General features: G+C 32.5%; 2 protein-coding genes across 2 annotated transcripts; both read left to right on the top strand.

Moving 5' to 3' along the window:
• The first annotated feature begins 14965 nt into the window (after window positions 1–14965).
• On the top strand, window positions 14966–48320 carry LOC134690123 (ankyrin repeat and KH domain-containing protein mask-like). The gene is made up of 15 exons (XM_063550096.1): window positions 14966–14983; window positions 15804–15887; window positions 20421–20519; window positions 20854–20952; window positions 21287–21385; window positions 21720–21818; window positions 22163–22261; window positions 23316–23423; window positions 25270–25341; window positions 25975–25996; window positions 40093–40311; window positions 41116–41835; window positions 46763–46869; window positions 47908–48205; window positions 48298–48320. Exons 1-15 carry the CDS (start codon window positions 14966–14968, stop codon window positions 48318–48320), a joined length of 2166 nt encoding a protein of 721 aa, XP_063406166.1.
• On the top strand, window positions 48269–61425 carry LOC134691279 (uncharacterized). The gene is made up of 6 exons (XM_063551714.1): window positions 48269–48361; window positions 51187–51968; window positions 53395–53425; window positions 54461–54732; window positions 58109–58136; window positions 59548–61425. The coding sequence occupies exons 1-6, from the start codon at window positions 48331–48333 to the stop codon at window positions 59919–59921; spliced, it is 1518 nt and encodes a 505-aa protein (XP_063407784.1). The 5' UTR covers window positions 48269–48330; the 3' UTR covers window positions 59922–61425.
• The last annotated feature ends 10664 nt before the right edge of the window (window positions 61426–72089 follow it).

Genomic DNA, 72089 nt, shown 5'->3' with positions numbered 1-72089 from the left:
CTTGTTATTTTGTGTTTCTATTACAGTCCAGTCAGGTCATACATTGTGTTCTTTCAACAAGGACGATTTTGCCGCAATTAGTATCTTTTGTAACTTATTCAATAAGCAATATCGGCGCATTAACTGTTCATTATTTAAAAATCAACTGGCTAATAAAATCATGTTGTTTTTACGCTCGGATCATCAAGTAAACTTAGTTTACTGAGCAATGTGAAATATTATGTTTCACCACCTCGGTACATTTATACAGACTTGAATAATTTAAATTACGAACAGAAACTGTAAAATGACAACTCTGTTGAACAAGGGAAATAATTTCAAATGATATTGATAGCGCTCGTCAATTTCGTTTTTTACGGAACGGTTTTCAAATTTACGAAAGTATTTAAATCAATTTCGTCATTTTAATTTGGAAAAGTGTAAAAATATTTTCACATTAAAGTACTATAATTCTACCGGTCTCCATATGTTTGACAAGTTTATGACCCTCAATCATTTTACGTTTACAAAAGATGTTAAAAGTTGTGATGATAAGTAATCCGCGTATGCTATCCGAAAGGTCACTAATCCTTTAATTATTAATAAAATTTATTAAACCTCATAATTGCCCATCATAATTATTATTCAAGTTAAAGCAGTCATCATTTTATTTTTCAAACCCCCGCCTACAATTGGCAGTTCTTTATCGTATTATTGTCATTTGAAAACAATTTAAAATCACCCCGGACAATTTCCATCATAATTTCAATTAATACATCATCAACCGTGAATTTATATTATTAACCATGGACGTATAACTAATGTTCAGGTCTACTTTCTTTTTTGAAAGATAAACATTAAGATTCATATAGTTAAAGATTTGTTCTCGTTTATTCGGATAAGAATTATATTATAAATTCCTATTAATCAATTGTAAAAGAACCTTCTGGAGCCTCAATACGATTGCACAAAAATTTCGTTCTGCAACTTTAGAAACCTTGAATGGAATTTTCCCACGGTCGTCTAGAAAGGTCACCTGAGTTTACTGGTACGCGATATTATTTCCCGCCCTTTAAAAACTCGTGCTGAGGATAAAATTGATGTTTACTATTTATAGCATTTAACATTGTTAAGTAAGTCAAGTTCAAGTTCAACCCAAAATGTTGACAACTGAGATGTGTATCGTGGAATTGTCTTCGCACGGCAAATAATTGTTTTTAAAACCTTTTATATGATCACTGTTTAAACTACACAAATTTACATTCATTGTGAGAAAATTAATATTTTACAACAACGAATTATTGCAGCTGTAGAAGTATTCCTGATGTAACCAAAATAACTTATTATCATACAGAACTGCCAACAAATCGTAAAACGAAAATGCCGTAATTATTAAGCATAACGAATGGTAAATACTATTTCCCTTTTTAGTTGAACATACAAAACTTTCAGACACGTTATTTTTATGATTTGCTTTAAATTGCTCTCATTAATTTAGCGAAAGTTTCCGGTTATTTTTACACAATTTAAGTATCTTCATTTCGTAAATAAAATATCAATTTACTTGTGAAGACATCAAGGTCAAAATTAAGTAGTTTTCATTTTTTTTATAAAACTTAAATGCAATTGAAAGAATTGACAACAACCTTTTGCTTTTAAATGATTTATTCATTCCAGCAATAAGATAATCGTAAAAAGAAATTGCCGTAGACTTACACAATTATTACGGGGCTATTATTATGCCTAATGAATAGTAAATAAATTTACCTTTTTACTTGCATATATAGAAAACTTTTAGAAACAATTTTTAAATAAAGACTTTAACTTTGAAGTAGAATATTTGGTTTTTAACATATTCCACTATATTTTATAATCCTTTTTAGCTCACCTGGCCTAAAAGGCCATGTGAGCTTTTCTCATCACTTGGCGTCCGTCGTCGTCGTCGTCTGTCGTCGTTAACAATTTTTCAAACATCTTCTCCTCTGAAACTACTGAATGGATTTGAATGAAACTTAACATGATTGTTCCTTAGTATATCCTGCACAAAATGTGCGCTTTGATTTTTGATCCGTCAAAAAACATGGCCGCCGTTACTTAAAATAGAACATAGGGGTCAAATGCAGTTTTTGGCTTATATCTCAAAAACGAAAGCATTTAGAGCAAATCTGACAAGGGGTAAAAATGTTCATTAGGTCAAGATCTATCAGCCCTGAAATTTTCAGATGAATCAAACAAACCATTGTTGGGTTGCTGCCACTTAATTGGTAATTTTAAGGAAATTTTGCAGTTTTTGGTCATTATCTTGAATATTATTATAGATAAAGATAAACTGTAAACAGCAAAAAAAATCAGCAAAGTAAGATCTATAAATAAGTTAATATGACCAAAATTGTCAATTGACCCCTTAAGGGGTTATTGTCCTTTAATGACAATTTTTCACAATTTGTTCATCATATTTGCTAACTTTAAAAAATCTTCTCCTCTGAAACTACTGAATGGATTTGATTAAAACTTAGCATGATTGTTCCTTAGATTATCCTGCACAAAGTGTGTGCTTTGATTTTTGATCCGTCAAAAAACATGGCCGCCGTTACTTAAAATAGAACATAGGGGTCAAATGCAGTTTTTGTCTTATATCTCAACCAGATGCTCCGCAGGGCGTAGCTTTATACGACCGCAGAGGTTGAACCCTGAACGGTTGGGGCAAGTATGGACACAACATTCAAGCTGGATTCCGCTCTAAATTTGGATTGTGATTTAATAGTTGACACAGCATAGATTTCTGACACAGAATGAATGTATTCAAATGAACTTAAAATTTTTGTTTTCTCTTAGAGCAATTCACTATGCTGTTGAATATTAATCCTCTCAAAAAAATGTTTGAAGAAATTTTCTTTTTATTTATGAAATTTCAAATGAGAAAAATTGAACCCAATTTTTTAATCACATCCCCCTTTCCCTTATTCCAAAACTAATTTCAGTTAAAATATTCTAATGGAGTTTGCAACAATTACTACTCATTTAAATACATCATAAAATATTAAGATGTAAAAAAACTGCTTGTTATCACTGAATGGTAAAGATTATTTAAATTTATCAGTTGGTAGTAAAAAATGAATTTACATTGTATATTGTATATAACAAAGATTTGAGTTGATTCTGGACAAAGAAAGATAACTCCAATTAAAAAAAATTCTTGCAGATATTTCTTGCTTTCTATACTGGACAAAGAAAGATAACTCTTAATTAAAAAAAAATTTGCTATTTCACAATATTGTGAAATTAGATGTTTCTTGCCATTGCACAATACTGTGCAATTGAAAAGACTTGCTATTGCACAATACTTAATATAATAATTTTAGATCCTGATTTGGACCAACTTGAAAACTGGGCCCATAATCAAAAATCTAAGTACATGTTTAGATTCAGCATATCAAAGAGGCCCAAGAATTTAATTTTTGTTAAAATCAAATTAGTTTAATTTTGGACCCTTTGCACTTTAATTTAGACCAATTTTAAAACTGGACCAAAAATTAAGAATCTACATACACAGTTAGATTTGGCATATCAAAGAACCCCAATTATTCAATTTTTGATGAAATCAAACAATGTTTAATTTTGGACCTCGATTTGGGCCAACTTGAAAACTAGGCCAAAAATCAAAAATCTAAGTACATTTTTAGATTCAGCATATCAAAGAACCCCAAGGTTTCAATTTTTGTTAAAATCAAACTAAGTTTAATTTTGGACCCTTTGGACCTTAATGTAGACCAATTTGAAAACGGGACCAAAAATTAAGAATCTACATACACAGTTAGATTCGGCATATTAAAGAACCCCAATTATTCAATTTTGATGAATTCAAACAAAGTTTAATTGTGGACCCTTTGGGCCCCTTTTTCCTTAACTGTTGGGACCAAAACTCCCAAAATCAATACCAACCTTCCTTTTATGGTCATAAACCTTGTGTTTAAATTTCATAGATTTCTATTTACTTATACTAACGCTATGGTGCGAAAACCAAGAAAAATGCTTATTTGGGTCCCTTTTTGGCCCCTAATTCCTAAACTGTTGAGACCTAAACTCCCAAAATCAATACCAACCTCCCTTTTGTGGTCATAAACATTGTGTTTAAATTTCATTGATTTCTATTTACTTTAACTAAAGTTATTGTGCGAAAACCAAGAATAATGCTTATTTGGGCCCTTTTTTGGCCCCTAATTCCTAAACTGTTGAAACCAAAACTCCCAAAATCAATCCCAACCTTTCTTTTGTGGTCATAAACCTTGTGTCAAAATTTCATAAATTTCTATTAACTTAAACTAAAGTTATAGTGCGAAAACTAAGAAAATGCTTATTTGGGCCCTTTTTGGCCCCTAATTCCTAAAATGTTGGGACCAAAACTCCCAAAATCAATACCAGCCTTCCTTTTATGGTCATAAACCTTGTGTTAAAATTTCATAGATTTCTATTCACTTTTACTAAAGTTAGAGTGCGAAAACTAAAAGTAATCGGACGACGACGACGACGACGACGACGACGACGACGACGCCAACGTGATAGCAATATACGACGAAATTTTTTTCAAAATTTGCGGTCGTATAAAAACGAAAGCATTAAGAGCAAATCTGACATGGGGTAAAAATGTTCATTAGGTCAAGATCTATCAGCCCTGAAATTTTCAGATGAATCAAACAAACCATTGTTGGGTTGCTGCCACTTAATTGGTAATTTTAAGGAAATTTTGCAGTTTTTGGTCATTATCTTGAATATTATTATAGATAAAGATAAACTGTAAACAGCAAAAAAAATCAGCAAAGTAAGATCTACAAATAAGTTATTATGACCAAAATTGTCAATTGACCCCTTAAGGGTTTATTGTCCTTTAATGACAATTTTTCACAATTTGTTCATCATATTTGCTAACTTTAAAAAATCTTCTCCTCTGAAACTACGGAATGGATTTGGTTAAAACTTAGCATGATTGTTCCTTAGATTATCCTGCACAAAGTGTGTGCTTTGATTTTTGATCCGTCAAAAAACATGGCCGCCGTTACTTAAAATAGAACATAGGGGTCAAATGCAGTTTTTGGCTTATATCTCAAAAACGAAAGCATTAAGAGCAAATCTGACATGGAGTAAAAATGTTCATTAGGTCAATATTTATCAGCCCTGAAATTTTCAGATGAATCAAACATCCAATTGTTGGGTTGCTGCCACTTAATTGGTAATTTTAAGGAAATTTTGCAGTTTTTGGTCATTATCTTGAATATTATTATAGATAAAGATAAACTGTAAACAGCAAAAATGATCAGCAAAGTAAGATCTACAAATAAGTCAATTTGACCAAAATTGTCAATTGACCTCTGTAGGAGTTATTGCCCTTTAAAGACTTTTTTCACAATTTGTTCATCATGTTGACTTACTTTAAAAAATCTTCTCTTTTGAAACTGCTGTATCAATTTCAGCCAAACTTAGGCTAAATGAGTTTCAGAGTTTCAGAGTATCTAGTATACATTTTATATTTCATTTCCTTGCATGTCAAGAAACATAGCTCCTATGGCTAAATAGAACATAGGAGAAAATGATTTTTCTTTGCTTTTGAAGAAAATAGGACGATTCAAAGAACATTCAAATAAATTGAAAAGCAAAAATAATCATTGATGGTGAGCGATTCCGGCTCTTGAGAGCCTCTTTTTTTTCATAAGCAAGTACAAAAAGGTAAAGATATTTTTAGATTGGCTAACAAAAAATACGAAAATATTTTGACTTATTATTACCACAAATTAAATTTAATTAGTATAAAAGACATTTAAAATTATACACCTGTTTGACACTTAAAATGATACAGTAGACCGGAAATATAATTCTTTATTACTTCAACCTTTACCTGTCAGGTAATCCAATTACCCTATCAGTGGTGTGCCCGTAGAGATCAAAGAAGGATAAGGGCAATTAATTCCTCGGTGTAGAGAGTGAGCTCGCTATCACAATAAACATTTACCTGATTTTGGGAGAGATTACTCCCAAATTCCTCCCAACATTTTGGGAGGATTATCGGAGTTTTTCGGAGTGACTCTGACATTTTCCTCGGTGTAGGGTGTGGGAGAGTTGGTCCTCTTGAATGGTACTGTATTGCGTAAACCCTAAGGGTTTACGCAGTATATATTGGACAACCTCTGTAGTCTTTCTGAAATACCCGAAGTCTTTTCGGAATGCTTCTGTTCTTTTTTATGACCACATATGCGTAATAAAAAATATAATTATAAATGGAAAAATCAATTTTGTCATGTGAACCCCCAAATAAACCAAGTTAAAACATAATGTAGCAGATGCACAGCTTTGTGTCCAATAAGTCTTATCATAGATGAAGTTTGGGGAATTCAGCTAATTCATTTACAAGGAGCTGAAGCAATCTGTATTCAAAAGTCAAGTTAGAGGGTCTAGGTGATCTGAGATGCTCAGAGCTTGTTTGGCGAAGAAATAGAACAAATATTATCAGCAAAATAAAAACAAACATAAAAAAAACCCAGCTTAGTATAAATTATTTCTTAAAATGAAAATCAATATCCTAATTTAACGGACAGGCGACTGCAAAAAAAACCAATTTTCTTTAAAAGTGCACTCTGGACATCAACTACATGTATGCTGCATTGGCCTTTTCATTCCTGCTTCCTTCTCGGTTTCTATCACACAGCCGTACAAAAAAAAAAAAAAGCTACAGATTCTTTTTTTTTTTTGGTATAATTAACAAAAGGACAAGCTAGAAGTAAAAAAGGGTATTTTTTTTTGCTTTTGAACTTTAGCCTAACAACTAACTCTTATAAAAAAGCACCTTAGGATGAAGTTACATACATTAGGTAAACAATCAATAACAGTTTCTAATTCTTATACAACAAAAATAATATAAAATGATACATCTTTTTTAAACCATCATCTGATATTTAATGCCAAACAAGCATTTGGGTTTACGATTGCATTTCTTTTTTTTTTTTAAAGAAAGCAGCTTAAAAGTAAATTTGTAGGGTACTTATACAAGTAAATTTTATTTACTGGTATAGGTAAAAAAAAAATTGCTGAGTTATGTCCCTTAGACATTAAGATTTTTTTTTACTTGTATAAGTAAAAAGGTAATTCTATCTTTTATTGAATTCTTATGATTTCTTTGCTCTTAATAGAATTTTAAATTATCTGCCCTTTGCAGATGTCTTTAATAATCATTTAAGTGTAATTTTATGGACAATGAAAATCCCATTTGTCTGTTATCTTCAGAACACCAAGGAGCAATTTTTAGAAGGCCTTGTGCAGATACTTAAGATCTTTGCGCAATCAGTTTCCTTGTTGAATTAATGAGATGAAACATTGAACTCTAATAAATAAATTTGAGCAAACCTGGGAAAATCATGAAAGGCATACATTTACTACTCAAAAGTTGAGGACTTTTTTGGAATTGTAAGAAAATTACTGTATATACATATATATGTCGTGTACAAGTTGCGATTTTGTACAGGTTATAACATGTACAAAAATAGTGTACATGTTATAACTTGTATAATGCAAAAATGCAAGTTATAACATGTACAAAAGTACCTCGTACATGTTATAACCTGTACAAAATATTACTGAAAAATGGATTCAACTTGTACAAAATCGAAAAATAAAGGATATGTTTCTATCATTGCAATAGATGTTATTTACCTCAATAATATTTTCATAACTTTTTTTTATTCCTTCAGTTAATAAGTGTGTTTTGTCCTTTTTTGATACAGTTAATGTCCAGGTGTCGGTATTACGAAGCATTCCTGCGACCTATCATTAGATATATCTTAGGACATGTCTTATGATCCTCTTAAAACTATCTATGGACATATCTTTATTTGATGAATTATAAATGTGAGTGTCCACTTTGAAGGCAATAGTAAAATACTATCATTCTATTTGACACTAAAAGGATAGCCAAGACAGATGTGTTTACAAATAAAATTGAGAATGGAAATGGGGTTTGTGTCCAAAAAACAACAACCCGCACATGGAGCAGACAACATCCAAAGGCCACAAATAAATGCTTTCAAAGTAGAGGATATACATTTAAAACATTCAAAATGACATTCGCCTCATGGAATGATCGTATATAGTTTCTAAAATAAAAATTGAGTTATAAATTTACATAAGTATGCTGAAGGCCAAAAATGTTGAAGTGTAGATCCAAAGAAATTGACAATGAAGCGTGGTCCATTGAAACTATTGCAGCTTTCTCCTGCTTTTACAGAGTAAGCATACAAGAAATTGTTTTAGTCTTTGCTTGCTATAAAACGAGAGAGGAGTATTACCCAAAGTTATAAAGCATTGTTCATTTTTTTGGATGAATGTAGTTGCTAGTATATAATGTAATTGTCATTGAGGAAATGCAAGCTTTTAGTAAATAGTGTCACACTTATTTAAGCCATGATAGAACGCATAAAACATACAATTACATAAAAACAAATTTTGCCAATACAAGTCATGAAACATATATTTCTGAAATTTTGTGAGCATTGTTCTCTACAGAAAAAGACACGTTCTGGCCTATTAATGGTTGTTCTTTATGCATTGGTGAATTTAAATGTATTTTTGACTTCATTAAGATTAATCTTAAATTTTGTACAAGTTAAAAACATTTTTAAGCAATATTTTGTACAGGTTATAACATGTATGGGGTACTTTTGTACATGTTATAACTTGTATTTTTGCATTATACAAGTTACAACATGTACGACATTTTTGTACATTTTATAACCTGTACAAAATCGCAACTTGTACACGACATATACAAGAAAATTTTTGAAAAATTTAGGGGAGATTTTTCAAACATTATTTATTTACTTAAGGTCAAGGAACAGTAAATGGGCTATGTCGCAGATTTTGATAAAAATTTGCATACAACCTTGACTCGTTGAACTACAACTGAAAATCGAAAAAATAATACGATTATCTCTTTTATTATCGGAAAAATTGCAGATTGATTTCTTTTAATATGGGTGAATATTTGTATAGAAAGCACATAAAATCGTCTAAAAACCTTCTAAAATGTGTCTTAAAATCGCCAAATCTCTAATCTTCTCCATTGGTTTTTCTTAAAAACAATATATAGTTGACACATAAATTTCTTTTAAAATGATATAAAATAGTCATAGGGTCACCGACTTCGTTTTTTGTCTAATAATCAATTTGTAACCTTGTTGGTAGTGAAAAAATCAACGTTTTACGGCCTGTTACGCGACAACGTTACGGTTATTTCGACGTTTTGTTTGATTTTTTCACAAAGAACGCAACTTTGAATGATGTATACCGTAAAAACGAAGTCGGTGACCCTATCTTCATTTTGCATCATTATAACGGAAATTTATGTATCAACAACATATAGTTTTTTAAGAAAAAAATTATGGAGTAGAATTAGAGATTTGGGGATTTTAAGACAAATTTTAGAAGGGTTTTCGCCGATTTTATGTGTTTTCTATACAAATGTTCACCCATTTTGTAAGAAATTAATCAGTAATATTTCAAATGATTATTGAGATAAATGCATTATTTTTTCGATTTTCAGTTGAAGTTTATCGAGCCAGAGTTGTATACCAAATTTTACTGAAATCTGTGACATAGCCCATTTACTGTAACTTTACCTTAAGTGTATAAAATTGACAATGGAAATGGGGAATGTATCAAAGAAACCTAACCATAGAAAAAACAACAGCAGAAGGTCACCAACAGGTCTTCAATGTCAGCTGGCCCCTAAACAAGTATATACTAGTTCAGTGATAATGGACGCCATACTAATTTCCAAATTGCACACAAGAAACTAAAACTAAAATAATACAAGACTAACAAAGGCCAGAGGCTCCTGACTTGGGACAGGCGCAAAAATGTGGCGGGGTTAAACATATTTTTGTTTACTTCTTCAAGTAAATAAAATTAACTTGTACAAGTAGTACCCCTGACTGTAAGGTGGGATTATAAACAAAATAGTTTTAACATTCATAATACCCATGGTCAAGACCAATTTTGTATAGTAAACAAGACACACACGAACATGACATCATTGCAAAATTATTTTCCTTTAAAAATAGATAGGTTACACTTGGTGTGTGAACTTTGGGTAAAGGATAGACACAAAAATTGAGTGCTGAGGCTACATTGCGTACATCACACTAGTACTGTTATTATCTTTATATTAAACAGGTACAACACAACATTATAACTCTTGCAATACTTTAACAGTGATTGAGTGAGAGTGAATATATAGTCAATAAATACAAAATATCTTCAAATGACAAGGTCTAGGTTTTCATGATGATGACGCCGGCCATAAAATTAAGGGTTTTTATGTTAATGAAAAAATTAAAAAGTATACCTTTTTATATTTCATAGTTTTACAGGAGATGACAGATAACACAAACATTCAATTTGGTATGTTTATAAGGAACATTCATATAGAAAAATAAGAAGTACTAAAACATAAAGTATCATTAAGTGGTACATATATTTTACATATATCATGGTTAAACAAATAGATCATCATATGATTTATTAATATTTTTCAGAGATGCTTTAGATGGTGGCATTTAATTTCTGATAAATTAAGCTGACCTCAGAATTACTCACATCAGTTTTAATCGAATAAGTATGTATTGTTTAATATATGTTTTAGCTCACCTGGCTTTTTCATCACTTCAAGTCCGCTGTTCATTGTTGCTGTTAACTTTTACAAAAATTTTGTCCGTTGAAACTGTTAGGCCATATTTATTCAAACATGGCCACAATCATCATTAGAGTATCGAGTTTAAAAAAGGTGTCATATGACCCCCACCTGCCAATCAACATGGCTGACACGACTAAAACTAGAACATACGTGTAAAATGCCTATTACCTGTCAGCGGCGTAAACTATTTGCATAAAGCTTTATAATTCAGAAGGTTCCATATTAAGGGCATACGATATAGTTACAGGGAAGGTAATGACGTTGCTAACGCAATTTGTTATTTTTGCGACGTCAAACGGTGAGATATCGGGAAAAGATGCATTTTCGACTGATTTTTATCATTCAAACTGATTTAATTTGAAAACGAGTTCATGGACCCCTATTTTTCAAAACGGCATTTTGTTGTATTTTGCAGGGAGATTATGTGACCCAAATTTTATAAAACTGTAAATAGAGGATTTTTGTTGAGCCTGCAACTTTTGTTGCAGAAAGCTCGACATAGGGATAGTGATCCGGCGGCGGCGGCGGTGTTAGCTCACTTCTTAAAAGCTTTATGTTTTAGAATGTGGAAGACCTGGATGCTTCATACTTTGTATATAGATGCCTCATGTTACGAAGTTTCCGTCAGTCACATGTTCAATGTCCTTGACCTCATTTTTATGGTTCAGTGACCACTTGAAAAAAAAGTTAATATTTTTTGTAATGTTGAATTCTCTCTTATTATAAGTAATAGGATTACTATATTTGGTATGTGCGTACCTTGCAAGGTCCTCATGCCTGTCAGACAGTTTTCACTTGACCTCGACCTCATTTCATGGCTCAGTGAACAAGGTTAAGTTTTGGTGGTCAAGTCCATATCTCAGATACTATAAGCAATAGGGCTAGTATATTCGGTGTATGGAAGGACTGTAAGGAGTACATGTCCAACTGGCAGGTGTCATCTGACCTTGACCTCATTTTCATGGTTCAGTGGTAATAGTTAAGTTTTTGTGTTTTGGTCTGTTTTTCTCATACTTTATGCAATAGGTCTGCTCTATTTGTTGTATGGAACGACTGTAAGGTGAATATGTCTAGCGGACAGATGTCATTTGACCTTGACCTCATTTTCATGGTTCAGTGGTCAAAGTTAAGTTTTTCAGTTTTGGTCTTTAAGAAGGCGAGACATTTCAGTGTGTGCACTCTTGTGTTTAATTTAGATAATCATGCAGTAAAAAATTACGTTTTTTCCTCAATTCATGAACATTTGATAAATATGAGTTATTTCTGAATAAAAAATGCATATTTTTTTAGGATATTTATAAAAGACAGATATTACCGATTTTTAACAAAAAACAATTTGTGTTTATCTTTTATAACAAAAAAGTTATGTCTTTCTTTTCGAAAAAGAAATTACGGCCACAAATCTGAATTTTGAGCAAATATACAAAATTTCGACCTCATTTTACTCAAAAAGTAGCACATGAAGGTATATTTTTTATTACATTTTTGATTTAATTAGGTAAAAAATAGCCTATATGCAAATTTTCATGAACTTGTAAATACAGGGTCAAAACTGTATCGTATGCCCTTAAATTCAGTAGTAAAATCCTTTTCTGAAATACAACAAGCAATATGTCAGCTATATTTGGTGTATGGAATTAATTTAGGCACTGGCTACGGTTACATGGAATGCATTGTTGGGTAGGGAACCGATTAATTACGAATGTAACAATAATTATTGAGGCTATGGTTACATGGCGTTATTGTTACATGAAAACAGCAATGTACGATGGGGCTAGTAATATGGACATATGATAATAAAAGTTAAAGTTTATTTTATATACAATAATAACATAATTATAATTTTTGATTTTTTTTATTTACAATGACAGTTTCTACATATCCAGTCATTGAAGTGGTTTTTGGAGCATGTTCAAGTCCGACAAATTTTTGATGAAACAACTCAAAGCAATATTCATGTATGGGTATATTGGTTAAAAAAGGGGAAAACTAGGTATATTGGTTAAAAAGGTAAAACATACCTTTGGTTTGGGTGAGCTCCATCTGATTTTGAAACGAAATTACGTCCTCCATGAATGAGATTGAGGATGGATACATCATCGTAACATGAATACAAAAGTTCATAGTATTTAAGTTCACAGTTAGCAAACTTTACTTTTGATGTATAGATGAAGTTGTAGGTTTGTGTCCTGATATTGTTTCAGTTTCGTTTCAAACGCATCCAAAGTTTAAATGTTTTCACCCAATACAAAATTGGTAATAGGAATCTCTTCGTCCCGATGATTGTTCAAAGTATAATTATCGACAGTTGCTGTGCAGTTAAAGACTTAGAAGGGCACACATTTCTCAGCCCTAGTTCTCAAACAAACCATCATGAAGTACCCGGCCGCTTCCACTTTTATTTTTTGTCTATCTGATGAGTTTAGCCTTTTTCAACTGATTTTTATAGTTCGTTCTTATGATGTACTGTTATATACCACTGTCCTAGGTTAGGGGGAGGGTTGTTTAACCCCGCCACATTATTTATGTATGTGCCTGTCCCAAGTCAGGACCCTGTAATTCAGTGATTGTCGTTTGTTTATGTGTTACATATTCGTTTTTTGTTCATTTTTTTTACATAAATAAGGCTGTTAGTTTTCTCGCTTGAATTGTTTTACATTGTCTTATTGAAGCCTTTTATAGCAGACTATATGCGGTACGGGCTTTTCTCATTGTTGAAGGCCGTATGGTGACCTATAGTTGTTAATGTTTGTGTCATTTTGGTCTTTTGTGGATAGTTGTCTCATTGGCAATCATACCACATCTTCTTTTTTATATGAACTATATTATCCCCCTTTGACACTACTTATCTGAAGTAGTATATCTTTAAGAACATCAAAACCATCAATACGTAAAACCATTTAAACACCATCTGTTGAATAATGATATTTATTAAGTATCATTATAACAAGATTTATTCAGTACATATAAAAGAATTAAGCAACAAACTATAGAAGATTTTTAAGTTTAATAAATCTAGCGTACATTGCTGTTTTTCATGTAACAATAACGCAATGTAACTAGCCTCAATAATTATTGTTACATTCGTAATTAATCAGTTCCTTACCCAACTTTGCATTTCGGCAATTAGTCTCCAATGTAACAATAATATTTTAATTATACCCCCGCTTTAAAAAAGGGGGGGTATACTGTTTTACCTCTGTCTGTCCGTCCGTCAGTCCGTCCGTCAGTCAGTCCATCCCATGAAACTTTCGTCACATTTTTCTCAGGAACTACAATACAAGGATTTCTGAAATTTGTTTTTAGGGTTTATCTAAGTCAGCTATACTGTGTGATGTGTTTGCAGATTGATCACTTGACAACTTCCTGTTTACCGAACACTTATATGATTTTACACATGATAGCCAAGTTGAAAATTTTCGTCACATTTTTCTCAGAAACTACAATACAAGGATTTTTGAAATTTGGTTTCAGGGTTTATCTAAGTCAGCTATACCGTGTGATGCGTTTTCAGATTGAGCACTTGACAACTTCCTGTTTACCGAACACTTGTATGATTTTACACATGATAGCCAAGTTGAAAACTTTCGTCACATTTTTCTCTGGAACTACAATACAAGGATTTCTGAAATTTGGTTTCAGGGTTTATCTTAGTCATCTATACCTTGTGATGCGTTTTCAGATTGATCACTTGACAACTTCCTTTTTACCGAACACTTGCAAATTTTTACACTATTAATATTATCCACTTGCGGCGGGGGTATCATCAGTGAGCAGTAGCTCGCAGTTTAACTTGTTATTGTTACATTTCCATGTAACCGTAGCCAGTGCCATTAATTTAAGGTGTACACATCGGTTTGGTAGAGTTCATCAGACCATGAGCTAATTTTCCTGGTTTATTGCATTGGTCAATGATAAGTTGTTAGTTTTGTTTGATTCAGACTTTAATAATTTTGAAAAGAATAGCCAATAAATAAAACTATGTTGTTTTTTAAACATAGCATTGGTTAAGTTCCTTTTACGTTTATCCTCCAGAGTTATGTCCCTTTAATATTTAAGTAGAGGGTAACAATGCAGCCATTGGTTGACGACATGATTTGGTTTTTTATATCTGAAAATATTAGGTCAGTATTTACATGTTCAAAAACAGTATATGTTTTTCAGTTGCATGTAACAGTAACCATGGTAGCAATAATAACTCTTGATTTGGCAACAGTTTATAAATATGTTTTTTTCCTATTTTAGGAAATAATGGGAGATTGGGATTATGTAAGTTTTTCTCTTCTTAAAAGTCAATAGACACAATGATAGAGTATAGTGCTTTTTGTTTATGGGATAGAACATATAAGCATGTGATAATTTGCAGGGATGTCAACTAGTACTGGAAAACTTCATACTTCAAAATTAAACTTGATTAATTGGTTTCCTGGACCAGCACTTTTGGCTTATGATTATAAAAAAAGAAGATGTGGTATGATTGTCAATGAGACAACTGTTCACAAGAGACCAACTGACACAGAAATAACAACTATGGGTCAGCTTGAAAGGCCCCAAAATTACAAAAGTAAAACAATTCAAACGAGAAAACTAACGGCTTAATTTATCATGTTTATGTACAAAAAAAATAACGAAACACAATTATGTAACATACGACAACCACTGAATTACAGGCTCCTAACTTAAGACGGGCACATACATACAGAACGTGGCTGGGTTAGACAAACATCTGTTTTGAACGTTTCCGCATCATAGGTTAGGTCAGAGCAAGATGTCTTTTTGATGTTGACACACTATAAAAATGTGTGAAGTCGAAATGTAGAACTTGGTATCCTTAAAATTGACATTTATTAATGTAAATTCAGTTAGTTTTCTTTAAAATTATTGATGTTTGATTGGTCTGCACGAAAAATTGACATTCCAAAAATGGTCTCCAGTTGAGCCATGGGATAGAGTAAAATGTCGTCCTTGTGTTAACCAATAAAAATCTGTAATTTTAAAGTGTTTGATAATTATTGTCTGGTGTGAAAACCATCTAAGTTACTACACTCTTTACAATCTGTTAAATGTAAACTATATTTCTTACTTACAGAAACTAATTAATTCTGCTAGAGATGGAAGAGTTAATGATTTGAAGCTTTGCCTAGCGAATGGAGCAAACATTGATTATCAACAGGTAAACTTGTAACATTTATTATCAACAGGTAAAATTGTGACATTGAATATCAAATAGGTAAACTTGTAACATTGAATATCAAATAGGCAAACTTGTAACATTGAATATCAAATAGGTAAACTTGTAACATTGAATATCAAAACGGTAAACATGTCACATTGAATATCAAGTTGGTAAACTTGTAACATTGATATCAAGTAGGTAAACTTTTAACATATACTATCAAAAAGATAAACTTGTAACATTTAGTATCAAGTTGGTAAACTTGTAACATTAAATATCAAGAAGGTAAACTTGTAACATTCAATATCAAGAGGGTAAACTTGTAACATTCAAGACAACTTTTCATTAGTAATATAAAACATCAGGTCAGACTATTACTTGTACATATACAGTAAAAAAACAAAAATACAAACATATAAGAATGTACGTAGGCAGTACAAAACATGCAAATACAAGTTATTTCAAAACTCAACTGATTGTAAATAAACAGTACATGAATCCCAAATAAATAGCTAGGCTTGGTGAACGAGTTTCTTTAGTAGTTCAACTACTGTATCACTTTCCTGCCAACACTGATGTTATGAGTTCGAGCCCGCCTTGGCAGGTATGTTCGCCTCAAATTTTCATTGATCAGGATTTCCAGTTTTGCAACCAAAAGTTGATGGTTCTCTCTGGGCATTCAACACATAACATGAGACACATCAAGACACAACACTGATGTATAACACAGAACATGAGACACATCATGACACAACATTGATACCAATCACAGAACATGAGGCACATCATGACACACGTCACAACACTGATACCAATCATAGAACATGAGATACATCATGACACAACACTGATACCAATCATAGAACATGAGACACATCATGACACAACACTGATGTATATTACATAACATGAGACACATCAAGACACAACATTGATGTACAACACTAAACATGAAACACATTATGACACAACATTGATACCAATCACAGAACATGAGACACTTCATGACATAACATTGATAACAATCACAGGACATAAGACACATCATGACACAACACTAATGTTCTTCATAATACATCATGACACATTGATGGTGTTCAATACAGAACATGAGACAACATGACACAACACAGATATTTGATACAAAACATTAGCTCCATAATGACCACACTGATAATAATCACAGACACATGAGACACATGACACAACACTGGTTTTTACACCAAATATGAGAAACATGATGACAGAACATTGCTGTTTAACACAGACCACCAACTACATCATGCCACAACATATGAGACACATCATGACACACTATTGGTGTTCATCACAACACATGAACCACATCACGACACAACATCTGTGTTCAGCACAGATCATAAGAAACATGACACAACACTGATGTTCAACACAACACATGAATCACATCATGACACAACACTGGTGTTTAACACAGAACATGACACACAGCATTTATGTTGAACACAAAACATGTGACACATCATGACAAAACATTTATGTTCTCACAACATGAGACATATCATGACATAACATTTGTTATACAAAATAGGAGACACATCATGAAACAACTAATACTAACTTATGGTCTGGACCTGACTACTCAGAGTAAATAGACAAACAAATGTAACAACTCACAATACATGGTCTGGACCTGACTACTCAGAGTAAATAGACAAACAAATGTAACAACACACAACACATGGTCTGGACCTGACTACTCAGAGTAAATAGACAAACGAATATAACAACACACAACACATGGTCTGGACCTGACTACTCAGAGTAAATAGACAAACAAATATAACAACACACTTTGCTAGCGCTCGTCACTTTCGTATTTTACGAAAAGGTTTTCGAAATGACGAAAATATTTCAAATCAATTTCGTCACTTAAATTTGGAAAGTGTAAAAATGTTTACACATCAAATTACTTGAATTCTACCTGTCTTTATGTTTCTGACAAGTTTATGACCCTCAGGTAATTAATGTTTACTAAAGGTGTTAAAAGTTGTGATGACAAGTAATCCGCCTATCGCCAATCAGATGGGTCACTAATCCCTTAATTATTATTATAAAACCTCATTATTGACCATCATAATAATCTATTCAAGTTTAATCAGTCAGTCAGCATTTCATTTTAATTATTTCTCACAATTCTGTCGTATTATCTTCCCGGACATTTCAACTTTATTTTAATTTCAATATTTCCCTTACGATCATTATTTGCAGTTTGCTTGTCGTGGTTTCGTCATTTGAACGTATTTTCGTCATACTTTTTATAAATATTCATCAAAAACTTTCGACAACTTCGATTAAAAAGAATGAACTTTATTCAAAACGTAAACATTTCACTTTGTTTAACAATCGAAAGTAAACGTTATCTACAGTCTGTCATTAGAATCGTCACATTAAGTATAGATGCATATCTTTCTATTCAATATTAAAGAAATTGATTCCAAATAGATATTTAAACGTAGTTTCAAGGATATACATGATTGTGAAGTGAAAAAGTCATTACAAAAAAAAAAGTAAAAACACAAAAATACCGAACTCCGAGGAAAATTCAAAAAGGAAAATCAAAAATCAAAAGGCAAAATCAAAAGTCCAAACACATCAAACGAATGGGTAACAACTGTCATATTCCTGACTTGGTACAGGCATTTTCTAATGTAGAAAATGGTGGATTGAACCTGGTTTTATAGCTAGCTAAACCTCTCACTTATATGACAGTCGCATCAAATTCCATTAAATTGTCAACGATGCATGAACAAGTTCATTTGTGCAGTGGTTTAAAAAATAGAGGCACCCAACTTTTGTTGATCAGGGGTGTGCCCTGACAATAACTGAAGTGAAATTGTGAACCACATTACCAGATCCCTGTTCTTATCTTCATATCATAGCATCACATCAGTCAATTTATTCAATATTGCCAATAACTGCCTACATTCATGACATTAGCAATCCTAAAGTCTTCAAAGATCCTATACTAGTCCTTGAAGGACTTGGACATATATGTATAGCTAGTTTGATAAACATCCTAGACCCCTTGCTATTATAAAAAATAAGCTGCTATTATAAAAAAATAAGGCTGATTTTTATCACGCGCAAAAGTGACTAAAGCCCTCAAAATCCTAGCTGAAACCCTGAACACACAACACATGGTCTGGACCTGACTACTCAGAGTAAAAAGACAAACGAATATAACAACACACAACACATGGTCTGGACCTGACCTGACTACTCAGAGTAAAAAGACAAACGAATGTAACAACACACAACACATGGTCTGGACCTGACCTGACTACTCAGAGTAAAAAGACAATCAAATATAACAACACACAACACATGGTCTGGACATAACCTGACTACTCAGAGTAATTAGACAAACAAATATAACAACACACAACACATGGTCTGGACCTGACCTGACTACTCAGAGTAAATAGACAAACAAATATAACAACAAACAACACATGGTCTGGACCTGACCTGACTACTCAGAGTAAATAGACAAACAAATATAACAACAAACAACACATGGTCTTGACCTGACTACCGGTACTCAGAGTAAATAGACAAACAAATATAACAACACACAACACATGATCTGGACCTGACTTCATAGATTAAATAGACAAGCAAACACAACAACAAACAACACATGATCCAGGTTGTCTGATTTGGTACAGGCACAAAATGTGGAGGTTTTAAACCATATTTGCTTCAGTACAATTCCCCTTTGAACTATCTATACCATTGGTTTTAAAGATAAAACACACAATAGTAAAACCTGCACTGTTCAAATACCATTGGTCTGTATGGAAACTGATATTTAGTCATTATACTGAATCAACATTAAATCAAAATTCTGAATTTAATTAGACAGTTTTATTGGAAAAAATGTATGCAGGGTTTGATTTTAAAATATTTGTCTTTTTTGTGTGTTTTGTATTGTGAAGTTCTAATTTTGTTTCTTGACAAAAAACATTTTTTTACACTTATGTTTCACTGGATGTTGTATTAACAACTTTGGTCAGATAGTGATATGTATAAAGATCTAATGTAGAAACATCTTGTAAAAAGGACAAATAGTCGTTAGATTCATATACAATGGAATTCCGTTTTACTCATATAATTGTTCTGAATCAGAAATTACTACTCTTTTTCACTTTTCTTTTATTTTTTTTTTTAAATTAATGATTATACTGAATCTGCACTAAATCCTGTTGTTAATTAGACAGGTTTAATGGACAACTAATATTTGTAATAATTATATAAAGTGGGGTCTCATTTTACTCATAGTATCGTTCTTAATCAGAAATTATAACTTTTTTCATTTTTCTTTGAAAAATTTACTTTTATAACATTAATGATTATACTGAATCTACACTAAATCCTGTTGTTAATCAGACAGTTTTAATTGATGTGACTGGTCATTTCTGTTTATATTTATTTCACAACATTGACCAGTTTATCAGACAAGTTTTGATGTCAGTTGTATTATTCCAGGATGTTGGGTGGACAGCATTAATGTTGGCTGCCAGGGAAGGACATGTGGAAGTGTGTCAACTTCTTCTGGAGAACAGATGTAACAAAGATATCACATCAGTATGTTATCTACTAAATCTGATCACATCACTTTTAATCAACACAAAATCATGTTGTTAATTAGACAGGTTTAATGAACAAATATTTGTCGGAGTTATATAAAGTGGGGTCTCATTTTACTCATAGTATTGTTCTGAATCAGAAAATATATCTTTTTTTCATTTTTCTTTTAAAAAATTATTTTATTAGAATTACTGATTAAACTGAATCTACACTAAATCCTGTTGTTAATCAGACAGTTTTAATTGATGTGACAGTTTATTTTTGTTTACATTTATTACACAACATTGTCCAGTTTATCAGACAAGTTATGATGTCAGTTGTATTATTCCAGGTTAGTGGATCGACAGCATTAATGTTTGCTGCCAGTGAAGGACATGTGGAAGTGTGTCAACTTCTCCTGGAGAACAAATGTAACAAAGATATCACAACAGTATGTTATCTACTAAATCTGATCACATTACTTTAAATCAACACTAAATCATGTTGTTAATTAGACAGGTTCAATGAACAAATATTTGTCAGAGTTATATAAAGTGGGGTCTCATTTTACTCATAGTATTGTTCTGAATCAGAAAATATATCTTTTTTTCATTTTTCTTTTAAAAAATTATTTTATTAGAATTACTGATTAAACTGAATCTTCACTAAATCCTGTTGTTAATCAGACAGTTTTAATTAATGTGACTGGTCATTTGTGTTTATATTTATTACACAACATTGTCCAGTTTATCAGACAAATTTTGATGTCAGTTGTATTATTCCAGGGTAGTGGACGGACAGCATTAATGTTGGCTGCCAGGGAAGGACATGTGGAAGTGTGTCAACTTCTCCTGGAGAACAGATGTAACAAAGATATCACATCAGTATGTTATCTACTAAATCTGATCACATTACTTTTAATCAACACAAAATCATGTTGTTAATTAGACAGGTTTAATGAACAAATATTTGTCGGAGTTATATAAAGTGGGGTCTCATTTTACTCATAGTATTGTTCTGAATCAGAAAATATATCTTTTTTTCATTTTTCTTTTAAAAAATTATTTTATTAGAATTACTGATTAAACTGAATCTACACTAAATCCTGTTGTTAATCAGACAGTTTTAATTGATGTGACAGTTTATTTTTGTTTACATTTATTACACAACATTGTCCAGTTTATCAGACAAGTTTTGATGTCAGTTGTATTATTCCAGGATGATGGATCGACAGCATTAATGTTTGCTGCCAGTGAAGGACATGTGGAAGTCTGTCAGCTTCTCCTGGAGAACAAATGTAACACAGATATCACAAATGTATGTTATCTACTAAATCTGATCACATTACTTTTAATCAACACAAAATCATGTTGTTGATTAGACAGGTTTAATGGACAACTATTGTTTGTCAGAATCATATAAAGTGGGGTCTCATTTTACTCATAGTATTGTTATGAAAAAGAAAATATAACTTTTTTCATTTTTCTTTAAAAAAATATTTTCTTTAAATTTATGATTAAACTGAATCTACACCATGTACACTAAATCCTGTTGTTAATCCGACAGTTTTAATTAATGTGACTGGTCATTTCTGTTTATATTTATTACACAACATTGTCCAGTTTATCAGACAAGTTTTGATGTCATTTGTATTATTCCAGTATTATGGACAGACAGCATTAATGGAGGCTGCCAGTGAAGGACATGTGGAAGTGTGTCAACTTCTCCTGGAGAACAAATGTAACAAAGATATCACAGATGTATGTTATCTACTAAATCTGATCACATTACTTTTAATCAACACAAACATATTGTTAATTAGACAGGTTTAATGGACAACTATTGTTTGTCAGAATCATATTAAGTGGGGTCTCATTTTACTCATAGTATTGTTATGAATCAGAAAATACATCTTGTTTTCATTTTTCTTTAAAAAAAATATTTTCTTAAAATTTATGATTAAACTGAATCTACACTAAATCCTGTTGTTAATCCGACAGTTTTAATTAATGTGACTTGTCATTTCTGTTTATATTTATTACACAACATTGTTCAGGTTATCAGACAAGTTTTGATGTCAGTTGTTTTATTCCAGGGTATTGGACGGACAGCATTAATGTGGGCTGCCAGTGGAGGACATGTGAAAGTGTGTCAACTTCTCCTGGAGAACAGATGTAACAAAGATATCACAGATGTATGTTATCTACTAAATCTTATCACATTACTTTTAATCAACACCAAATCATGTTGTTAATAAGACAGGACAACTATTGTTTGTAATAATTATATAAAGTGGGGTCTCATTTTTCTTGTCTCTCCGTTCTTAATCAGGAAATGTAACTACTTTTCATATTTCTTTGAATTTTTTTTTTTTTTTTAAATTGATCATTATTCTGAACCATGTTAATCATACAGATTTCATTTTTATATCAACAAATACTTGCTAGAATTATATAAAGTGAGATCTCATTTATATCAGTGCATTACACTGAATCCATTGATATAAATATTTTATACATTTCTTGAAAAAAATGTTTTTGTTAACATGACATTTCTGATGGAAGTTCTGACATTCCACAAAAACTTGTTGTTTATTTGTTGTTTATGTACAATATGAATACAAGTGTGACTGGTCATTTTGTTCAGTTTTGACCACTGATTCATGTGATATACATTTTGTTTTTATTTATTATACAATATTATCCAGTTTATCAGACAAGTTTTAATGTCAGTTGTAGAATATGTTGTATATTATTGATATTGGTAACAAAGTATTATCCATTATATTTACATGTTATTTGGTATTAATTATAGATGGATGGAAAAACAGCTTTACATCTGGCTGCTATGTGGGGACATCTTCAGGTAACAAGATACCTAGTAGAAGAAGGAGGTATCAGTCCCTTTGTTAAAACACAAAAGGTAATGTATTATAGTAAATGCTCAGTATTCAACTATTGCTACATGAAGTAAATAATGCTTCACTAAAATGATGTTTAAGATATGTTCAGTACAATTTTTTTTTTCTCAAGGTTATAGTTACACATATGTCATATGATCCTTTCAATTTAAACAAAAATATGAAAGTGTTTTATAGACTTGGATGGCTTAGTTTTACTTTAAAACATGTGAACATAGATGATTTTATAAAAGAAGGATTTTGTAAAGACATTTGTACTTTAGGTAACTTTCACATCATTCAAAAATTTGTTGCCAAATTATATGAATATCTCAGTTTTAATGAAAACAGCAATGGTAATAACATTAAAGTAAATGGATGAAATAGTTTTGGTTAAAAACATGATAATTGATGCAAATCCAAACAAACTGCAAAAAGAAACATATACCAGTCAATTGTCATGACAACGATGACAAAGTTATGAGAAAATATCAAAAAGTATAAACAATATATTGACATGCGTCCATCGTATTTTTATATTTAGATAGTTAAAAATTATGGTGGTCGAACATATTTTGAAAGTAATGAATACTACTAGAACATATTTCTATGGATCCAATAAGGAGGAAATAAATTGCCTTATATTTCATCTTGATAGCAGTTTAAAAACATTTAGTACAATAATCTGAAAATTAAAGATGACTGTTAATTTTGTTTTATTTTGTATGCAAGCTAACAAGTGTGAATAGGTGCAGACATATCTATCATTCATGTTATAATTGATTTAGTTCCTTATGCATACAGTACCAGTGATAACACACAAAACTATGAAATTTTGTAAAATTACAATAAACGGATATAGGAGGGTGTGGATGGGTATACGGAGCAGAAAATCACGAATAATGGAAACAAATAAAGAATGGAGATAAATTGGCAAACAGAAAATGAATATAAGATAAGCGGGTGCAAATATATAATAATAAAAAAAGAGAATAACGGGGTGCTAAAAAAGAGAATAATTTATCGGAATAATCAAAAAATGAAATAAAAATTAGTTGAAAAGACCTTCAAAACCGTACAACATTTATGTAAACACAATGATGTATTCATTTATTAAGAAACAAAATGTAACGAATATGTGACAAACACTCAATGCTGTTTTACGGAGCATTATTTTATAATATTTTAGAAACATTTAAAGCTGTTTAAAAGACCACAGCAAATGTTCAAAAGGATTGGAATGGTGTTGCATAAGTCATGCGTTATAAACTAGACAGTATAAGTTGAGGGTTGCTGCTCACAAGGAAGCTATTAAACCAAGAGTTTCAAATGGTGAAGTTGAAATCATCCCTTCTTAAATTTTATGGACGCCATCATGAGTTCATTGACCGTTATGGAATAACCGTTTCAAAAATGATATTGGATATGTTCCTTACGTTGTCACTACAATCCCCTTCCCTTTCATGAATGTGACCTACTGAATAAGACTATTTACCGGATTTGTTATCATATAAGTAACACGACGGGTGCCACATGTGGAGCAGGATCTGCTTACCCTTTTGGAGCACATGAGATCACCCCTAGTATTTGGTGGGGTTTGTGTTGTTTGATTTTTAGTTTACTATATTTTGTAATGTGTAATGTTGTTTGTCTTTTTCTTTTTTAGCCATGGCGTTGTCAGTTTGTTTTAGATTTATGAGTTTGACTGTCCCTTTGGTATCTTTCGTCCCTCTTTTTGAGCACATGTAAAATAACATTAAAGCACCACTCAACTCGTATGGTCCCAGTTACTTATAATGAGATAGGAGATATACAAATCTTATTTGTAATTAACAGAGAAAAGCAATACAATATTTTTTTGTGTTTCAGGGTAAGACTCCATACGATCTAGCGGCAGCAGAAAAAGAGGGACAGTATAAAGAAGTTATGGAATACTTACAGGTAGGCATGCTTTTGAATTACATATGTTCATATCAAGAATATAGTAGGTACACATCCAATTACAAAATGTAAAATGATATAAAATTAAGTAAATCAAATGACACAAAACCCGGATACTGCAAGATAGTTGATTCTAGAGGAACAGTCAAACTCATAAATTGAAAAGAAACTGACAATGCCAAAGCTTAAAATGAAAATGAAAAACAGACAAACAATAGTACACATGACACAACATAGTAAACGAAATACTAAACAACACAAACCCACAAAAACTAGGGGTGATTTCAGGTGCTCCGTAGGGGTAAGCAGATCCTGCTCCACATGTGGCACACGCCGTGATGCTAATGAGACAATAAATTTTGTAAATAATCTTATTCGGTAGGTTACATTCATGAAAGGGAAGGGGATTGTACTTACAACGTAAGGAAAATATCCGATATCATTTGTAAAACGGTTATTCCATAACGATAAACCAACTCATGATGGCGTGCGTAAAATTTACAAAGAAACATGACATGCAAGAAATAAGTCAGAGAGATGCATTTGCTACCAAAAATAAATCAATCGCAATCAATTTGTTTTCCATTACAGACTACATTCGGTTGTTGGTGTTTATTTTCTTCTTTATTTCAGACTGCTGTACTAAGGACGAAAGGTATTTTTTTTATTTCATTATTAGATGTGACACATTATGTATTTAGTGTTACTTATGAACAACATATCTGAGTAAATGCGAGGTAGATTCCTATTCAATTTAATGTCACCAGGTCAGAGGACATTGACATATAGTTATTATAAAGAGAATGGAATATGTTCAGAAAAAAATGACCAATATTTGGGTTATATATTTTGTTTAATTATGTAGAATACCAGGTGTCGGCCCTAAAACTGTTTGGTCTTGTTGGCACTTCCATGTGTACAATTATTTCCATATTTTTGGACATTAAGATTGTATCTGTGTTTCTGCAATGGAATGTCTGTGCATATCAAATATTTTCAAAATAAAAGGAAATATGTATTTTATAGAAATTACTATGTTAGCACATGCACTCTCATGTGTACCATTCTTATAATTTATTGATGAAATTCTTTTATATCAACAATTAATTGAAAAAGATCATATAATATGAACTTCATACACAATACTTGTTACCAAAAAAACACAGACACAATGCTAATTTCAACATGAATTTTGGATGACTGTTAATTTCTTTTTAGAAATTGAAAATTTGCTGAATCTGAATTTACAAGCCGTGGTATTTTTGTCTCGAGGAAGATCTTTTGCAGTTTTTATACACCCGTCTTTAACAGGACGTATTATGGTATACCGTTGTCTGCCCGTTCGTTGTCCACACTTTGGGCAATTACTAAAAAAAACGCTTCCACCAACTTTTATGAAACTTTGTTGAATTGTTTATATTTATTGAGGTAAGCTCCCTTTCGATTTTTATAAATTTTAGATTATTGGTTTCCATGTTAAGAAGTGTTCTCCTTAAAAAAAAGGTGATTTTCCAGTTTTCGGACAATAACTCAAAAATGCTTCCATCAAATTTGATGAAACTTTGGTGATTTGTTTATATCTATAGAGGTATGCTTCCTGTCGTTTTTTATAAATTTCAGATTTTACGTTTCCGTGTTATGAATTTTCAAACTAAAAATAGGGGGCATTTTCCAGTTTTCCCACAATCACTCATAAACACATCCACAAAAGTTGTTTAAACTTTGGTGAATTGTTTATATCTGTTGACTTAGGCTTCCTTTCAATTTTTATAAATTTCAGGATTTATGTTTTTCAGTTATGATTTTTGGATAGATTAGAATTTGTTCTAAATCTTTACTTAGGCACTGACCTCCCAAACAACACGACAGGCTAACTACTATTACTAAATGTATTCACACTGAAATATGGTTCCCTATAGTTCTCATGTATGTGCACATAATACAAATATAAATTGAATAGGTATATTTTTGGAGCAGTTCATTTAAGCATGTATTTCATTAAGGTTTGTTAATGTGCAGGCTTTTTTTTTAAAACATTTTGATTAGGTAATTGACTATTGATACAATACAAGTATGATTGACAACTGCCATTTTTAACAAACAATCAGAGACAAGGTAGACCTTTAATTACAATACCCTACCTTCTAAACTGATAATCAAATTGACCACATTACTTTTCAACCTCTGTCTTACATAATTATATAGATCCTTCAATACACAACTGAGTATACAAATATTTGACCTCATAATTGAGTACACAAATATATCTATTAGGTGTTTGGTATATTTAAGGTTGATAGATTTATTCATTGCCTATTTCTTTTGATCTACATTACATAAAGTGATTCTGTAAATTATGTCTGAAAGATAAATGATTAAGGGATTCACAAAATTTAAAAAACATAAAATATGAATATAAATATGAATATACATATAAGGTATTCAAGTACTATAATTTACTTAATAAATTTCGATTAATCATCTATAGTTAATCAACAATTTAGATTAGATTAGATTACTTATTTTTTTGTTATCTGGATTTGCTTTGAAACAGTTTTAACTGTTTGGACTTTTGATTTTGCCTTTTGATTTTTGATTTTCCTTTTTGAATTTTCCTCGGAGTTCGGTATTTTTGTGTTTTTACTTTTTACTGGACCGGTAAGGCCCGTTTTTGGCCTCAAATTTCAGGTTCATCTAACGAAAGATTATGGACACTTTTTAAACACTTGAGTGTCTATTTCAATTGATTCAATTAGTTTATGTGAACGATTTTAGCTGATAAAGTCATTAAAAACGCTCTGATTCAAGTGAAAATATGAAAAATCTATCAAATATGCAAAAAATCGTCTATATTCAGATGTTTTTTGTCAAAAGATGAAAATAGCAACAAACGTATTCATCCTCATCATTTATATATGCTATGTATTATCATCAAATGCAACTTATGTTTCCGTATTATGAATGAACACGAGTGCGTCCACTTTCATTTAAGACGGAAACTATCTAAAATTTAACCAAAATACTAAAATTTTGAAGATTTCAGTAATTTAGCATGACTTAATGATGTTAGTACCCGCTATATGTGCATTGTTTTTGTCAAAAACAGACCATATTTGCATTGCAGAAGCATTCAACTTTTTAGTTCACCTGGCCAATTTTTTTTACATAAATAAGGCCGTTAGTTTTCTCGTTTGAATTGTATTACATTGTCTTATCGGGGCCGTTTATAGCTGACTATATACGGTATGGGCTTTGCTCATTGTTGAAAGCCGTAAGATGACCTAAAATTGTTAATGTTTGTGTCATTTTGGTCTTTTGTGGATAGTTGTCTCATTGGCAATCATACCATATTTTCTTTTTTATATTTTCTCATCATTTGGCATCCGTCGTCATTGTTCGTCTTTGTCTATCGTCGTTGTTAACATTTACAAATATCTTCTCCTCTGAAACTACTGGGCCAAATTGAACCAAACTTAAAAAATGTGTGGTATGACCCGGCCAACCAACCAAGATGCCTGCCATGGCTAAAAATAGAACATTGGGGTAAAATGTAGTTTTTGGCTTATAACTCAAAAACCAAAGCATTTAAAGCAAATCTGACATGAGTAAAATTGTTTATCAGGTCAAGATATATCTGCCCTGAAATTTTCAGATGAATCGAACAATCTGTTGTTGAGTTGCTGGGCAATTGAGTTGCTGGGCAATTTAATTGGTAATTTTAAGGAAATTTTGCTGTTTTTTTTGTCATGATCTTGAATATTATTATAGAAAGAGATAAACTGTAAAAAGCAATAAATGTCGGCCAAAAAAGATCTACAAATAAGTCAACATGACCGAAATAATCAGCTGCCACCTGAAGGAGTAATTGCCCTTTATAGTCAATTTTTAACCATTTTTTCGTAAATCTTAGTAATCTTTTACAAATTTTCTCCTCTGAAACTACTGGGCCAAGTTTATTGATAAAGATAATTGTAAGCAGCAATAATGTTCAGTAAAGTAAGATGTACAAACACATCACCATCACCAAAACACAATTTTGTCATGAATCCATCTGCGTCCTTTGTTTAATTTTCACATAGACCAAGGTGAGCGACACAGGCTCTTTATAGCCTCTAGTTCGTAAATCTTATCTCAATTTATATAATGGATTTTTTTAATCATTTTAAAATCAGACGGAAAAAAAAATATTCGATAAATTTTAAATAAAAACAATTGTGCCTCATCAACTCCAAACATAAATCCCTACCAATGTACAAACTATTGTGTATTATTTTACCTATCAATGCTCGTGACTTTAAACAATTGTCCGGCAAAAAACTAGACCATCCCCTCTATTTTTGAATTTTCTTATACCATTTTCCTTAATTTTCACATACCATTTTCCTTTGTTCGTTATTTTGCCCGTTATACTCTATCAGTATTTTGTATTTGTATTTTTTAGCTCACCGGGCCCGAAGGTCCAAGTGAGCTTTTCCCATCACTTTGCGTCCGGTGTCGTCGTCCTGGGTCCGTCGTCGTTAACTTTTACAAAAATCTTCTCCTCTGAAACTACTGAACCAATTCAAACCAAACTTCATCTGATTGATTCCTAGGGTATCTAGAATAAAGTTTTTATTTTAATTCCCATTTCATAAGAAAACATGGCCGCCATGGCTAAAAATAGAACATAGGGGTAAAATGCAGTTTTTGGCTTATAACTCAAAAACCAAAGCATTTAGAGCAAATCTGACAAGGGGTAAATTTGTTTATCAGGTCAAGATCTATCTGCCGTGAAATTTTCAGATGAATCAGACAAGCCCCTGTTGGGTTTCTGCCCCTAAATTGGTAATTTTAAGGAAATTTTCCTGTTTTTGGTTATTATCTTGAATATTATTATAGATGGAGATAAACTGTAAACAGCAATAATGTACAGTAGTTTAAGACTCAAAAATAAGTCAAAATGACCAAAATGGTCAATTGACCCCCTAGAAGTTATTGTCCTTTATAATCATTTTTTAACAATTTTCATACAATTTGTAAATTTTTACTAACATTTTCCACTGAAACTACACAAGTTCATTATCGATAGAGATAATTGTAAGCAGCAAGAATGTTCAGTAAAGTAAGATGTACAAACACATCACAATCACCTAAACACAATTTTGTCATGAACTGTCTGCTTCCTTTGTTTAATTCACATATACCAAGGTGAGTGACACAGACTCTTTAGAGCCTCTAGTTTTTTATTTTTCTATTTTTCTTCTTGAATTCGGAGCAACCCACCCTAAATATACATATGATTCACATGGTCTATAGGTCATCGCTTGTGCCGGAATATACATGTTTGCATAACACAGGATGTCCTTGTTCATATTTATTTTAAGTATTGAATGCTTCTTTTTGTAACTTCATTGGTGTGTAAAAGTGTTTACCAAAGTGCATTTTGTATTAAGTGCGAAAGCGAAAGCGCTTCATTCTAAAAATGTGCACACGGTCAACGCTTGTACAACCCTATGAAGTTACAGAAAGAAGCAATCAATACTTATTAATACATTTTTTAGCTAAGATTATGAAACAATTTTTATCAAGTGTTTAATTAATTAACCTGCGCACTCTATTGTGGGACCTCGTGTTATCATGAATGCTACAATTTATTGTGTAATGAAATTGATTAACGCAAGATTGCAATGTAGCCAATCAGCCAATCAGAAAAATGTATTATAATGAAGCATACATCTAATGTTATTATAACATTGTAAATGTCCTTCTAATGATGCATCAAATAATTGCTACTGGACATTAAACGGCTAACTTTGAATTCATCCGTCATATTCTTAGTTGTGTTATTATGTGAAAATTAAACAACATGATACAATAATTAGTGCATATTTTCACTAGGGAAATAATTGTAAAGAAAACCATCCAATCACATCCCTACAGCACAAATTAAAGTCTAGCCTTTTCACATTAAAATACGTTATTTACATCTATTTCAATTTTTTCTAAATAATTTTAAACAGTTTTAAATCAAACTGTCATTTTTTTCATTTGCCTTAAAAAAAAACAATTATTAATATTTCTTATTTTTAACAGATCTATTGTTTTTTAATGGTCGGTGCCTGTCAACAATTATAAAACCGTGTTTGCCAGAAACAAAGACTTTGATAATAAAATTTTGTTTGCAAAATTAAATATATTCCTACTCAGAAATCAGTCAACATTAAATCACACAAGTAATGTTAAAACCTCAATAGAACACAGTTCTGTTAAAAATAAACGTGATCATAACACGGTCACCTAATATGAAACATGGACGAAAACAGCTTACACTGGAGTTATTCTAAGCATGATACCCTATTGTAAAATTATACGTCTATCCTGGCAACAAAATTGTAAGCGAGGGCCCTGATGTATACATGTCTGGAAAATTCCACCTCTCAAGTTGGTGCAAACCATATTGATAAAAAAGATATAGTCCGTTTTTTCATGAATTGCTGTCTATTTCAGTTGTTATACTGGCTTTACAATGTATTATCTATTTGGGGTACCAATAAACGACTAAGTCTCCATTTTTCAGAACGATCAACTATTACACACTTAATTTTCCTGTTTTATGTCTAAATTGATAATGTCCATCTTGACACCTCGAACATGTGAACACTATATAATTATAAACCTTAGTGACTCTCAGCTTCAGAAATGAGTGTTGCATTGAACTCAACCCATTATCCAGAGAAATACTGTAGAGACAAATCTTTGAGAGCAATGAATATTTAAAACTTCCGTTCTTGATCACATGAATTACCTGTAAAGTTGCGCAAATGAAGTTTTTATTTTTTGGCGCAAAGACATTATGATCCTGTGGCGCAAATGAAAGATTGTAATTTTCAAAAATTGGTGCAAATGCAATGCGCCCGTTTCTTTTTAAGCACTATATTTTATTGATTATTCAATATATGTTTATGGCATACAGCATTTATATACACATGATACATATACATGCATTATAATAATCCCTTAAATTTGTTTAGTTGATTGATTGCAAGTTGGTTAATGTCCAGTGTAAACTATTTCAAACATTTTTATGAAAATTGTATAATATATTTTGCATAATGTAACTTAAAAGTATTATTTCCTTGTTTCAAAGTAAAAAACATATATATATTTTTCATGTTTAAAGTCATAAGAAACCTCAAATTAAAAAAAAAATTATGTATATGGTTTTTTTATATCTAAATGGATAGTTTTCATTATGCAACTGATTAACCTATAATGGTTTAATTTTTAAATTGTTATTTGGATGGAGAGTTGTCTCATTGGCACTCACACCACATCTTCCTATATCTATATACTTTTTTTCTGAGGAAAATTCTTTAATTTGTCCACATTTAGAAGAAGTTTACTTATTTTAAATTGCTTGCTTCTAGGAAGCAATTCACCGACATATTTTCCGTATACATAGTGACACGAGTGTAACCCTCCTCGTAAAAATCTGGTGATCACAATATGCATTGATCTGTCATTAAAATAAACAAATATCTGATTATACATGTTAAACACGTGTTCAATACCCATGCTTTTTGTGATTTGTTTACTATAAATTGTTGATTGGAAAAACTCGGCTTCAAAACACGGCATTTAATGAGCAGCCATATTTGTTAAATCATAACAAACAGAGAGAAAAAAAATGACGATTATATGATATATTTGCGAAAATAATGATAAAATCTTGCACAGAGGACTTATTTTATGATATATAAATGCATTGGTTCAAGAATTGGATGAACATTATTTTTCACCACACACTCGTCTCATATGACTTTTAAAAAAAAATGGATTTGTTCTGTGCTCAATAGAATTTACTACGACCAATTAAATTGTATTTACAATGAGCATACTTGCCAACCTCTGACAATGGAAAATCATGTCATGACATAACATGATTTGTCAAAAAGCGGGTGAAAACGTGTGACGTAGATGCAGACTTTTTAATATAAATTTGGTAATGTTCATAATTTCAAATACAAATTTGTTAATATAAAAAACAATATAAAGTGTACTGTAAACTTTTATTGTATTAAACAGTGGTCTGTTATGTTGCTTTTAAAGTACCACCACAGTGTAGGCACATATTCAAAACAACTGACGGTTTCAAGATTGGTTACATTTACCTGATAACAGCATACAATATAAATGTATCATAGTCAAGTTCTGATCAGAAGTCAGTGTGAATTCCTTTATAATTGTAATTTTTTTTTGGCAATGTAAAATGTCATCTATCTCTGTCCATTGCTCCCATTGCTATTGCCTGGTCAAAACTGGGTAGTTTATCAGAAGATTGCTGATACTATGAGATCTGAACCAACAGTTCTGTGATATGTTCATTCCCATGGCCTGTAGAAATCGGTTGGCTAGATTTGAAACTGAAATTGAAAAAGAAAAATTTCATCTATCTCTGCCATTGCTCCCATTGCTATTGCCTGTTCAATACTGGGTAGTTCATCAGAAGATAGCTGGTACTATGAGAGCTGAACCAACAGTTTTGTGATATGTTCATTTCTATGACCTATAGAAATCGGTTGGCTAGATTTAAAACTGAAATTGAAAAAGAAAAATGTCATATATCTCTGCCATTGCTCCCATTGCTATTGCCTGGTCAATACTGAGTAGTTCATCAGGAGATAGCTGGTTCTATGAGAGCTGAACCAACAGTTTTGTGATATGTTCATTTCCATGGCCTGTAGAAATCGGTTGGCTAGATTTAAAACTGAAATTGAAAAAGAAAAATGTTAAATTTGATTCCATTGAATAAACATGTTAAATGCTTATTCAAATAGCTACCATGCATTTCCCTCTCAAATGTATTGTTTTTACATTGCAACATAGAATGCAAAATGTGTTTCTTGTCACTCGATCATTTAAACTCAATTTCCAAAATATAATTTAAAAATCTTAAATTTTAGTACGTGCACATCAATTTGGTTACCGGTAAATAACAATCGGAGCTTTAAACAACGATACAGGCCCTGAAAGCGACCTCTTTCTGTGCACATTTCTCCTATAAAGAGAATTTGAAAGAAAGTCACAAAATAGTTAAAACTAATCACAAACTACTTACCTTATACTGTTTGTCCATATAGAAAAATTAGCAATATGGCAGCCAAACAATTACCCCAAAGTTTTCGGTATCTAATGCCAAATTAGGAAACAAAACAAATGAGGCACATCTCTTATTCATCCTTTTGTTATCGTTTGGTCTAATGAATACTTTAAGCAATATATTTATGAGTATGGCTAACTATCTGTGGAGCATTCAGATTTATCTGAACTTGCCTTCAGTGTTAAGGATAATTGATAATGTAAAGTTTTATATTTAAACATGGTCATGCCCAGTATAAAGGCATGCAAACAATACAAGTATGTGCCCCCTTTTTTCTATAAGGGCAACATTATGCATGATGCAAAATTTCGAAATTAAAATCTAATCTATGATTTGAATTAGGCAGTGGCTATTTGACCGGCACTGAATAATTTATATCTCAATTGAATTAAAATGTAAGAATAATTATTAAATATCAACATTTTATATTAAAAAACTTTTGTAAACGTTACTCATATAAACACTTAAACTTTTAACTATCAAATTAATAGATATAGGAAGATGTGGTGTGATTGTCAATGAGACAACTCTCCATCCAAGTAACAATTTGAAAAGTAAACCATTATAGGTTAAAGTACGGCCTTCAACACGGAGCCTTGGCTCACACCGAACAACAAGCTATAAAGGGCCCCAAAATTACTAGTGTAAAACCATTCAAACGGGAAAAACCAACGGTCTAATTTTAAAAATTAAAATGCAAATACAACTGAGGAACAAGTTGAGGCAAGACCTGAACTTTTAATAACTGCCTCTTGTTTGCCTCAGTTGTAAACATTGATTTAATCAAAAAGTATCGTCAAAAAGATGCATGGGAAGCTATTAAGAGCGTAAAACTGTATAAAGAGAAAATAAAGAACCGTATCTACATACGCAACATATGCACACATGGTGCAGATTCAAAGGAAGCCAGTGTTATGTGTAGTTCCTGTTTGGAGTTGCAACACTTATCTTGTGCTAGATTAAAACAATTTCTAAAGGCAAAGAATTGGTTTTGTAAAAATTGCATATGTTAAATCATGTGTCAATGTTTTGAAATTCGTAGCAATCAACTATATATATTGCTTAAAAATATTGTCTTTTGTATGATGTGCGTAGTTTAACATAACACTATTTTTATCGCATGGCAGGATATTTAAACCATAGATTTTACACAGATTTGGACATAAAACTTTTTTTTAAATATTTTAGAAAAAAGTATATAGAAAACAATATATTTAGTAATGTATATATATACTCCTCCTTTATTTTCCTCCTTAGGTGTTACGATGTTCTCAAGTGAGTTCAAATGTGAACGATGGAGCTCTCTTTGTACCATTCTCTTGTTTCTTTAAGTTTGGATGTTATTGTAACTTCAGCGGACTGTTTATGTTTTTTTGTACAATCTGTCATGGCGTTTTATAAGTTTGCGTACTGGAGGTGTGAGCCAAGGCAGGCTGTCTTTCTGTTTTGCGGTTTTGCCACTCGCGGGATGTGATTTGTCACATTCTCAGACTGGTTTAAGTTGGTCTTAAGGTCAAGTTACGCGAGTCTGGCGTATTAAATTATAATCCTGGTACCTTTGATAACTATTTACAGTAAATGGGCTATGTCATAGATTTCAGTAAAATTTGGCATACAGCTCTGGCTCAATGAACTTCAACTGAAAATCGAAATAATAATGCATTTATCTCAATTATCATTTGAAATATTACTGATTGAATTCTTACAAAATGGGTGAACATTTGTATAGAAAGCACATAAAATCGGCGAAAACTCTTCTAAAATTTTTCTTAAAATCGCCAAATCTCTAATTCTACTCCATAGATTTTTCTTAAAGTAAATCTGTGTAAAACGTCATCCGGGTATTGATGCTTCGTAACCTAACCATTTGACAATTGTTGAACAATCAAAGTGAAAAAATATATGAATTGTGTCGTCAAATATTATTTATAGCGCAAGAATAGTTTACATGTATTGCACAAAACTGTTAACAAATGTTTATTGCATCAAATCTATTTCAAAATTTGTATTGTCACAATGATATGCGTTTAAAAAAAAGAAAGAAAAAAAATGTTTTTTTTCTCATTGTTAAAGGCTAAACGGTTGTGCATAATTGCGAGTATTAACTTCATTTAAACTTTGTTGGATAATCGTCTCATCGTCAATCGTATCACATCTACATATTTTATATCATTTTGATACTGTTTACATGTAAACTAAAATGGGGACAAATCATTAACAAAGAAAAGTATGAGCTTATTTAATTAAGGATGTACTCGGATGAAAAAATCTAAAATATAGAATCGATACTACAAGTCAGAAGAGCACTGTTTGAGCAAAGAAATGAGTTACAAGTATTGATAGGTTAAAGATCGTAAAACTGAAGTTTGAAAAAAACGGCGGTAAAAGGCTGTCTTGGACTTCTTATTTTTTGCATTGGATTTTTTTAATGTTTCTAATCGAAAGAACAGAAATATTCAGTCTGCTTAAATGTTTGATAAGGACCTTTTATGAGCTTTTGGAGTCTTATATAAAAGAAGAATTAATTTTATAAAGCAAAATATTTTACCCTGTATTATAGGGAGAAAAAAGAGTCCAATCAATTGACAAAATTCCTAAACCTTATCATCTGAGTACATCCTTAATGGTTGCCGAGATAGTTAATAATTTATACCAATATTATTCTTATATAAAGTAATCAATATTTACCTCAGTGACATGTACTTTTGGTACATATTTATAATGCATCTTTCAGGACAGTCAGTATTCTGGTATGCCCTCACTACTTTTGATTGGATTTTTCGATGCTCTTAGCCCCCGCAATTGGTTTTTGAAACATCCTCTGTATATTCTAAATACTTTCTTCCATCAGCAGGAGATATTTTCCAAGATATTTCTGAATTAGTACCAACACGTAGATTTCTGTGTTCTTGTCGGGCACGCAAGGCAAAGTTTAACCCTATACAGTACAATAAGGTGTCACATAGTTTTTTTGGCGTATCAGTTCCTAAAATATTGTTACTCCACATGTATGTTTCCTGGTCAGCGCTTTCTTTGGTTTAAGACCAATTCCGTTTCTACTTAGTTCTTTCATTTTAGAATCTAGAACACTGCGCAAGGCACTATAATCTCTGTCATCTAAAATACTTATGGACCGGTCATTTTGTCTTAAAAAAACGCTGGATGCAAATTATTAGTTCATACAGTGTATTTGGATAGTATTCAAGTCCTTTCTTATTGCACACTTCAGTAATAAAATACCCAAGAACTGTGTTGAGTTGATCATTTGTCATGGTAACTAATCTACCTTCAATTTTAGAAATCTCATTATCAGTTTTCGCTATTTCATTTCTATTGAAATGTAAAAACAGTTTCAAACAGTCTTCACCTAAAAGGTCATATTGAGTGTATACAATGTATATTACGAAAACACAATAAGGATACAATATCTTCTTTTTTATATATGTAAACAAAAATGTTTTGTTTTGTTTTTTGTCATTTGCCAGTGGGATGGAGGGACGAAATATTTCGGTAAACACTGAAAAGAGTAACACATACATAATCGGATAAAAAGAGCCACATAAACCTTGTATAAAAATCGAAAAGTGAATGTGTGCGAGTTTTTTTTTTTATGTTTTGTTCGTTTGTTTGTTGTATTTTTTTCTTTTTTGCCTTTTCTTTTGGGTCAGATCTTTTGCAGCAACAACAATCGATTTTTCTATGACAAGTTTGAAAAAAAAGAAAATTTATTTCAGTATATGTACACTATGACATGTCTCTATTATTCAGTATTTCTGATGCAATATGTTTGCACAGTACAAAAATTCGTACAGCAAAGACTTACAGAAGGACTCATAAATTTTAACTTGATTGGTATGATATAATATGCAGAAACTTAGAAGATAAGAACATCTAAATAATTCAAATTGCTTGCATGCATATTATCTCTTTTACTTGTGCTTTTTATTATATTCTACATGTATATATGGTGTTGCATTGTAAATAAAATTGAACGTGGTGCATTTGATATAATTGAACCTTTTTCTTCAACTTTAACCCAGCCGTCTTTAAACGTATAATGTTATTCAAAGGCGGACCAAGGGGGACCTTGGGCCATCCTCTAATTAGTCGAGGAAAATTTCAATTAATATTTTTGGGGAATCACTGAAGCATGACTGGATTGACCTATTCTTATGTCAGTCAGCGGAAACCCTTACAAAAATACATGAATCCGCCACTGCGTTTTAAAGGGAACTGAGGAATCAGTTAATAATAGGATTACATTTTGAGCATTGGTGTATCCAGGTGGGTGGGGGGTCCGGAACCCCCTATTTATTGGCCGATCAATACATTTGAATGGGGAAATGTTGTTGGAATACCCCCCTTTTTTTACTCTGGTATGGGACCCCATTTTTTTAAATTACTGGATTCCGCCCATGTTAAGATAAATTAAAAACTTGCCATTATTAGCTGCCATTACTAATTCTTCCTCGTTGTCCGCACTGGATATATCAGAATAAAGATCCGATTTTAACACAAAGTTGGAAACAATATCATCACTATCGTCAACGTTGCTTTCTTCTTGTTGGAAAGTATTCTGCGTTAGAAAAATACTTTCATCGTTGTCTATATCCATTTCCAATTATTAAATGCATTGAAAGTACTCACGGGGAGTTTATATGTAGGCCTAGAGCACGTAAAATTCGTGATACGCATGCACTGTTTTTGAATGTACCTTTACATGTAGTTTACCTTCAACTGTACATTCTTTTTTTCTCTCTATTGTTTGAGTTTGAGCTAGTGTTTAAAGGGGCCAAGATCTACATGATCTAGGATAGTACTTATAAAGTTTTTGCAAAACTATTTAAACACTTGATTTGAAATATTTGCAAAAACACTATTTTTGAATGCTTTTTTATGGTCTATAACAAGTAAAACAATGTTTTAAGTAAGATATAAGCCTCTAACAGTCCATTCTGTAAAATATGTAAATTTATTAACAACAAAGTGCATATTCATATATAATTTACTTTAAATCAAACTGATGTATAATGTTTTGAATATAAAAGACGATTTGTAAAATACAAATTATAAAAATTATTTGTATAGGTAAGCAATTAAATAGATACAATCTTAACTTTCAATGGGTTATTTTAATGAAATAAATAGGAAGCAGTTTTCAGATGTAATTTTGAATGAACTGCAATCAGTGGAAAATAACGCTATGTGCTACACTCAAGTCACAATAAAAAGCTTAACCCTAAAAAAAACTACGGAACAATATAGTACAATCCTAGTATGATTAAATGATTAGCTTTCCAGATTTGATTATGTGCTAGTCTATCAACAAACATGACTGCCATGAATAATGATAAGAACAGGAGTAAAATTCGAACTGTTCAAAAATTTTTAGCCTGCAAGTTTATAAAATTTTACAAAAATTCCATCTTGCAATTATTCTCCTTTACTAACAGTTTAGTTGGATTGCAGGGTAGATGTAACAAAAAAGATATCCCTTATTGCTGAAGAATATTATAATACTACGAAGGCACTATTCCTAAAGTGTAAGCAACAATTTGTAAGAAATCAGCAATACATCATTTCTTAACCATTTAGGAAATTTTTATTCACAGATTCTATGTTGAACAAACTGCTTGGCAGCGGAAGCTACCAATCTTTTGACATGCGCTGTATGGTAACCGGCCAGTTTGCTACTGGGAAATCAAGTTTAGTCAAGCTTTTAGTTGGGGATAATGTTCCAGAAGGGCGATATGCGACTGATGGCATTTCCCTCGTTGAAGGTCGCTGTGGACTTGATATAGAGACAAGAAATTGGATCATGATTGATCCAGGTAAAAATACAAATTTAAACATATATGGATTTAACATTATACATTTATTTAAAGTAATATTTACAGAAAGTATTGTTTTGCAGGTAGATGAACGTTAGTTCGATTTTGTAAAGAAATGGTCGAAATCTGATTTTTTTGTCATATGACATTCAATCCTTATCCCAAACGTTCTGTGTCAAATGGTGCCTGTCCTAATACTGCAATGCAGGGTTGGTGTTGGTTGCTTTCTGTTACAATTCAGGGTTGGTGTTGGTTGCTTTCTGTTACAATTCAGGGTTGGTGTTGGTTGCTTTCTGTTACAATTCAGGGTTGGTGTTGGTTGCTTTCTGTTACATCTGTTTTTCATTAATTATTTTGTCATTTATAAGGTTGTTGGTTTCCTCTGTGTCACTGGTTTTAGATATCTGGTCAAAACCTTCTTTTTTGTCAACTGCACTTTACTGAGTAGTTGTCTCATATGCATTCATAAAACATCAGTTTTGAAAAAGACTAACATTTGTTTTCCGGTTTCAATGATGAAAAACAGGTTTTCTGCTGATGTCAGTTTTTCAGTTATATTGAATGACTATTTGACTATATAGTATAAATATATCAAAATTTATCTAGTTTGTATGTACTGTGGATTATTTTGTTTTTGTGTATACCAATGTTCATGGATAGGGGTAATTGATTAAGTGGTTTTGTCACAATAGAACACTTGCAATTTGTTGAACATTTAATTTTGTGGTGTGCATGTTCCTACGAAATCGTTCTTACAAAAATATCATGGATAATATTGCAACAGTTATTTTTTTTTATATACAGGAACATATAATGCCTTGGATGTAGTATACAATAAGGTTTTAATGACCTCTGTTGAAAAGGATGAAAGAAAACAAACAAAAACATCAGGAAAACATAAATCCGATGCAAAACTTGTTGAACTTCCAAATAAAGACGATATTCATTCTCAGAAGTCAGAAGCTACCAAGTCAACTTATTTTCCTGTGAACCTCTCAGGTGAGCCTTCTACACAGCCACAAGCTACCAAGTCGGCATATTTTCCTGTGAACCTCTCAGGTGAACCCACTACACAGCCACAAGCTACTAAGTCGACATATTTACCTGTGAACCTCTCGGGTGAACCTTCTACACAGCCACAATATACCAAGTGGACATCTTTCCCTCTGAACCTCCCAGTTGAACCCTCTCAGCAGCCACAAGCAGCCCAATCTTTGTCACAACAGATTTTCGCTATTGAGTCTAAAAAACAGCAAATGAAGAAGAAAATGACAACTAAAATGACCAAAAAAGAAATGAGAAAGAAAATGGAAAAGGTCCTCAAAACTGGTAAATATGAAATGAAAGTTGGCAGACTCATCTTCTGGGACTTTGGTGGACAGTATGTCTATTATACAACACACCAGACATTCATGACTTTCAGAGCATTGTTTCTAGTAGTTTTTGATGGAAGTAAAGGATTGAATGAAGAAATATCTGATGTACTGTGTTTTCCAGGGCAGCACATGACACCAACCCCAGCAGGTAATATATATCAATTACTATTGTAACACCTTCATTACTGAACATACTTCAGTTACCAATGACATGCATAAGGACAATTAAAAACCAATTGTGGCAAATAAATAGATAGAAGGGACTCTTAATCTAGTGCATTATCTAGTTTAATAGTCCAGTATTCATTCCTTAACTGGTTTCAAAACTTAGTATATGTACCTTCAACCTAGCATTTTGAAACATTGCAAAATTGTCTTCTAGATGTCTTTGTGCTGTTTTAATGTTGGGTTTCTGTCTCATTGATGTTAATCCCATACCTCCTTTGATTCATTCAAATACACAAATATCACAAACATCATTGATATAGTATATGTTTCGTAACCAGTGAGAATGGGATGTTGGATATCAATTTTTGTGTCTTGCTGTGACCTTTTAAATCTGACAAATAGATATTTGTCATTTGTCCTTTATAGCACAGTGACAGAATAGGAAAAAGTCAATTATTAAAGAAGTTTAATTTCACTTCATGGTACACGGCTAAAAGTTGGCACAGTCCTAGAAAAATGATTTTACTTTAATTTAAGATTGGTCGTCAAAAAGTCGTATGGTGCAGTTTTGTTTTATTTCAGCTTTTAGTCAGCAAATTTGACATCAAATGCAGATCATAAGTGGCGTGCAATTTGGCTTTTTTTTCAAAAGCTGCCATTGTATATCTTTCTTTTTTGTTTTATTGAAACGGGATACATAATGTTCTATGAATTAGGCAAAAAGGGTAATTCTCAAAGCCTTTTGATGACAAATTATGAAGGTAAAAAACTACTCATGTACTGTTAAGGGGGAAATTATGTGTTTTACCCGATTCCAACATCATACAATAAAGCGCCGATGAATGGATTATATCGTATCTAATATAAAGTAATAAAACTGCAATTTTACTTTTCATGTACACATGTTTTTATGAGGTCACATTGTTTAAAACAATATTTTTTTTTAATTTCAAAAATCTATTCTAATCAATCATTTACTTTAAAAAAATTCCGGATAGTTGTGTCTCGTCCATGATTGGGCTGGGACATAGTTTTCCTGTAATATTTGGACTTGATTTTTTACTTGTTTTTGTTGATGTTTTATTGTTTCATTTAATAAGTTTGGTGTCCATAATTCTTTTTTAAGGTTGTGTTATTTTGATTTTATTTATGTAAATAAGTTTTTCAATGGTTTATTTAAAAAATAGGAATCCAACAAAACTAGAAAGTTCATTGAAACTTTGCGTTATCATTTCTAAGAAGCAAATATTCATTTTAATCCCTAAAATAGTGTTATTTTATTAAATGTAGAAGTAGAATAATTGTCATTGATTTATCTTTACAAACATACAGTAAATTGATGTATTTTGACACAGTTGATTGGTGTAATGATGGAATATACCCAAGATTGCGCATATAATTGTGACTTTAATTCATAGATGAACATCTATCATCGGGTTCATTCTATTCGCTTGAAAATTGTTTATAATAAAAATGGATACGAATGATGCATAAGTCTACATGACATAGTGATATCTACAGTTCGCACTGCAATTTGAAATGCAGAATCTTTTAAAGACTTAAAGTAAACCTTTTTGCTTAGTTCTTTGATTTAAAAATTCAGATATATTGAAGATTACCTTTCTCTTTTTTACCTACATCTTAGTCAGTCAGTACTTACATTTCCAGTTAGCTTGTGATGAAGGATACTACGGAAATCATATCTTGACCTTTTTCTTTGATATTTAGACGGATTGATGACTATGAACACAAATCTATGACAAACTTTGGAGGGCGATTTTAACTTTCCAAATGTAAATTCCCCAATTGGGTCTCAATATACTACACTCCTCTGCACCATTGTAAAATATGCACATATCTCAAATGATACCTTACGCTGGTGCTTGTTGGGTCAATACAGTCTTCTTGGACAGGGGGTGTACCCTTGACTTAACTCAAAATAAATACGAAACATACTGAAAGCAAGGGGTTATCTCGTGTGCCCCAGGCAGGTTTTAGAATATTCTGTTTCAATTGTAACACCTGAGTGTCGAACGTGGAAATTTAATTTTGGTGTCATGTACTTAATTATGAAAAAAACTGAAATAGACACAAAAGAGGTTTTTAAATTACCGCATCACGAATAATGATACCTTTAAGCTCTGTCGTGGCCCTACTCACTAGCACGTCTTTTTGTGGTTTACAATTTTTAGATACTAAGTGTCAGATCAGATCTGAAAATTTGCAATTAATTTGTGTTCCATTCCTGTTTGTAATATATTGATACTTTTGATTCGCAGGACACAGGTAACTTCTTGTTGACACAACCAAACTGAACTTTTTTTTGTTTTTCCTTGAACTCCCCTAGCTTTGTTTAAAACACAACCATCGGTAACTTACGTACTGGTGCCTGTAATGTTTCTTTGAGACAAACAGACAAAATGGCAGCCGTCTCAAGTCAGAAACCAAATTCACGGCTATCAAAGGTTGTGCTGATGTGTAATATTGTTTGTCTGTGGTTTTGTTTCTTCATTTTTTGGCCATGGTGTTGTCAGCTTATTTTCGACTTATGACTTTTAATATCCCTTTCGTATCTTTTGTCTCTCTTTCATATGCTTGCATCTATTGTAAAGGAAAACTACAACCAAGATGAGGAATTTCATTCTGTAAAACAGAACATTTAAATAAGTAAAAGCTGTTTTATGCTTATTTGTCATATAGCCACTATAAACCTTTACTGGGAGTCAAACTGTTGTATTCTAAATTACAAGAACATTCACAGAAGAAAGTTTTTTTACCATCAGCAGTGTGATATAAATGCTATCCCTAGTTCAGATATTAAATCACTTATACAGATCATAATGTAGGGCATAACGACCACGACAATCGGAAACATTGCACAGACTACAGTTATGTGATCATGACGAGTGTATACTGTCGATGCCGATCACAAATGGGTATTTTTTCTTGGCTTTTGTTTAGAAATATTTTGAGTTTCAAGCTGCAGGACAAGACGTTTCTTTCAATACAGGGTTCTTTTGACATTTGTCCTAGAGGTGCACTGATGTTTCAGTTGTTTTATGTCCCCCATAAAATAGATTTACATGGCCAAAGTGTATTTAGTAATGACGATGATGTCCAATGGTGATAGGTAAAAGCTCGCTATATGTGGTACACAGACATTTGACAATCACTCTATTGCAAGGCACAACACGTTAAATGTCCGAAGTTTAACATTGATATTCGCAATATAAATATAGGATTCGTGGCGTAAGAATGTTATCGTGTTCTTTAAACACTACGGACCAATACTGACATTCGAGATTTGCTAAAACTTCCACTTGCGAACATGCGTATTCCAGCCAATGGTCAGAACGTCGTAATAACGTTCCCACATTACAAAAGTCATTTGAGGTCTGAATTACTGATTAAAGTTAGGTATATTTAGTGCTATGTCAATATATCCCGCATAAAAAAAAATATCATCTTGCATCACTTAGTTTGGGATTGAAAAACCGAAACGTTCTTCATTTTCAAACGAATAAAAGGCTATTCTTTCATAAAACATACCTTTTTAAAGTTGTAAGTTTATCTTAAAATGATTTATTTTCCTATTGATACAAATTTAGTTCATAGAAATCGTCATGACATTGTAAAAACTATAAGTATGTTTTGAAATAATTTGTGTTGTCTGTTTTGCATGTAGCGTATTCAACGTATATGGCTAAAACTTCAAAGTTTTCACTTTCATTGGTGTATACTAGATGGTTATATGAATAAATACATATTTTTTTCATAATTTTATATAAATTTTGTTAAGTTTTGACAGACGTTGTTCTTATTATTTGAAATCTCATATAATAATGGATTTCCACTTTTTAGATGAAAATTGTGAAAATTGAATAAGGAAGAAAATAGATTACTATAAGTTTGCAATCATTCTACTGTAAAAAGGGTATTTAAATTGGAGGTAGATATTCAATTTTATTTTTCCTTGAAAACGACATATGACCTTTGATCAAGATTTCTGAAAAACTGCACCATATTTTCATTAGACGACCAGAAGAATCTCAAAGTACACATATTTCGGAATCCAATGATATAGCTGTGTACCATTTTTTATGATTAAAATTTTATAAATCCGACCTATTTCCGGTGTCAAACTGTAACATCAGACATTTAAGACTGTTTGTACGCCTCAGGATGTAATAAAATTTGAGAAAAAGAAGATTGTAAGGTGAAATGTGTGAGTATTTTGTATAAGGGACGACATCAAAAGATCGATGTAGGATAAAAAACTTCATTCAAATAGTTTGGGGGTGGGGGGTCAACATTGCTGCAAGTTTTGTTAATTAAAAATCGATTTTACATATATCTCTATTGGTCAATCAATTTTTCCCAAATTAAGTTAAGAGGGGGGGGTCAGTGAAAAAACTATGTGAATTAAGTTTTTTATCCTTCATTGAACTTTTGATGTCGTCCCTAATCTAATTGAATAAATCACAATGTCTGTTGCCATGGACGAAATGTACATGATCTTCTCAACCTTTGAAAGTCATCATTGACCTAACGGATAACCAAAGGTAATGCACCAATATTGTTGTGCAATGCTAGATAAGACAATCAAATTAGCGCTGGTTTTCATTTCACTTTTCTGTATCACACTCTGTGCAGTGTGATACGAAAAATATCTACTCATGCAAGACATTGATAACATGTGACAACTGTAAGATAAAGTGATACTAAACAGTTTTAAGAACCATAAATGTTTACAGTCAAACACTTCAATATTTATTTGAGAAATTCAGGTCAAGTAATTTTTTTCTGGACAAAGGATAAAGTTCTCAAAACGAATATTTCGACACTCATGAAAATTCAGTTACAGAAAAAATAAAACACAAATATTTTTAACTTTATTTTTCTTTCAGTCTTTTTACTGCACTGGGTAAACTCAATCCTGACCTATTGTAAGGTGGTGTATGCTGGTATCCCTAAGATCTTGTTTGTAGCCACCCATAAGGACAAGGTACCAGTGGTAAGTAGAAAAGATATAAATAAGTCTTCTATAAAGGCTTCCTTAAGATCTTGTTTGTCGTTACCCATAAGGAAAAGATACCAGTGGTTAATGAACACGACATGAATATGTCTTTTATACAGGCAATCCTTAGATCGTGTTTGTTGCCACCCATAAGGACAAGGTACCAGTGGTAAGTGAACAAGATATAAATTGGTATTGAATAGGAATTCCTTGGATCTTGTTTGTTGTTATCTATAAGGACAAGGTACCAGTGGTAATTAAACAAGATATAAATTGGTATTGAATAGGAATTCCTTGAATCTTGTTTGTTGCTATCCATAAGGATAAGGCACAGTGGTAATTAAACAAGATATACATAGGTCTTTTAGATCTGTTTTGGTGTCATCCCTAAGATCTTGTTTGTCGTTACCCATAAGGACAAGGTACCATTGTTAAGTGGAAAAGATATAAATATGTCTTTTATACAAGCATTCCTTAGATCTTGTTTGGTGTTACCCATAAGGACAAGGTACCAGTGGTAATTGAACAAGAATTAAATAGGTGTTTTATACAGGCATTGCTTAGATCTTGTTTGGTGTTTCAGTTGCAACATTGCTCTCCCTTGACACCATTTGCGAGTATGGTCTTGAGGAAACGATGATAGTCCGTCGGACGGGGACGATAAATGGCTGGCCCGTGTTAAGAGAGAGCCATATCTCTTGCACGTTAAAGACACCCTTGTAGATTTCGAAAAAGAGTAGGCTAATGCCGCTACAAGGCAGCACTCGCACCCGCAAAGTGGAAAGGGATTAATATAAGTTGTAAAAATTGTTTCCTAATCCACTATAAATAAATATGTTTAAACTAACATTTCAGTATGTGCACTCTTTTTTTTAAAGCATTTAAATAATCTTCATTATGTATTCATTTATATAGAAAATGAAAAAGAAATTGATAATGACGTCAACCGATTTTTCAACAACAACCTATGCCACCTCCAAATCTGTATTCAATGATAATGTCTTCATTTAAAGTCTTGTTTATTTTTTTTGACAGGAGGATGTTGAAACAAGACGAGCACTATTGTACAGTGAAGTAGAGAAATTATTTAAGGACCACGAAGGAAGAAATCATCTTGTCCTTGACAAAAAAATATTTGTCAATGCAACTGATAAAGATGATCAAGAAATTGAATCCCTGAAGAAAGCCATCACAGAGCTTACTTTCGATCATCCATGTTGGGGGGAGGACATGCCGAATGCTTGTGTCCCCCTTGAACTGGAGATTGCTGAAATGGTAGCTGCAGGAAAGCAGATCTTGTCATTGGTAGAACTTACAGAATTGAATTCAATCAGTAAGGTGTCCGTACTGGATTTTGAACAACTTCATAACTTCCTACACTTCCAACATTCTCTTGGGAAGATCATCTATTTTGATACCTGTCAGCTCAAAGATTATGTTATAATTAACCCGCTCCTCATGGTGGAGATTATGAGATCCTTTGTGACAGGTATTTATCAATTGAAAACTAAGAGTTACTGTCTTATTTCATGTAGATGTCATTGTTGTAAATAATTGGACCATTGGACAAAACAGATGTATGGCTTTTTATTTTGTGTTTATGCTGATACATATTGATTCCTTAATGTCTTTATGGATTTCTTTGTTATCCTGGGATGTTGCCAACAATGTAAAATGTAAAATCACAAAAATACTTCATTGTCACTGAACTAGTATATATATTTGTTAAGGGGACAGCTGAATGACACCTCTGGGTGCTGGAATTTCTCGCTGCATTGAAGACCTGTTGGTGACCTGCTGCTGTTGTCTGCTCTATGGTCGGGTCGTTGTCTCTTTGACACATTCCCCATTTCCATTCTCAATTTTATTAACTCAGAGGAAAATCAAATTGAAAAGTCCCTAATCACATGGCAAAATCAAATTACAAAACACATCAAAAACGAATGGACAACAACTGTCATATTCCTGACTTGGTGCAGGCATTTTCAAATGTAGAATATGGTTGATTACACCTGGTTTCATAGCGCTAAACCTCTCACTTTGTACGACAGACTGATGAAATTCCATTATATTTACAATGATGTGTGAACTAACATCATGACTAAACAGACATAATGAATCAAATAGTTAAAATAGGGGCACAGCATTCATCATGGTGTTACAATTGTAAAAGAAACAATTTCGAGTGTCTGACATCTGTATTTGCGTCTTTCATTATGGAGCACTTCAGTATTCAGACAGACTGACTGTTTGCCATCAGGTTTTGTTTACTTGGTAGGATTGGTTGTCGTTAGATTCTCTTCACCCTGCTTAATCATCAGTTTTATTTTACCAATTTTACAGAAGTAAATGTACATGATGTACTCATACTTGGTTAGATAAGTTTATATCATATTATCTCAACCCTGCTTTATCATCAGATCTGTTGGACCATTTTTTACTGGAGTAAATTGACTCATACTTGGTAGAATTAGTTGTTGTCATATTCCTTCCACTGTGTATTTTAAACTGAAACTGTATTATAGCAAGCTTTCATAATTGGTTTGTTTGTTTGCCATCATGTATTTTTTACCATATTGTCGTTCCGTTTAGAGTTTAACCATTTTTTCAGGACTGTTATGAGATTTTTGACAATTTTTAAGATTTTCTTATCACTTGGTGCCTGTAGTTTGTCATCTTTGTTGTTTTTTGTTGAGCCTGCGACTTTTGTCGCAGAAAGCTCGACATAGGGATAGTGATCCATCGTCTGTTTTTCTCATACTGTATGCAATATGTCAACTTTATTTGGTGTATGGAAATATGTTATGATCTATATGTCAGTCATGCAGGTTTTATTTGACCTTGACCTCATTTTCACGGTTCATTGCTCTGTGTTAAGTTTTTGTGTTTTGTCTTTTTCTTAAACTATCTGCAATAGGTCAACTATATTTGTTGTTTGGAAGAATTGTTAGCTGTACATGTCTGCCTGGTATGGTTCATCTGACCTTGACCTCATTTTCATGGTTCAAAGGTCAAAGTTTAGTTTTCTTGGTTTATGTTAAGTTATGTGACAGTTGTAATAAAGCTTTATATTTAGGACTATCAACATAATATCAATGATAAGTGAAGAAGACGAGACATTTCAGTGTGTGCACTCTTGTTTAACTTTGACAAAGATCTTCTCTAACAGTATGTAGCTAAATTTAACCAAACCGGTCTACAATCCTTCGGGTTATTTTAATGCCCCACCTATTTTTCAGTGTGTGCATCAGTTCTTTCGTTCATCCGCCTGTCTGTCTGTCCCCCTTCAGGATTAAGTTTTTAGTCAAGGTAGTTTTCGATAAAGTGAAAGTCCTATCAACTTGAAACTTAGTACACATGTTCCCTATGATCTTTTTAATTTTAATAACAAATTAGAGTTTTGCACCCAATTTAAACGTCCATTTAACATAGAAAATTAGTGCCTGTGGGTGCATCCATGTACAGTGGACCACTTTTTGTTAATACTGACCCTGTCTGCCAACCAATATGGCTGATATGGTTAAACGAAAAAAGAGAAAAATGTAAGTTTTGTCTTTTATAGTGAAACCTGCTTAAGACAGAGAAAGTCTAACATAGCAGAAATGTTGAGAATGTTAAGAACTACCTACTCTTTATCAACATCAACACTTTCAGATTACTTCTAAAGGAGTTATCATGGTTATTACCAGAAAAAAGAACTTTGGCTATTTTTTCTCATAATTGAAAGTCATTTTGAGTACCAAGACCATAAGTCAGAAAGCTCTTAAACTTGGACTGTGTGGCATCTGACATTTTTTGTCTACAATATTATACCCTTCTTTTGAATTGACCATGGGAGAACTTGAACTTTATATCATATTTTGCCTATTGTACCACAAGGACACAAGTTAGAATTGGATTCACAGTCTCAAAATATCATTCCAAATGTAATGTTGACTCTACATCCTATAACAATAAAACATATTATGACAGCCTCTACTAAATACGCCAGATTATTGCGTATTTGAAAAGGGGATACCAGTACTTTGGATACTAATAAATGCTACCGTTGTTTATAATTTGTAAAGAATATGACATAATGCAACCTTTTATAAATGCTCTGTTTAGAATATTCCAACATCCAACCTTTCGTTTGCTTTCAATGTGTACTCCCCTTAGGCAGCGTTCATGCATCATATTGTTTAGACATTTTCCCATTTGTTTACGTTTATGCTACATAAACTGCTATTCTGTAGAAGTCAGTTTAAGTTGAAATGTTCAGTTAAAAAAGATAAGTCCATTCCTCTGAAAATAGTTGTTTTCTCTTTTTTTCAGATGTAGGATTTTGGCCAAAGAAAAAAGGTTTAGAGGAAACTTTCCGAAGAATGTCAGAAAGTGGGATCATACGTCGAGAAGACCTGTATCAGATATGGAAACAAAAGGACTTCCGGGCAATTCTACCATACAAAGAGTTTATATTCAACATCCTCATTCATCTAGATATTCTGGCAGAGCAACGGAGGTATGATATAGCTACAGGAAGTCGGTTACAAGTAGAGATGTTCTTTGTTCCCTGTATGGTTACAGAACGAAATACCACCAGCTTTATGGACACAGTATGTATACCAGAGAGAGCTGTATGTTTGGCGTTTGTGTTTAAAGGAACTGTCATACCACCAGCTTTGCCCAATCGTCTGATCAGTGCGTGTCTGAGCATGTGGACTTTGAAGCAGTATGAAGGAAGGAAACTCCTCTTTTCAGGATTTGTTGTAGTCTCATTTGACAAAGCACATGATATTTGTGTATGTGTTGAAGGCAACAAAGTTCTCCTTTACATAGTCCATAGAACCGCCGCTGGACTGATAGTACCAGATATAGCAACTGGAATTAAGGAATGTTTGGTTACAACAATGGAGAGAATATCAGATTTCTATCGGTCCACAATAGATGTCAAACACAGCCAACAACTACCTTTCCATATTGAATATTCATGTTCTGAGTTGAAATGCTTCATATGTGAAGAGGAAGCTTTGACCTCAATGACAAGTGAATGGGTTTGTGACAACCATAAGATAAGACACAGAGCCGGAAACTGGGTAGTTTGGAACCAAGATAAGGTATGTATTATATATAAAGTACAATCAGTAGGCAAATAACAAATAGATTTATAGGAAAAACAAAGTAAGGTATACGTTATTTATGTCAGTAATTAAAGTATATAACGACAAGTTAGAAAACTAAGTAACATGGACCTCTGTATTTAATTCATTTTCATAGGAACTGTACACAATTGTCATTATGAGATAAGAAAGGTTTTCTTATAGTAGTGTGTATCTAACATCACATTCACTGTGCACTCGTTGTTCGTAATATTAACGAAATAATAACCAACGGCCTATATAACATGGGTATTATGTGTTTTAGTCTTACATGTGTTGACTTTTTTCAAGGGCCTTTTTGTTTTTATGTTCTGCAATTATGTACAATTTTGGCTGTCCATGTTAAATGGTGTTTGATTCTTATTTGCTCTGTAGAATCCTGCCTAGTTTTATGTATAAATCTTTTTCCTTGGTAATGTTTGTCTTTATTGTTTTGGGCCATTTAAGGGCATTAACAAACCAAACCTTCTCCTTTGGTGGCATTGTTTCCATTCTCTAACTTAGTTGACGTTTGCCTCAACCTAAGCTAATAGTTTATCTTACCTTGACTTCATGTTAATGGTTCATTGGTCTATATTAATTGCCAGTCTGCTTAAGAATCAGGCAGTGGCGAAAACATGACCAAAAAAACCCATCCAATTTGATATTGATTTCAGTTCCTAAAATTTAGTTACATGTATGCACAAAAATAACATTTATTCCTGTTTTCTGTTCTGGTGATAGAAGATCTATACAATTTGGTTGAAATGCACTAGAAATTAACGAACAAGGGAAGATAACTCAGTCATTTGCTATAATTTGCTATCATTCTAACAATTTTTCTAACCAAGTTATTTGATATAACCAGACACACACAAACGAAAGACCAATTATTTTTAACTGAGGTCTGTCACGATGGTTAGTATTAAATAGCACGATTAGCTCGGAGGGTTTTTTATGATCATGTTTTGATTTGTACCTAAACTGCCTGATTCTTACAAAGATTGGCACTTAAGTGTTCATGGTTTGGTCTGTTTCTTGTTTACTATAATATGCGGTAGGTCTACTATATTTGGTGTATACAATTATTTAAAGGAGTTCATGTCTGTCTAGTTTGGTTTATCTCACCTTAACCTCTTTTAAAGTGATTATGTTAAGATATCTCAAAAACAATCTACAAAATCATTCAAATAAGTGATACTAGTAAGACATTTCTTGTGTTACCTTTCTTTGAACATCTCCTCTTCAAATCAGCACAATGGGTTGTGGTCAGTCAATTGTCAAACATAACAATGTCCAGTATCCATGCACAAACATTTTGGTTTATTTATTATTATTTATTACCTTGTCGTGAAGCTAAAAAGAGATGTCGACCAAAAAATATTTATGTATTTTATTTCTACAGAAGAAAGAACAGTGTGAGCAGAATTGTTCAGGTAAGATTTCTAATGGTTTGAAATCACAGGCAGAATGTTTTTATTCAAACCCAAAAATTGTAAAGATTCGTATCAATGTTATCTGTGTTTAAACATTGGACAAAAGAACTGTGTGAAGAAACTTGTCAGATGTTAAGGTTCATTGTACATGTTTTGGTTATAATCATTATTTGGCAGATACCTGTGAATGTTACAACACTAAAGTGACATTTTTGTTCTCAACATCAGTAAACTAATGCTGAAGAAGGCTTCAGATAGTTGCCGTTCCACTTTTCAATCCTTGTGTTGGAAGCAAATAGAAACGTTTTTAAATTAAACTTATACATTTTGTGACAACATCACATGGGCCGGGTCTTGGTAGCTTTGTTTTGTTAAAAGTCAAAAAGGAAAAAAGAATAAAGATCATAAGAAGCTGACTCGAAAAATGTGAGACGACCTTAAAGATAACTAAATGATAACATTTATATGAAGCTCACATAATTGTTACTTTGCTTTAATAAAATAGCTTGCTTTATATAACTTCTCCACAAATGAGAGATACTAACAAAGTTATATGTATATCCTGCTCAATATTGGAAAAAAAATAATGCATTAAATGGAAACAGTGTGTACAAAAAGGCCTAGCTATATATAGTATAACGGACTATATAACTTGTAAATAGAAGTATTTAAAATCAAGTTATTTACATGTATGGATGAGCTAATTTTGTTAATCAATTCAATGTTTGTTCACAACCGGCCTCAACAGTACTGACATTTTTGTGGAGCAGACACAATATATATTACGTGACTCTTTTATGTATTGTTCATTATTCTGGTAAGTACACAGGCAAATTTTGCTCACGTGAATTTCACGTATAAGCTCGTTTGAGGTGAGTTTCATGTGAATTTCACGTGATGTTTACGTGAACAAAACTTGCCTGTGTATGTTGCTTTTCAAAAACATGGAATATAAGTTCAAAATGTACCAATTTGTTTAAAATTTGTTCTTACTGTGAAAATGTTAAATTGTGATACCGTTTCTGTTTTCTTCAGGTTTAAGTGATGATGCGTTGAGCAAGATACCAAGTGATATTGAGTTATTACGTTTTTCAACAAAATATCCATTAAACCAAATTTTTGAATTAGTTACGTATCTAGATATGTGTGAGGAATGGGAAGCTATTAAATACAATAATGGAGAAAGAATAGAGGTTGCAAAATTTTTGGTGTTAACGAAATGGAAACAGATGAAACCTGAGAGCAATTTCCAAGCCTTGGCAGAAGTTTTGACAAAAATGAATATATCAAAACATTTGTTATGTCAAGTAAGATTATATATATTTTTTGAAAGAGATCTTTCTGTTATATGCTGGTAGATTTATTGTACATGTTGTATTCGTGTTAAAACATAATTATACATATATTATAATTGTACAACATTCTTCAGAATATATCTGAATCAGAAAAAAAACTCAACCAAAATAGGGTATGGTCAAATCATTAATATATTTATTGTTAATTATTTCTGAAACTTTTCACAAAACGTTGTTTACCTACTGTGATACGAACTTTTTTTTAACTCACAGGGATACAGTACATTTTTTTATTTTTTTTTGTTAAATATCTTTTTGATTTTTGATGAAATATCAAACATAATCATTTTGATGTAATGTAAGCTATTTGTTTTCTCTTCCTTAAAAATATGTGATAAATAGATTATTACATGTCATTTTTCATATGGTCCATGGTATCAGCCCACGACCCATATCAAGCCCTCGGGCTAAAGCCCTCTGGCTTAATATGGGAGTCTAGGGTTGATACCCGGGCCATATGGAAAATGCCATGTAATAATCTATAAATATCGCTTAAAAGCCTAGTCAATTGCCTGGATAAGATTGTGTTTTGCTGTCTAGGAGTGTGGTATGAACCTGCGTGTCCTCAGAATATGCAGTTGCATTTCTATGACGTATTGCTTGGCCTTATGCTAGCTAGCGATAACTTTTATACGTTCTGTTTGTGTTCAAACTTTTCTGTAGAGCAATGAAAATTAAACCCACTTTCAGATAACAAACATGAACAGCAGGTTTTTCATCGACACCAATCATCGATTTTAAAACTAATGTGTACATGATTGTGTAACACAATTAACATGCATATTAAGGGCATACGGTACAGTTTTTATCCTGTTTTTACAAGTTCATGAAAATTTGCATATAGGCTTTTTTTACCGGATTATATCAAATATGTAATAAAAAATATACCTTCATGTGCTACTTTTTGAGTAAAATGAGGTTGAAATTTTGTATATTTGCTCAAAATTCAGATTTGTGGCCGAAATTTCTTTTTCAAAAGAAAGACAGAACTTTTTTGTTATAAAAGATAAACACAAATTGTTTTTTGTTAAATAATCGGTAATTTCTGTATTTTATAAATATCCTAAAAAATATGCAATTTTTAATTCAGAAATAACTCATATTTATCAAATTTTCTTGAATTGAGGAAAAAACGTCATTTTTACTGCATGTTTATCAAAAAAAAAAAATCCTCTATTTACAGTTTTATAAAATTTGGGTCACATAATCTCCCTGCAAAATTAAACAAAATGCCGTTTTGAAAATAGCGGTCCATGAACTCGTTTTCAAATTAAATCAGTTTGAATGATAAAAATCAGTCGAAAAATGCATCTTTTCCCGATATGTCACAGTTTGACGTCGCGAAAATAACATTTTACATTAGCAACGTCATTATCTCCCCTGTAACTGTATCGTATGCCCTTAAGTGAATGTTGAGTTCAGTTTAAAAATCTGAAGTGTAGGACAACTAGTTCATTTTGTTTCAAATCAGACAAGGTTTTGATATTTGTTTTTACTGTTGATATTAGCTGTTATGTTAGATTGGGAAATTGTTCACTTTGAGCGATGTTTTTTTGTTGACCATTCGAGGTTGTTTTTTTTCGAACACGTCATCAGTTGAATATGTGATTTTAATACTACTAGCCTCATGGGATTTTAAATGTTATTCTCCTTTTTATATTGTTGATAATGTAATTGGTTTGACACCACTGTCTCTATAACCATGATAACGTTAATATCAAGAGTGATATATAAAGTTAAGTCATAATTGACAAAATTGTGAAACATACTGTTAGAATACCCGAAGACAAGAGTCTTGTTGAACTGAACGTTGAAACCACTGTCCTATGTGATGGCAGGGTTGTGTGCTTACAAACATTAAACACTGCCACATTTTAATGTGGTTGTCCCAAGTCAGGAGAAGGATTTATATTTTGGTTAATTGACTTTCTGTCATACTTATATTTAGAAGACTATTTGTTCATCAAACAGGTTGTTTGTTTTCCCGTTTAAATTGTTTCACATTGCCAGGATAGTCCCCTTTGGGTTTTTTGTAAAGATAATAGCACAATACATGTTTGAAAACAAACTTTGTGAAATCTTACATAAAAAAAAACAATTTTTTTAGGAAATTAATGTATTGTTTTTTTCTGTGTTTCGAAGAGGGATAGTTTTGGTTCCTTCAACATTGTACTTGTTTGGCTTTATAACTATTTTGATCTGAGCGTCACTGATGAGTCTTATGTAGACAAAACATGGGCCTTGCATATTAAGTTATTATCCTGGTACCTTTGATAACTATTTGACATGTTTGAATATGTGTCGTTATGATGAAAATCAGTTCATTCTTGTACCAGTATAAGATCTTTGCAAAATCCTAAAATAAAGCATAATAACCATGCTTGTTTCCAAGAAAAGGATGTAATTTTACCAGTTTTTACAAATTCACTTGCAGTTTCACATTTTTTTGCCATTTCTTTAAATGTCAGACATGTAGGATGAGATAAGATCTTTGTAAAAAAAAATCCTAAAATAAAGCATAATAACCATGTCTTTTTCCAATAAAAATGATGTATAGTTGTCACATTCATTATCGATGCCAATCATATCTTCTTATATTTCTTTGACATGAACAGTAGTTCAGATATTACAAATGTACTGATATTTGTACTGAAACTACTATATAACTGTTTATGTATTCAATTTTTGCTTTAATGTATGAGCTTTCAACTAAGCGTATATTCTGCTTTGAACATGTACACTTTAACAGTACAAACATACTGTAGATTAAGGTCAAGTAGTAAGAGTGAATTGCATATTAATGGCTAGGCATTATACATAATCGTCAAATATTAAATCCCTTAATCGTTGCTGCACCAATGAAATGGGAGAACTTTTGACTTTTAGATATATAATATGTTTGTATTATCCCTTAATCGTTGCTGCGTCCATGAAATGGAGAACTTTTACTTTTCACCAATGTTTAGGCTACCCAAAATAAAAAAAGGATGTGACATACATATGGATGTGTTTTCTTTTTCTTCACCTAAACATGATTTTTCAAGACAAAGTAACTTCTGTATTGTACCTGAAGCGGGTAATTGATGTGGAGATATTTCTTTTTTTTTGCCTGTGTTTGTCTCTTGTTCATTTATTTTTAAAATATATCTGCTCCTGGTTCCTCTTACCGAATTTCGCCCCTATTCACATGCTCAATTGTGTTTTTTACAATTTCAAATAATAGAAAGCATGTGTCTAATGCTAGGGACAGGATATCTTTTTCTGAGTTTTGCTGTGATGTTACCATGCATATTGTTGTCATATCTTAATTTATAATTATATTTTAAAGGTAAGAAGAGTCCGTGTAGCAGAAACAGGTACGTAATAGAAATATAAAAGCAATGTAAATTATTCACCTGATAAAAAAATGTAGGAATTTCCTTAATGATAATTTAATTTTTAATGCCTTTTTATATTTATGTATATTATTTTTAGTAGCTCACCTTGCCCGACGGGCCAAGTGAGCTTTTCTCACCACTTTGCGTCTGATATCTGTCGTCGTCGTTGTCGTTGTCCAGTGTCGTTAAATTTTACAATCGTCTTTTCTGAAACTACTGTCCTTTGTTTAATATGCACAAAGACCAAGGTGAGCGACACAGGCTCTTGAGAGCCTCTAGTTTAATTTCTTTGTAACCTTTGTATTTGCATGGTGTTATGAGAATAAACTATCTATCTATCTTAATTCATGTTCTTCATAATAGATTGTTTTACTTTTAAAATGTATTTAGAAATTATGGTAAATTACACAAAGATATGCAAACGGAACAATTTTATTATCGCCTTATGTGATTAATTGCCTATGTTTACAATTTTTGCTTTTGTCTTCAACAATAAGAATTATTATTTTTAAACAATAACATAAAATATAATTTGATTTTAATAAATAGTTCAAATATGACTGATTCCAGCTCCTTCGAACATCAATTTCTAATATTTGCCTATTGTATCCCACCTCTAGGCATAGAGTGCATTAAACGAGGGGCGAAATATACCAGAGGGACAGTCAAACTCACAAGTGACACCCTTGTTCAACCCGTACGTTCGTCCCATTCGTTGGTTCGTCCTGTAAGTCTCCAACTCTCTCTAACTATAGTTTGCCTACACTACACATTATATACAAAGTGTATTACCACAAATCAAGTTTGATATTGGGTGGCGTCACTTCTACAGTTTATGAGTGATGTCACTTTATATATATATATATATATATATATATATGTGTATTTTTTTGTTTCAACCAAATGTTATAAACTTTATACACAATGTGTATTACCATGCACCCCAGATAAAGTTCGAAGTTGTATTGGTGTCATTTTCTCACATTTAGAACTCATGCCTCTAAACAATCATAAAATTGCTGATTTTTGTTTCCGTTTTCTTACTTTAGTTTGTCTTAACCAAATGTTTAAACACTTGTACACAAGTCTTATTACCACAAAACATTGATCAAATTCCAAAATTGGGTTGCGTCACTGCTACTGTTCAGGAGATATGTTCCTTTATATTGCCGACTTTTTTGAAAATTATAGACAATTATAACCACCATAAACAGATCGAGTTTAAAATTATGTAGCGTGTATTTTACTATTCTTGAGTATGCCCCTTTTATAATTGAAATTTTGGTAAATCTGTCGGTCTCTTACTTTATTTTGACTTTAGTTTGCCTCAACCAAATTACAAAACTGTGTCACATTTATTTTGTATTAACTTCATATGCTGACATTTCAGACATTCCTTTGGAATACCTAGATTGTATCCCAACAGATGAGATTTTGGATGCATTAGCACCACAAATAGGTCAGATATTTTTTCAACTTGGTGCTGAAATTGGACTGTCTATTCCAACACTAGAAAATATACAGAGCAATCATCCCCACGACTTAGCAGCTCAGAATAGTGAAGTACTGTTAACATGGAGAGAAGACAGATCAGTGAAACCTACAATACGGGTACTGGTACAGGCTTTAGTAAATGTTGGGAGAGGAGCACACTGTTTACAGGAAGTTTTAATGAATGTGGATCCTAATACCCTTAGAGAACCAGAAGAAGTGAGAGATAAAGGTGCAATATCCAAGAAATCAAACAAATGTTCAATAGCTTGAAAGTGGACACCACAGAGTAAAGGTAGAACAATAATGCAGGAGAAAAAGAAGACTACAGCTAAGGAGAAAACTATAAAATGCAATCCGGTCTTATTGTTTCTAAAAAATACTTTCACTTTTGCATTTTATTCGTTCCATATATTCCGCGTGGAGCAGGAAAAATAGGTATAGTAGTCGCCTGTCTATTTGTCCTTCCATCTGATACAACAATGCTAAGAGATTGTTTGACAGAAAACTTTCAATCATATACTTTACACAACTATTTTCATGTATTTGTTGTCTGCACTATATTGTTATTTTGAGTTGACAATTGAATGGGGGCCGTGTAAAAAAAAAATTAACAATAATAACACAATGATGTTTTTATAATATTGGAATAGGTTTGCTCAATAAACACAGAATACAGTCATGTTTACTCTTACAGTGTTATGTTACTTGAATGTTGAAAATTGCAAAATTTTTATGTTTCTATATCATTAATGAAGAAAACCTTTTTTAAATTGATTCATAAAATTCTGGAATATTGGCAAGCTCGTGCAATATAAAAGTATACTCTAGACAATGTTCATGCAATAACATAGAATGTTGTAAAATTCATGTATTCTTCAAGTGTATGATCCCTCATATGATAATGTAATATAATAATGCATTTACTGTTTATTTTTTTACATATTTTGCATATATAAACTTGAAAATGCAAATGATTATTTTTACTCAAGGGGGGTTTGAATATGATAGATATCAGAAGTTATTTCACCGCTCTTAAAGCTATGTGGGTAAAAAGATTAGTAAATGATTGTGAATGAGGTTGGACAATTATACCTCAACACTATTTGTATAATTTTGGGTCAAACTGGTTAGTGTTTCAAACAAACAGTGGGGATAAGACAGACGAAAGCATTGAAAACATCCCAGATTTTTATAAAGATATTATTAAATGTTGGAAATTAACTGGTGGAGGTCTAACAAAAAAAACAGAAACATTTACAGATATAAGAAAACAAATATTATGGAACAATAAATTTATTAAATTTGAAAATAAAGCTATATTTTTAAAATATTGGATTAAAAGCGATCTTATTTATGTAAATGATATCATAGATGAAAAAGGTTGTATTTCTCAAGACATAATTTTAAATAAACTAAAAAATAAATCAAACTGGATGGCTGAAATTAATTTAGTGAAGAAATCTATACCAAAAGACTGGGCAGCAATTTTAAAATCGGAAAATTCTATAAAAAGCATTGTTAATATAAAGAGAAACCAATTTATATTGGATGGTTTACCTATAAAATTAGAAGCATTAACAAATAAACTTTTATATAAGTCTCTGATAAATAAAAAAATTGAACCAGCTATTGGACCCCAAAAATGGCTGCGTATATTTGATATAGATGATGTGTTATATCAAAACTATCTATATAAATTTTTATTCAAATATTTAAAAGAAAATAAACTTAGAATTTTTCGATGGAAATTACTACAACATATTCTACCTTCAAAGAAACTTTTATGCAGGTGGAAAATTGTAAACAATAGTTCTTGTAATTTTTGTACACAAGAAGAAGATTATGATCACTAAGTCTTCTTTATACTGTGTCCGTATTTAAAACTTTTTTGGAATAAAATAAATGAAGTTTTAAATAACAGTAAAATAACTTTTAAGGTAAAACTAAGACACTTAGTATTTGGATATAAAACTTCTGAAGAAGAATATTTTGACTTAAACTATTTTTTAACAATTGTGGGGTTTTCAATTTATAAAGCCTACTACATATCTGATCAAAAGACAAAAAATGTCAATGTTTACTCAATTTTTCGCAATGAGTTCAATAGAAGAGTATGTTTGAAAAGTAAAAGTAATGTTTTAGCAACTATTAGAAAACATATTAAGTGATATTATCTAATACATATATGATGTAAAAAATGTAATATGTATTTTGCAACTAATCACTACCCTGAGTGATTAGTGGATTGTAACAGGGAACATCAGGAGGAGCTTGGACTCCTGAATGATATTGTAACAAGCCAATATTTGAAATAAATATTTATTTATGTTGTTAAAAAAAAAAAAAAAATTTACTCATTCTGAGAATATTTCATTAACTTCAGGACTGTATGTTCAATTTTTTTTGTCTTTAATATAAAAAAATTGTGATAAAAACTAGAAACACATTATGTAACTTCTGAGTTTCACCTTTGCAACAGCAATACTTGCTTACTCAAGTAAAATGTTTCTCTTCTTGAAGCCAGGAGTATATACTCAAGAACTTGTGATGATCTCAATATTTAAAGAGGAGGGATGTGGTGTACATGTATTTCAGCGGAAGCATGCCAGACTAGGCCGTATATTTCTATATTTCAACAAATAGAGACCTGTTTTTGTAGTAATCACTGATCAGAATGAAAAATAAGGAGATAGTGTGTGATTCAATGAGAAAACTATCCAACAAATGGTAAAATCATGTGAATTTAAGCAACTAAAGCAGAATGTACCGCATTCATCAAAAAGCAAAATCGATTTACTGTAAGCTAAAAAAGGCCCTACATGAAAAAAGGTAAAACAATTCAAACTGATTTATGATAAAATAAATAACTACTAAAAAGGTGGTGTTTAATGACCTTGACCTCCCATGAGGGTCCTGCATGGTTGGTTTCCCCTTTTTTTATTTATTGTAAAGTGCATATTTATAAAGTTGTCTTCCTTTATTATAGGACACCATCTATAAGTACACATAGTATTTATAATGAAATTTGTTTATATATGTTCACCATAATTTTAACATATAAACAAGCTGTGTTTTTAATGTGTGATTCTCATTATGAATAATCATGTATAGTTACTGTGTATTATAAATGTATTAAAATTGTCAACATTTTAACAGGTTGTTTCTTTTAATACGATATCATAAATGCACCTATATTTTAATAACAAACCCACATTTGCTTGAGGATACTTTCACCCGCTACATGTAACATGTTAAACCCCGCCATATGCTGTATGTGTATGACTGTCCCAAGTCAGGAGCCTGTATACAGTTTTTTTTTATATATATAAAGGACATTCCAAAAGTATCAAAAATATTCTTAAACTGAAAAAGTTACAGATCAAAGATACAGAAGGGCATTTAAAAATTGTCTTGAAGAAAAGCAGACGATGCAATGGCTATGAAAGAAAAAAAATGAAAAATCAAACATCAGTACACACAACTCCAAACAGAAAAGCTAAGACATGAGAAACATCAACTTTATCAAAAACGGGTGATCACATGAGCTCTGGAAGGGTAAAAATATTCTGGTCCACTAGTGACGCCTGTCATGTTTTTTCTAGGCAAGCAATCATTTGGTGAAAAGTCACATATGTTGATGTCACTGTCAAAGAAAATGAATTAGATTGTGACGTAGACAATGAGACCAAATCCGTGGTCCTCCTTTACACAGATTTTCTTAACGATAGCAACAAATGATGGCGTCTTGTATGTTACAATGTAGAAGTAATGACTTCAAATAAATCATGTTCAATAGATTTATTTATTGCAGCAATACTCTTTAATAAAAATAATGAATGGAGTTCATGTCATTAGTGGAATAGCTAATTCCTCCTCTGAGTTTAGGGAGTTCATGTCATAAGTGGAATAGCTAGTTCCTCCTCTGATTTCAGGTAGTTCATGTCATAAGTGGAATAGCTAGTTTCTCCTCTGATTTTAGGAAGTTCATGTCATTAGTGGAATATCTAGTTCCACCTCTAATATAAGGGAGTTCATGTCATCAGTGGTAAAGCTAGTTCCTCCTCTGATTGTATGTAGTTCATGTCATAAGTGGAACAGCTACATCCTCCTTTTAGGAGCTCATGTCATTAGTGGAATAGCTAGTTCCTTCTCTGATTATAGGAAGTTCATATCATTATCCTCCTCTTATTTTAGGGTGTTCGTGTCATTAGTGGAATAGCTAGTTCCTCCTCTGATTTTAGGTAGTTCATGTCATTAGTGGAATAGCTAGTTCCTCCTCTGATTTTAGGGATTTCATGTCATTAGTGGAATAGCTAGTTCCTCCTTTTAAGAGCATATGTCATTAGTGAAATAGCTAGTTACTCCTCTGATTTTAGGTAGTTCATGTCATTAGGGGAACAGCTAGATCCTCTTCTGATTTTAGGATGTTCATGTCAGTAGTGGAATAGCTAGTTGCACCTCTGATTTTAGGGGGTTCATGTCATTAGTGGAATAGCTGGTTCCACATCTGATTTTAGGTAGTTCATGTCATTAGTGGAATAGCTAGTTCCTCCTCTGATTTTAGGGATTTCATGTCATTAGTGGAATAGCTAGTTCCTCCTTTTAAGAGCATATGTCATTAGTGAAATAGCTAGTTACTCCTCTGATTTTAGGTAGTTCATGTCATTAGGGGAACAGCTAGATCCTCTTCTGATTTTAGGATGTTCATGTCAGTAGTGGAATAGCTAGTTGCACCTCTGATTTTAGGGGGTTCATGTCATTAGTGGAATAGCTGGTTCCACATCTGATTTTAGGGGGTTCATGTCATTAATGAAATAGCTAGTTCCTCCTTTCATTTCAGAGAGTTCGTGTCATTAGTGGAATAGTTAGTTACTCTTCAGATTTTAAGGAGTTCATGTTATTAGTAGAAGAGCTAGGTCCTCCTCTGATTTAACGGAGTTCATGTCATTAGTGGAATAGCTAGTTCTTCCTCTGATTTTAGGTAGTTCATGTCATTAGTGGAACAGCTAGATCCTCCTTTTAGGAGTTCATGTCATCAGTGGATTGGTTGGTTCCTCCTCTGATTTTAGGTAGTTCATGTCATTAGTGGAACAGCTAGATCCTCTTATGATTTTAGGATGTTCATGTCAATAGCGGAATAGCTAGTTCCGCCTCTGATTGATGGGGTTCATGTCATTAGTGGAATGACTGGTTCCACATCTGATTTTAGGTAGTTCATGTCATTAGTGGAAAAGCTAGTTCCTCATCTCATTTCAGGGAGTTCGTGTCATTAGTGGAATAGTTAGTTACACCTCTGATTTTAGGGAGTTCATGTTATTAGTGGAATAGCTAGTTCCTCCTCTGATTTAAAAGGAGTTCATGTCATTAGTGGAATAGCTAGTTCCTCCTCTGATTTTAGGTAGTTCATGTAATTAGTGGACTAGTTGGTTCCTCCCCTGATTTTAGGAAGTTCATGTCATTAGTGGAATAGCTAGTTCCTCCTCTGATTTTAGGGAGGTCTTGTCATTAGTGGAATAGCTAGTTCCTCCTCTGATTTTAGGGAGTTCATGTCATTAGTGGAAAAGGTAGTTCATCCTCTGCTTTTAGGGAGTTCATGTCATTAGTGGAAAAGCTAGTTCCTCCTCTGCTTTTTGGGAGTTCATGTCATTAGTGGAATAGCTAGTTACTCCTCTAATTTTAGGGATTTCAGGTCACTTTTTGAACAGCTAGTTCCTCCTTTTAGGAGCATATGTCATTAGTGAAATAGCTAGTAACTCCTCTGATTTTAGGTAGTTCATGTCACTTTTGGAACAGCTAGTTCCTACACAGGTTTAACAGAGTTCAAGTCCCACTTGAAGCAGCATGTCCTTCTACGGGTTTCCTCCTCTGATTTTAGGTAGTTCATGTCACTTTTGGAACAGCTAGTTCCTAAACAGGTTAAACAGAGTTCAAGTCCCAATTGAAGCAGCATGTCCTTCTATAGGTTTCCTCCTCTGATTTTAGGTAGTTCATGTCATTAGTGGAATAGCTAGTACCTCCTCTGATTTTAGGTAGTTCATGTCATTAGTGGAACAGCTACATGTAGATTCTCCTTTTAGGAGTTCATGTCATTAGTGGAATGGTTGGTTCCTTCCCTGAATTCAGGGAGTTCATGTCATTAGTGGAATAGCTAGTTCCTCCTCTGATTTTTTGGGAGATCATGTCATTAGTGGAACAGCTAGTTCCTCCTTTAAGAGTTCGTGTCATAAGTGCAATAGGTAGTTCCTCCTCTGATTTTAGGGAGTTTATGTCATAAGTGGAATAGCTAGTTTCACCTCTGATTTTAGGGAGGACATTTCATGAGTGGAATAGCTAGTTCCTCCTCTCATTTTAGAGAGTTCATGTCATTAGTGGAATAGCTAGTTCCTCCTCTGATTTTAGGACGCTCGTGTCATTAGTGGAATAGCTAGTTCCTCTTCTGATTTTAAGGAGTTCATGTTAACGTTATTAGTAGAAGAGCTAGGTCCTCCTCTGATTTAACGGAGTTCATGTCATTAGTGGAATAGCTAGTTCTTCCTCTGATTTTAGGTAGTTCATGTCATTAGTGGAACAGCTAGATCCTCCTTTTAGGAGTTCATGTCATCAGTGGATTGGTTGGTTCCTCCTCTGATTTTAGGTAGTTCATGTCATTAGTGGAACAGCTAGATCCTCTTCTGATTTTAGGATGTTCATGTCAATAGTGGAATAGCTAGTTCCGCCTCTGATTGATGGGGTTCATGTCATTAGTGGAATGACTGGTACCACATCTGATTTTAGGTAGTTCATGTCATTAGTGGAAAAGCTAGTTCCTCATCTCATTTCAGGGAGTTCGTGTCATTAGTGGAATAGTTAGTTACACCTCTGATTTTAGGGAGTTCATGTTATTAGTGGAATAGTTAGTTCCTCCTCTGATTTAAAAGGAGTTCATGTCATTAGTGGAATAGCTAGTTCCTCCTCTGATTTTAGGTAGTTCATGTAATTAGTGGACTAGTTGGTTCCTCCCCTGATTTTATGAAGTTCATGTCATTAGTGGAATAGCTAGTTCCTCCTCTGATTTTAGGGAGGTCTTGTCATAAGTGGAATAGCTAGTTCCTCCTCTGATTTAAGGGAGTTCATGTCATTAGTGGAAAAGCTAGTTCATCCTCTGCTTTTAGGGAGTTCATGTCATTAGTGGAAAAGCTAGTTCCTCCTCTGCTTTTAGGGAGTTCATGTCATTAGTGGAATAGCTAGTTACTCCTCTAATTTTAGGGATTTCAGGTCACTTTTTGAACAGCTAGTTCCTCCTTTTAGGAGCATATGTCATTAGTGAAATAGCTAGTAACTCCTCTGAATTTAGGTAGTTCATGTCACTTTTGGAACAGCTAGTTCCTACACAGGTTTAACAGAGTTCAAGTCCCACTTGAAGCAGCATGTCCTTCTACGGGTTTCCTCCTCTGATTTTAGGTAGTTCATGTCACTTTTGGAACAGCTAGTTCCAAAACAGGTTAAACAGAGTTCAAGTCCCAATTGAAGCAGCATGTCCTTCTATAGGTTTCCTCCTCTGATTTTAGGTAGTTCATGTCATTAGTGGAATAGCTAGTACCTCCTCTGATTTTAGGTAGTTCATGTCATTAGTGGAACAGCTACATGTAGATTCTCCTTTTAGGAGTTCATGTCATTAGTGGAATGGTTGGTTCCTCCCCTGATTTCAGGGAGTTCATGTCATTAGTGGAATAGCTAGTTCCTCCTCTGATTTTAGGTAGTTCATGTCATAAGTGAAATAGCTAGTTCCTCCTTTGATTTTTTGGGAGATCATGTCATTAGTGGAACAGCTAGTTCCTCCTTTAAGAGTGCATGTCATAAGTGCAATAGGTAGTTCCTCCTCTGATTTTAGGGAGTTCATGTCATAAGTGGAATAGCTAGTTTCACCTCTGATTTTAGGGAGGACATTTCATGAGTGGAATAGCTAGTTCCTCCTCTCATTTTAGAGAGTTCATGTCATTAGTGGAATAGCTAGTTCCTCCTCTGATTTTAGGGAGCTCGTGTCATTAGTGGAATAGCTAGTTCCTCTTCAGATTTCAGGGAGTTCATGTCATTAGTGGAATAGCTAGTTCCTCCTCTGATTTTAGGGAGTTCATGTCATTAGTGGAATAGCTAGTTCCTCCTCTATTTTTAGGTAACTCATGTCATGAGTGGAATAGCTAGTTCCTCCTCTGATTTTGAAAGTTCATGTCATGAGCAGAATATCTAGTTCCTCATCTACTTTTATGGATTTTATGTCATTATTGGAATAGCTAGTTCCTCCTCTGATTTTAGGGAGTTCATGTCATTAGTGGAAAAACTAGTTTCTCCCCTGCTTTTAGGGAGTTCATGTCATTAGTGGAGAAGGTAGTTTCTCCTCTGCTTTTAGGAAGTTCATGTCATTAGTGGAATAGCTAGTTACTCCTCTAATTTTAGGGATTTCAGGTCACTTTTTGAACAGCTAATTCCTCCTTTAGGAGCATATGTCATTAGTGAAATAGCTAGTTACTCCTCTGATTTTAGGTATATATATATATATAGTTCATGTCACTTTTGGAACAACTAGTTCCTACACAGGTTTAACAGAGTTCAAGTCCCAATTGAAGCAGCATGTCCTTCTACGGGTTTAAGGGAGTTCGTGTTTCAAGCAAAGTAGCTAGTTTCTCCACAGGTTTAATGGAGTCCATTTTCCTTGTAGAGCAGTTAGTTCCCATACTGGATTGATTTAGTTCATGTCACTTGTAGATCAGTTATTTCCTCCACAGGTTAAAATAAGTTTATGTCACTTGTGGAGCAGCTAGTTCCACCACTTGTTTAAAGGAATTCATGGCACCAGGGGATCAGGATTACATTCAGATGCTGATGCACGATTTTGCAAATTGTCTATGTGATATCCATATATGTAGCTCTTTAAGGGAGCCTGTTTCCCCCTAAACCCCGTCTCTTTATATAAGGTCCGAGTTGGCTGTCTGAATGGTCTTATTAGTAGATACTTTGTCCGAGTTGGCTGTCTGAATGGTCTTATTAGTAGATACTTTGTCCGAGTTGTCCCATATTCAATGACAAGGTTAACAAGAGAAAATATGGGTCAACAGGAGTGTTGTCCATTACCTTGCAAACTGTTATATATAAAAATCTACCTGCTGCAGAGATGGTAAGAAAATCTCAGATCTACCTGGATGCACTGAAGTCTAGGAGACAAAAGCTGTCAGTCAGACCACTTATTTTTCTTTTATAAAATTGAGAATGGAAATGGGGAATGTATCAAAAAGACAACAACCCGACCATAGAAAAAACAACAGCAGAAGGTCACCAACAGGTCTTCAATGTAACGAGAAATTCCCGCACCGGAGGCGTCCTTCACTGGCCCCTAAACAAATATATGCTAGTTCAGTGATAATGAACGCCATACTAATTTCCAAATTATACACAAGAAACCAAAATTAAAATGATACAAGACTAACAAAAACCAGAAGATGCCTTTTTACTATCTTTGACAGATTTGAATGTACACGCGTACGTGTACGTGTACTTTTAAAAACTGTAATATAGATTGAGCAAATGTAAGAAACAAGAATGAGCAACAGGACAAGATCTACCAAAAAGTCAATCGGCTGTCGACTCCATATTGCCCTTACATGCCAATTTTTATCCATTTTTCGTATTTTTCTGTCAAACTATATTATCAGTAGGAGAAGATCTATTCGTTGGTTCACACAAAACTTCAGTTATCATTATAAAAGAGATTGCTTTTAAATGATGACTTTATTTTGGCTAGAAACTGAAAAAAGTAACAATAATCGGCAATACTAGATGTACTTTAGATTTTCCCTATCTGTTTAATTAGTATGATTGGTTTGAGAAGCATACACTTTTGTTGTGACAACTTCTTGAACCTATTCCTCGAACGCCAACATTATTTTACAGGTAAATTGTCGGTAGATCAAGGGTTGTTGGCATTCAAGGAATAAACCATAGTATGAGTATGTCTTGCCCTTCATCCTGAATGAACTATTTGCCACTGGACATTTAGCAAACACAAATCAATCAAACGATCAGTGACGTAAACCCTAGATCTACTTTTAGTCACACGATCAGTTACGTATACCCTAGATCTCTTTTTAATCAAACGATCAATGACGTAAACCCTAGGGTTTATTCCTTGAATGCCAACAACATCTGATCTACCGACAATTTACCTGTAAAATAATGTTGGCGTTCGAGGAATAGGTTCAAGAAGTTGTCACAACAAAAGTGTATGCTTCTCAAAATAGTGCGGTGACAGAAGTGTAAAAAGTCGTCTATATCGCGAGTTTAATCTCCCCAAATAACACACGGCTAAAAATGGTCTTAACTTAAAGACAAATATGTCTTCTTAAGTTTTTACCCTGTCGTCAGAATTTCGTACGGTCACATTTTTCTAAAAAGTCGTTTTAATGACTAGTAGTATATTGGAGAGTTTCAACCCCCCTTTTTCAAAATGAAAAATTGTGTATGTTTACTTACATTTAACTGAAATAGTTTTTCCTGAAGCTATTTTCATATATCTAAATATTCTATTTAGTATTTCATTTTCTTATACTCTATAAAATTTGCGAAGTTTAGACTGTTAAAAATTGAGGTATTTTTAATTGCAAATTCAGACACAAACTTTAGTTTCTTCTTCATAGTAGCAATAAAATTGATCCCATAATATTTTTAGCATATAGTATTTCATTAAACTAATCAGTGATAAAAATTTCGGAACCAAAATATGAAAAAAACCTTAAGAAATCAATGGAAAAAAGAATGGAATAAAAAACTTCAATTTCAACACGGAACTTAATCACTTGCCTTCCGTCACATTTTGTGTATTAGTCAATAATTTGCTCTTAACTGATATATGATATTACTACCTTTTCGCTATTATATACACATATTTGCACTGATATATGCTACATTCTTTGTTTGTATGTGTTTATATTCTATGGTTTTTTGTTATAAAACATTAAATATACTTTGTCAGAAAAATGTAATTGTAAAATCAAAATAATTGACGGATAGTTTAAGTAAATATTCCGTGATATGTCAAGTCTGTTGCAACTTGCTCGATAAAGTCAAAAGAAAAGACAAAAGTTGTTAAATTTTATGCAGTGCTTAATATGCAAAGAAAAGAAAAAATGGACTGAAATTTTGATTCAATTTCCCAGTATAGGAAAGTCGATTTTTGTATCTGCATTGAATAAAAGATTAGATGAGGTGAACATCAAACTGTTTCATGCGAAAGCTGTTAATTTACAGAACTCCGTGCAGGCTGTGTATCATTGTTCATGCTACAAAAGTTACACAAGTAAACATATTTGTCCCCCCCCCTTTTAGAGCGAGGAAGCTTCTAATCTGATATTTAATGACGACATACAATTATCGGACTGTTGTCCCTCAGTTTCGGGTATGTGTACGCGTTCTAGGATGCAGTCGTTCAACTGGAGCGCTTGTATATTTTGTTGCAACAAAACATTTTAGAAAGATAAAAAAACCTACTCAAGTTTGAATCAGATGAGCGTATTAAGAATGTTTTAACCTTGTCAGATAAAGTTAAAGTTGAAATAGTTTCCCGTCCATATTTTAAACATCAAGCACTCTGCCATTTTGGTTGCATTTCAAATTATTTGCTAAAAACGAAAAAAAAGCAGATATCTCAGATCACGATACTGCTTTTACTAATTTTATTTTGGCAATTGACAACGATGTAATGGTCATTCCTCATGACACCGTTACTAGATAAATATACTACTTAGTAGTAGATCTTTTCTTCCAGCTGATTCTTATTTAAAATATTCTACTTAAAATGCACTCTAAACTCATTGATTTCTATAGAAATTCAGTTGTCAAACAACTTCAACAAGTTCAAGGCAAATATAACAATATTTTGTAGCAAAATAACTATTTGAGATGTCATATCAGCTGTTAGTCGATTGAAAACTGAACTCAAAATTTTAATGGCAAATGTCATAGACACAACTAACGGACAGATATGTCATTCCGCTGCAAGTATACAATAGAAAAGACATCTCTACACACTCTACAGATGTATACCCAACTTCGGAAGAATTGTCTCTTTCTTCTTCAATTCAGTCAATGCCTTCGTCTTTATTGCAATGCATTTTATGGTAACTCGATGAAACTGCATAGCCAAGACTATTCTCAGGAAATGGCATCACAGAAATTGCGTAATTGCTTAAGCAATTGTTGCGTCAACCGTTTGTGTGACCTATTTTTTTACTCTTTTTCATTAAGGATTGGCTTTACAAATGTACCATGATTTTGGTTCGAAACACCTTGTTGAAATATTGAATGCCAATGGATTTTATGCTTCTTAAAGTAGAGTGCGACGCTAATCTGATGTGTTGCCAACCATGAAATTGAGCGAAATCAAGATAGTGTGTACGTCTCATGCATAAT

Source organism: Mytilus trossulus, chromosome 11, assembly GCF_036588685.1.
Source record: "Mytilus trossulus isolate FHL-02 chromosome 11, PNRI_Mtr1.1.1.hap1, whole genome shotgun sequence".
NCBI classification, from domain to species: Eukaryota; Metazoa; Mollusca; class Bivalvia; order Mytilida; family Mytilidae; genus Mytilus; species Mytilus trossulus.
Note: the sequence above shows the minus strand (reverse complement) of the source record. Positions and strands in the feature narration are given on the sequence as shown.

Bases quoted from the DNA above. Each gene is read 5' to 3' on its own strand.
- LOC134690123 (XM_063550096.1), top strand. The intron at 21,819-22,162 runs GTATGTTATCTA...GTATTATTCCAG, and splicing joins GTAACACAGATATCACAAAT to TATTATGGACAGACAGCATT. The intron at 48,206-48,297 runs GTAAGGTGTCCG...GATACCTGTCAG, and splicing joins TACAGAATTGAATTCAATCA to CTCAAAGATTATGTTATAAT.
- LOC134691279 (XM_063551714.1), top strand. From the start codon at position 48,331: ATGGTGGAGATTATGAGATCCTTTGTGACAG. The intron at 48,362-51,186 runs GTATTTATCAAT...TCTTTTTTTCAG, and splicing joins TATGAGATCCTTTGTGACAG to ATGTAGGATTTTGGCCAAAG. The intron at 51,969-53,394 runs GTATGTATTATA...TTATTTCTACAG, and splicing joins TAGTTTGGAACCAAGATAAG to AAGAAAGAACAGTGTGAGCA.